Raw genomic sequence first — 61810 nt, forward strand, 5'->3', positions numbered from 1 at the left:
TGAAAGGCAGAATGTCGGGAAGAGGAGAAACAGAAATCCTCAGTTTGCTGGGATACTCCCCAGGGACTACAGTGGTTGGAGCTGGACCAGTCTCCCATGGGGGCCAACTTCTGCTGCTTACCCAAGCACATTAGCAAGGAACTGGATGAGAAGTGGAGCAGCTGGGATTCAAACTGGCACCCATATGGGATGCCAGCACCGTGGTAGGCCATGGCTTTATGTGTTGCACCCCACCCAGTGTCAGCCCCTAGAACTTTCTCTGGGTGTATGGAGGAAGACTTGTTACATGGGCATGGCTGGCCCCACCTTTCTTGGCATTCAAGTGGCGAGTGTTCACAGCCAGAGAGAAGCTGGGGAGGCTGCAGCTCAGCCCATTCTGGGAGGGACACAGGACGGCCTGCGAGTCTATAGCCAAGCTTCAGGGCTCCTGTGAGCCACGGCCCCACTGCCGCCACCACTACCACTTTTATTTTCCGATGTGTTCTCAGCCAGGAAGGGCCACGTGGAAACACCAGGCACCAAGGTCTGTAAATAAATAGTTCAAGCCCTTTCTTCAAACGGAGGGCATGGCCTCCACGGGGCAGGGTCACAGGTTCACGACCCAGCTTTGACCTCCAAAGCGTGGGACTTCTGAGGCACCTGCTAAGCCTGAAGCCCTGCATTTAAGAGCCATGAGGACAGGGGACACGGATGTTGCTCCTGTTGGGGACCTCACCTGGCCCGTGGCCTACAGAGCCAATGTGAAGCAGCAGTTGCTACCAAGAAATGAGCTCTACCCCTGCCCCCACCCCGCCGCCCCAATTCAGGGACTGAAACCTCTTCTGGCCGGGCTGGGTGAACTTGAGCCCCCGCCCCATGTCCGGGCTGCTTTCTACCTGTTGTCACAAGTTATCTGTGACCAGCTGTGTGTCTCGCAGTCTCCCTGAATGGGGCTGCCCACCCGCCTGCAGTAGTGATGCCAGGAGACACTTTTTGGGGCCTCCTGCCACCACGGCTCCAGCCCACCCCAGCCACGGAGGGCACAGGCTGAGCGCAGATGGAGCAGGTAAGTTTATTTGGACTTCCAACTTGTTCCGCGAGCACATGAGCCCCATCCCTCTCCAGGCCCCCTTCCCCATGTCCCCAGCCTGGGGAGCACTCAGGGCACAATGCCATTCGTCTCTGGAGTCTTGGGCCCCTTCCCCACTGGACACGACCTCTCCCTTCCCAGCACTGAGGAAGGAGGAGGTGAGGAAGGGCCTGGAAGAGCTGGATCGGAAGGGCACTAGCGTGGACAGCAGCGTCTGCGGCCACCCGCCCAGGGCTGCAAGCTGCTAGCGAGCGGCTGGTGGGGCGGGGTTGGGGGTGGGCTCACTTGGGGCGGCAGGCTCTCGCCCAGGAGGCTCCCACCCCAGCCGCCTGCTCCCCATCCTTCTGAGGTAGATTTCACGGAGGGAATGTGGGTTGGGGGGCATGGGAAGGGGGTTAGCTCTTTTGAAGTAGATCTCCCGGGCACCCTGGGCCCCTTCCTAAGTCCTGGCCTGGGAGACAGGGGCCGACGACGCCTGTCCATGCGTCACACGCGGGCTCTAGGGCACCTGTGGTATCAGCGGCTTGGGTGGGGGCAAGGCTGGGGGGCTTTGTGGCGGGGGGGGGGGGGGGGGGTCTGCCTTGACAACCTGTGTTATGTGCCAGGGCTCCAGGAGGCGGGCACAGGCTGGGGCCACAGGGGAGGCCCCTGCCCCTCCCTTCTCACCCTCCCTAAACCCTAAAGCAGCCAGAGTGTGGGAGAACCTGGCTGGCCTGCAGGGAGTGGCCATGGAGGAAGCTGCCTGCATGTCCCATGGTAGCTGGTGCCACCAGCCTGGGTGGGCTTCGGGTGGAGAAGCCAGCATTACTGTGCAGGGCAGGCTCTGAATCCCATGGGGACATGTGCCCCAGACGGAGCACAGACTGGGACAGACAGATGTCAGGGGAGGGGTTGGGGGAGGGCTCCTGGATTCCTCTGACATTCTCCCCCTCCCCCATCCCAAGCACTAGACACATTCTTAACTTCAACCCTGTTTAAGAACAGAAAGGCAGAGGGAGAGGCCTGGGAGAGGTCTACCCCTCCCCACCCCAGCCTGAAGCCCCCCCCCCTCCAGTGGAAGCCAGGAAGGTTGGCAGGGAGGGGGCGCTTAGTGGACCTCCTGGAAGAGCCAGAGTTGAGTGGTGCCTGGGCCGGGGAAGATGGCACACACATTGACTCAGGAGCTAGTGGAGGTATCTGGGGGGTCGCGAGGAGCAGGCGCCCCCCACCAGAGTCATGCAGCATTCAAAGTGAGTGAGAGAGTTTGGGCTGGGGGGCGAGGGCAGAGGGTAGAGAGACAGCCAGAGGGGGAGGTGCCCTAGATCTTGCTGTTCTCCAGGTGGGAATCAATGTGTTTGATGAGGGCGTCATCTGGGTACCCCACAGGGAAACCCAGCTGGCAGAGGGGGCAGCTGCGGATGTCGGAGCCCACCGTCTCCATCAGCAGCTGCGGGGAGAAAAGAAGTCACTCATGGGCCCCAGACCTCACCCAAGGGTCCCACACCCATCATCCCCCCACCAGTTCAAAATCCACTGCCCAGCCCCGGGGGTTTTCACCAGGAGGTCCTTGCTGAGCTGACCAAGGCAATAGCCAGCCCGCCCACTGCCCACCCCACATCTGTCCCTGGCCAGAAGCCACGGCACTGCACAGTATTCTCTCTGGGCCTGGAACTTTTTTTTCTTTTTGCTGTTCCTTGTTAGTGTCCAGGGGTGGCTCTGTGATGAGTGAAATGACAGAGCCCCAAACAGAGCTGGCCATCAGGACAGAGGACACATGCAGGCAAAGGCACAGGAGCCAGGCCCTGCATACGGGGCTCTGTGCTCACTGCCTTCCTCTCCAGAGGATCAGCAGCTTGCAGAAGTTCCTAGAGAGGACTAGGAAAACTTGAAGCACAAGCCAGCAGTGCAGGGTCCAGTGCCGTCAAAGAGCACAGAGGCGCAGGGGAGGGCCCCGAGCAACAGCCTGGGGACAGGGCACCTTGCCCTCCAAGCTCTCAAGCAAAGGGTTGGATTCTGGGATCTCCTCACTCATGCACACCTTGGCTCCTTGGACTTCCCTGCCCGCCCCCCCACCACCACATCCCACTCACGTTGATGGACGGCCAGGACTGCGCGTGCTCAGCGTGAGCATAGGTGGCTGCGGGCGACTCAGGGATGGGGAAGCCCGCGCAGAAGGAGGCGCAGCGGATGGTGCCGGCCTCGGGGCTGGGCGGGCTGGCGGGCACGGCCCACTCCTCCTCCTCCGACGGCTGCTTCTCGAAGCGTAGCCGGATGCCCTCGAAGGCGCGCCGTGGGCTGAGCGGCCGCGCCGCGGGGCTGTAGAGCTCGCCGCCGTAGGTGCGCGGCTTGGGCAGCGTGGCTGCCTCGGCCTGCAGCCAGGCCGGGGAGGCGCCCGCGTAGGCCGCGCCCTCCGCCAGCTCCGAGTAGCTGCGGCGGCCCTGGAAGCCGGCCTTCACGTGGTGGCTGGGCGGCTTGGCGTAGGCGCGCTCGGCCAGCGTCCTGTCCGCGGGCGGCGGCGGTGGTGGCGGCGGCCGGGGCTGCGGTGCCGGGCAGCTGGAGGGCGCCGGGGAGCGCCGCTGCGGGCTGGGGCACTGGCAGGGCGGCGGCACGGGCGAGCGGCGCTGCGGGACGGGCGACGGGCACGAGGGCGAGGCGGGCGAGCGGCGCTGCTGGGGTGAGGGGCACGGGGGCACGGGCGAGCGGCGCTGCGGGACGGGCGACTGGCATGGGGGCGCTGCTCGGGCAGGCGGGGACGGCGAGGGGCACTGGGGGGCCGGGGAGTGACGCTGCGATAGCGGTGAGTGTCTCTGGCCTGGAAGAAGGAGAGGATGGGGGAAGCGGGACAGGCCAGAGGGTAGGGGAAGAAGGAAAGTACACAAAGGTGTGGGGAGAAGACGTCAGAACTGGGGAGCCAGGGGCTGCCCAGGGCCACACCCAGCACCCCCATCCAGGTCAGCACAGCACCGGCTCACCGCAGCTGCGGGTCTGCTCCTGTAGCAGGGTTCTCAAGATCCGCCCCTGCAGGGAACTCAGCTCCCGAAGCCGGCCCAACTCCTCGGTCAGCTCTGTGTAGGCTAATGCCAAGTTCACCCTGAAGTCAGAGGTTGGCAGGGAGTCAGGAAGAGAGAAGGGGATGGAGTGAGTCTTACAACCCCTTGCACCTGCCAGCTCCCCTCCCCCAGCTCTAAGAATCCTGGCCTCTGCTCCCAGCACACCACGCACCAGCACACAATGCTAGGGCAGGCTGGAAGGGGCAGGGATGGTGTCCCCCTGCACACCAGGCCTTGTCCAAACCCAAGCCCCTACTGCTGTGTGTTTTTCTGCTCAGTGCAAAAGCTGTGCTGAGGAATGAAGAGCGATACTGACTTTATGCTTATTGTGAATTCTCTCAGAGTGCCAAGTGTGGGCATGGTCTGTGTGCTGGGGGAGGTGCCCCGGGGCCAGGGACCACTGCTGCCCAGCCTGTCCAGAGCCTGTAAGTGAAGACAGGGTCTCCTGGCTCAGGAAGGGATCAGCTGTTAACCTTGACTCCAGGACTGTCTGCCCGTAGGCCCGCTGCTCCGATTTCATCCTCACGACTGCCTGGGGGGCTCCTCTCAGTCCTGCCCCTGCCAGGACCTCCCAGGGCTGAGTCGCCCAAGCCCTCCCCCAACACCCACTTCAGGCTGTGCCCTGCACATATGCGGGGGGCAGCACCTGCCCTGAGTGCTCTCTCTGGAGCTTCCCTGGAGTTCCTGCAAGGGAGGCTGTGGGGACTGTGTCCTTGGGTTTCCATACCAACACCTCGCCTAGGATCCTGGGGCCCAGCCAGTGGTCACAGGGTGACCATGCAACTGAGCTGCCCTGCACATGTTTCTTTCATATTCCGTTTCTCCTTCCTGCTTCCTGCCTGGGCCTCCTGGGCATCTGCCTGCCCCAGCTGGGAACAGACTCAGTTTAGCCACGCTGGGTCTTGCCCACTTCCTGTTTCAGCCTTGCTCGCCCGGTCACTCTGAACATGAAGCCATCAGGGGCTATGGCTCCAGGCGTGCCCTCCACTTCCTCCCTCTGTGGTGTGCGTGCCCCCTCCATGACCTCAGCACAGGCTCTGCCATGGGCCCGGCCTCAGGTTGAGAAGGCAAGGATGAGGCTGTCTGGTGGGTGGAGGGTGCAGTGGCAGAGCACCTAGCCCCTGCTCACTGACTGGCTCGCTCCTGGTCCTCGGGTCGAGCTGGGGAGATGCCCCCCTTCATAACAAAATGACTCAGAACCCAGTTGTGCCAGAGCCAGATTCTTGGCCCACAGCCGGGATCTGGGGTCAACCTCTCTGAATAGGGAGGGTGAGTCCTCAGCCAGGTACTGGTGGGCAGGGTCTTCCAGGAGGCCTGGCTGAGCCCGCAGGGCCCTGGGTCCCTCCACATCACCACCCTGTTTTTGCTGAGTGTCTTCCATGCTCCCCTAACCTCTTCTCTCCCAGCACAGTGGAAGGTCCAGGTGTGAGTCACATCAACCCAGGAGCTCCTCCAGGGAAGGACCTTCTTCAGACACAGGGCAGGGGCTGGGTGTCCCCTACAGGACTACGAGCTCTGTGATGGCCTGGCAGCCGGGGACAGGAGGGACGCTGGGCAGGGCGCTGAGGGAGTGTTGTCCTCCATCCCCAGCGTCACTGCTGCATCTCAGATGACAGATACAGGTCGCTACCTTCACACTCTTGTTTCGCGGGTCTCACCTGCTACACTCAGCACCCGGGCCCCTGTCTCTCTGCAGCACATCTTCCTGTCTAAACAAGAGCGGTCCCAGTTTCCACAGCCCAGCTCCCAGCACCCTAGCCATATGGACCACAGGAAATGGAAAGCAGCAGCCAGAGCCCCTGAGTGCCCGGCGCCCTCCCAGCTCTGACACCAGGTGCCTAGAGCAGGCAGAGCCCTGGGTACCCCTCACAGCTCCTCTGAGATTCTGGCCAGGTGAGGGGACCTGGCCACCTCCTCGTGTCCCATGGCCCTTTGGGCCCTCCCCTTCACACGGCATCTCTCCTAGCCTTAAGATGCACAGGCCCAGGGCTGATGCAATGGCCCAACTGGCTAATCCTTTACCTTGCGGGGCTGACATCCTGTAAGAGCAGTCCCGGCTGCTCCACTTCCCATTCAGCTCCCTGCTTGTGGCCTGGGAAAGCAGTGCAGGATGATCTAAGGCCTTGGTACTCTGCAGCTGCATGGGAGACCCAGAAGAAGATCCTGGCTCCTGGCTACCGGGGATCATTGGCCGTTGTGGCCATTTAGGGAATGAATGGGCAGATGGAAAAGCTTTCTTTCTGTATCTTTCTCTCTGTAGATTTACAGATGCCTTTCCAAATTCCAATACAAGTAAAGAAATTGTTTTAAAAAATGGTGCACAGGCCTGTGGCTGGCATTGTGGCATGTTAGATAAAACTGCCACCTATGACACCAGCATCCCATGTCAGAACCAGGCCATGTCCTGCAAGCTCCAGTTCGTGTTCAGGCCCCTTCTAACAACCCAGTGGAAGATGGCCTAAGTGCCATCTGCAGAGGTGACAGAATTGCTTGGCTTCCTCCCGCGCCAGCCCTGAAGGTTGCAGCCATCTGAGCACTAAAACAACAAATGAAAGATCTCTTTCTCTCTCTTCCTCTAACTCTTTCAAATAAGTAAATAAATCTTTAAAATACAGAAAGTGCACAGCCCTGGGTTACTGAGTACGATACCGACCCAAATGACTCACTGACAACACTGCCAGTTCAGTGGAAAAAAATCTCAACTTCACAACACAACCCAGAGTCACACACGTGCACCTCCACACACACCCCGTTTCCTGACTTCCTGGCCCGCACTGCACCTCCTGACTGGAAGCAGAATGAGGGCTGCACTTGGCCACTGTCTGATGGCTAAAGCCACAGGGAGCAGCCCGGTGGAGGCTCTCCGAACCCAGGAGAGACGCAGGGGCGTGGGCCCTGTTGGTCATCTGCAGGAGCACTCACTGCGGGCCAGACGTTGTGCCGAGAGACCTTCGCAACCCTATGACCACATTGCCACTGTTAGCATCTCCATCTGAGAGGCGAAGAAACGGAGGCATCCAGAGATGAGCCTCCTCGGCCCAAGTCCTCCAGCCTAAGTTCGGGCTGTGGATGGCTGTGCGCTCCTGTCTCCCACAGAACCGGGCAAGCGGGAGAGGAGAAGCAGGCAGCCCCCGCCAGGCAAGCAGGTGCCTGGAACCTTGGAAGTGGCCCGGGAGCTCTGGGAACTGCCACATGACTCAGGGAGGACAGAGGAAGGAGGAGATGAGAAGGAGGAAGGGCCCGTTGAGGGTCACAGAGTGGCGGTGGCACAGCGCCGGGATGCAAAGTTCAGTGGACTGAGCTGGCAGGAAGGCAGATGCCCTGGGCCCAACTTGTTGCACCCTGCATAAGCTCATTGACCCTCTCTTCCTTGGTCTTCCCACAAGTAACCCATGGAGCTCATACTCATGCTGGGCAAGCAGCTGAGATCAGAGGACTCAGGCACAGAGCCACTGGCTCCACAGGCTTGTATGCCCTGAGCCGGCCAGCTGTTGTGACACGGGCATTCTGCATGCCGCCCTGAACCTCACTGCAGCTGGGGTCGGAGGTCAGGATGATAGCCGTGGCCAGGACCACATCAGGGATTTGGTTGGTGTGTTGGTGGGGGCCATGACTGAGCACAGAGTCGGAGTCAGGATTAGGGACATGGCTGGAGCAGATGCACTCAGTGTAAAAGGGCAGCTGGCCACATGCTCAAAGCATGATCTGATCAAACAGCGGGAGGAACTCAGAAACCCCACATTCCCAGCCCTTCTATCCTGGACCGAGGCTGCCCCCCAGCTGCACCCAGCACCTCAGCCCAGCCACGGGGGCGGGAGGGGGATGGGAATCTAAGGACCAAACTTTCCACCACCCACGGGCACACCCAGCATCAGCCCTCCTGCCCGACCCTCAGGGAGGGGACCACAGGCACCGGGCCGTGGCGCAGCCTTGAGGTTGCGGGCCGAGGGGAGGTGTGGGGGGGGGGATTGGGGGGAGGAGGAAGTTGCTTTGCAAGAACCCAGGGCTCTACCACTTCCTCTCAGGCGCCTTGAGCCCTTCTCTCCCCTCGACCAGTGCTGACTTGTGGTCCCCAGGGCCCAGTGCTTGGTGGTAGTCCCTGCCAGCTTGCAGTAGAAACAGTGGGCGGCTGCTGGGCCTCAAAAGCCTCCCCCATGCTGCTGAATCGGGGGGCGGGGGGGAATGTCCATTCCCCATCTGACCCCTGATTCCAGGCTGTCCTGGCTTAGACTAATTGTATTAATGGTGTCCCTTTCACTTTTAAAAGTGAGTATCCCTTCATCAAAAGGCACCCCCTTCTCCAATAAAGCAGAACCCGAACAGGAAAACGGCCAGGGACACCAGGCTACACCTGCTTGGGAAGGCTCAGGATCTGTGAGCACCTCCAGCTGCCAAATTTCCCATGCAGGCAAACAGCTTGCCCCAGGTGTGGCCTGGACAGGCTGGGGCGGTGCCAGGAGACAGGGGCCTGGGAGAGAGGAGTCCCGAGATGTGTCTGTAGGCAGCAAGCTAGTGTTCAGGCCTCTGAAGGCAAGGAGCAGGGTTGTGGAAGGGGGGTTCCCATGGTAGGACACAGTTGCCCCTGGCCCCGCAGATGGGCAGGCAAAATGCCACAGACTGGTAGTTCAAGCACACCCATCCCTCATACTGACTTCAGAGGTCTTCTCCTGCGCAGGGAGCCCCCCGGGCTGTAGAGGCTTGGGGTTCACTCCTGCGGGCATGGGTACCCTGGCTGAGGCCGACTTGAAAGAGAGGAAGTAGGGGAGGGTGAGAAGCGTGAAGGGGGAAGGCCCCGGACCTGCGGGTTCTGGCGCAGAAGGCTGAGCTCAGGGGACGCGGGGGTCTCCTCCGGCTTCCGTCCTGACCCACCTCACACTGCCCTTGACCTCCGTGCAGAGTTTCCATCCTCTCTCTCAGAGTTCACACTTCTCCCCCACCACTAACCGCAGCCCACGCAGAAGCTCGAGGGTGGAGGGGGGGTGGGCGGAAAACCACCCAGGCTGCAACTGTGAGCCCCCCACCTGGGAAAAGCTCCCCTCTCACACCCCTGGCCGAGCCCCCTCCCTCTCAGGGCCTTCACTACACCACCCCCTCCCCCAGCACTGCCCCCCCCCCCGGCCAGAAGCCCTGCTTAGGGACCCCAGGCCCAGAGTTCTGCATCTCCCACCCCACCCTAGACCTTCCTCAGGAGCCCAGTGGGCTCCACACCCACCAGCTGCCCTGTCACTGCTCTAGAAGCTGTCCTCTGGGGCAGCGTGTCCCCCTGCTCTGTGGTCACCAGGAGCTTGATCTCGCACTAAGGTCAGTCCTGGAGAGTGGTAGCATAGTGTGGGCTGGGCACCGGCTCCAGAGGGACCGCCGGGCACCGGCTCCAGAGGGACCGCCGACGGCCAGTGCTTGTGAACTGGAGGCCAGGAGCCGGGAGCTGAAAAACCTTGCAGCCAAGGCCTGCTCTGGGCAAGGATGGCAGGTGGGGAGGGCATTCCTAGCAGCATCAGCTTGGGAATCTGAGCAGAGTGCTGGGTGGGTGGGGGTCCAGACACAAGGACCCCCATACAGGTATAGGCTGTGCTCAGAAACTGGGACCTTGCTTTGGCAGTCTCATGGAGGTCCCTCACCTGGCTGATGCCCTCCCTGGGAGAATCCAGCCCTGGCACATCACTTATGAAAAGCCTAGATTCCCTTTGGCCTGAGGGGATAGATAGAAACAGAAGGAAGAAGGGGGCTGGGGATGGTGTGTATGCCGGGGGGAGTACCCAGAGCAAGTGGGAGGACAGGGGCGGGAACCCTCGGGAAGGGGCTGTTACCAAAAGGAGCTGAATTTATAAGAAAAGAAAACTACTGGGGGAGGGGGGGGAACTTCCTCTGAGAATTTACCCATGCCAAGCTGGGGCTGTCCGGAGATGCCCAGTCCGCCAGGCAGCGCGTAGCTGGGCAGACAAAGACGGGCCAGACACCAGGGAGGCCTGGGATGGCAGAACCATGGGGGGGGGGGGTAGAACCCAAGGGCGGCCAAATCTGGGAAAACTGGCTCCGAGCTCCCACGGGGGTGGGGGTGGGGGGCGCTCCCTCTTCAAGGACTGGGTGGCAAAGGCCTGGGTGTGGGGAGGCATGGACCGCGCCGGCCGATCGGATGGTAGGGAAGCTGCAACCTCCAAGGTTCCTCATAGACTGGCTTGTGCTCCCTCACCCTAGCACATGCAGTCTTGGTCCCTGGCATGACACCTGGGCCCTGCCCGGCCCAGCTCAGCTGCCTTTACCATCTCTAGCAACAGGAACTCCTGGAGTCCAGAGGGGCAAAGTCAAAGCTACTTGGCCTCGCAAAGGCCTGAGGATTTGCAGCCCCGAAGGCAGAGCCTCAGCTTTCCCCCGGGGTCCGGCTGGGTCGGGGAACCTTCAGTGCTGCTCCAGGAGACAGCTGCACTGACCTGGGAAGCCACAGCATGTGTGCACAGGCACAGGGGCTCCAGGTCTGGGCACACCGGCTAGACAGGCCCCGAACCCGGCCACATGCCAGTGTGGAGCCATGCTACAGAGGCTCCAGCAGCTTAACGGCAGGCTGCCACTCAGTGCCACAAACCGCCCCACCCTAGCTAATGCAGTTCCACCCAGGCCCTCGGCCAGGACGGGCAGGTAGAGATGGAAGAACCCCATTAGCCCACATATGGCAGGAGGATGAAGGGGAAGCCCACTGTGAAGGCTTCTGCGTGCCAGAGGATCAGTGTCTGGCCCTCTCTGGGCCTTAGTCTGTCCCTCCAACAAAAGCAGGGAGGCCATGCCCCTCACTGCCCCGTGCAGGAGAGGCCCTAGGCGGAAGGCGCAGGCTGTTTCTCAGAAACAGGGAGGCATGTGCTCACATGCAGATGCGAAAGGTGGCAGCTCCACCCTTGCTGCCCAGTGCTCTGTGCCAGCCGCCCCTCAACAAGGCTCCTCCCCCGCCCCTCTCTGCTGGGCGGCTAAGGTGGTGACCCAGTGCTTGGCGAGCCCAGGGAAGCCTGCTCGCTTTCCTCTCCCGAGACAAGCAGAGGAGCACAGCAAACCCTGCAAGGAGAGGGTACGGCTAGCCCCAGTGCCTAGGCCTCGTTCCTGAGATGGGAGGAGAGATCACCAACTCACCAGGGGACACGAGACGCAGCAGCATGCACTGCTAAGCCAACCTTTGGTAGTCCCTGACTGCGCAGAAACTTCCAGAACCCACCTGCCACATTACATGAGGACCTCAGAGACACAAGCCATCTAGATAGCACACCCCTGGCACTGGCCAAGAAAGCAACTCTACAATCCTTAGGAGACCAGAAGTCACCTCTGGGGGGACTGGGAGATGCCTCCCCAGATCAAGGAAGCCAGGGTGGCAACTGTAACTTACTGATCATCCCCGACTCTCTTCACCCATGCCATGTCCCGCTCCGATTGGTTAGAGGCCAGATCCTGGGGCGGGGAGTGGGAAAAGGGGGGAAGAGACAACAGGTCAGTGGTTGGAGCCTGACCTCACCCCTGCCACCTGTGGGCGGCTCCTAGGGCTCCACATACCTGGGCTCGGCTCTCCTGCAGCTGCCTCAGCTCCCCCTGCAGCCTCTCACACTCGGCCTGTAGCTGTTCCTCGCGCAGCTGGGCCCCCCGGGCCTCTCCCTGAGCCGCCTCCAGAGCCTCTTCCAGGCGCCGCCGCTCCAGCTCACTCACACTCGGCGGCGTAGGGCCTGGCCAGCCTGCTGGCAGGGAAGGGAACACTGTCAGCTTGGACCAACCACCCCACTCACCCTCGCCAACATTTACACAAAGCAAAGCAGGCCAGGGCAACAGCATAGGGAGCCCAAGAAGCCAGAAAGATGAAGACTCCACAGTGAGCCCCGGTGCCCCTGGCACGGGAAGGCAGGGGTTCAGCTGCTGTTTTCAAGCCTTCCTGGACCAGGTCAGGGACCCGGGGGGAGGGGGGGGAGGGAGGGACTTTTGCAGGCTACACTCTGAGCATCCTCAGGGGCCTCTCCCAATCCCAACTTAAGACCGCCAGGGCAACCCTGTGCAGGGGCGCCCTCTGCCGGCATGCACAAGAATGGCAATGGGGTAGCTGGGGCTACAAGTGGGGAAAAAGTTGGGGTAACAGTGGATGAGGCAAGGATACAGTTGGTAAAGAGGGATGAGATGATCATGGAACAAACTTAAGATGTTATAAGGGAAAAAATACTATAGGGAACAAGAAGGAAGAAAAGAGAATGAGGAAATAATGGCCTCACCCACGTTCCTGTAGCCCTTGACCCTTATCACCCTAATTAACTATGTAAAAATCATCAAAATAAATTAAAACTAAAAAAAAAAAAAAAGATACTATAAGGGGATATTAAGCGAGCCAGAGGTGCCCAGTGGTGTTGAAATGGGTTGCGCTTGTGGACTGGGGGTGGTGTGACTGGGATGGGCTTCAGAAGTTGGGGTTTATTACAGAACTCTCACCGTGATTCAAGGCAGATCCCCCTCTCAGCGCCAGGTAGTGCAGGTCCAGGTCAGCACATGGTGGGGCAGGAGCAGCCGGGGGACTCAGGCTGGGGAAGGCGGTGTCTCGAAGGCCCTGTTGCTGCCTCAGCTGCTGCTCCAAGTCACAGATCTGCCGCAGGTGCGTCTCCACCAGAGCCCGCTGTGGGGAAGGCAGGGCAGGGCGGTGTGCACCATGCCAGGGAGCTCCTGCAGGCTCCCTAAGCCCAAAACATCCCACATCTGGGCCACCACAGCTCCCCACACAGGAGCAGAGGGCCCCAGATCTCATGCCCCACGTCTGTCAGTCGCCATGGGTGCAAAGTTACTCTGTCACTGCAAACAGATATTGCTGGCTATTGCTGGGGCAAGGTCAGGGCTAACCACAGAGGGACGCCCAGGGGAACGCCCAGCCCGGAATCCAGGCATGACCACCCCGGCAGGAGTGCCATAACCTCTCCTTTTGCAAACGCAATTTAAGCACTTCTGGGCTTCTGTGACCCCCTGTATAAAATGGGACAGTAGCAGCATGCCTGCCTCTCAGGGTTGCTGGGAGAATTCAAGCGAATAAGCAAGCACCAAGCCACCAGAACCACGCCCCTCACACAGGAAATACCAGAGACATGCTTCCAACCATTCCAGCAAAGTGCAGGGATGTGTAAGACTGTTGTCCATCTTTCAGAGGAGGGAGGGGGGTCGAGTGACATGACAAGGCTCACAGCTAGGAGCCCGCTTGCCCACCTGTCACAGCCATGACTGCCCACTGCCTGGGCGTCCCATTCCAGCAGTCATAGCCTCTCCTGATGACACTCACTCTGCCCTCACCCACAGAGCACCCCCCCAGGCATGATGCTTGCAGGGTGGCAATGTGGCCAAGCGGGCACTCAGATGCAGACACACAGTAACACAAGCAGGTGCACATCATGACCAGCATGTATTGCCAGCATGCGGGCCGACTGCTCACACACACAGAGCCACCCCTGTGCACACACTGCCCACATGGGACACAGCACTCTACCCCACTCCCGACGGCGCACCCCCCCCCCCGAGCCTCACCATCTCCCCCAGCTCCGTTTCCAAGTCGCTCTTCTCCACGCAGAGTTTCTCATAAGCCTGGATCATCTCCCCGAGCTGCTCTTCCTGCTCCTTGTTCTTCTGCAACTGCATGGGGCCCCGAGGGGCGCTCAGGCCCAGCCTCAGCTGCCCACACCTCCCCTCCCCAACTCGTGAGGACCTGCAGCTGCGCACAGGAAGGTCCCTAAGGGACAGAGGCCAGAAAAACCAGGGTGGGGAGGGGACAGGGGGGTCAGACGGGGAAGATCAGGAACATAGGCTGGGGGTGGGGAGCTTGGCCCGGGAGGGGTGGGGCTCACCTCCTGCTGGAACTGGTTGAACCGCTGCTGCAGACTGACCTTCTCCACCTCCAGCAGGGAGCCATCCTTGATTTCATAGAGAGAGAAGCCATGCTCCTCGCCAAAGTCACTGATCAGCGGGTACTGCAGGCCAGGGCAGGGCGTCAGGCAGGCTGGTGTTGGCCTTATCTACATGTGCCCTCCCACCAGTCTTGCCCAATGCCCATGGACCCACAGTTGGGCATGTTTTTCAGACCTGGCTGCTCCTGCCTGGTGCTGGGCCCTTGAGATCGCCAGGACCGGTGCGCAACCCCTCTTTAGTTGGAGCCCACCCCCAGCATTCACATACCCGCACATACACTACCAGGCCCCTCCTCTCCCAGTTCTGACCTTGATCTCATAGACTTTGAGGCGGCGGCGCAGGGTGGCGTTTTCCCTCTCCAGGCCTCCTAGCCGCTCTTTGATGTCCCCATAGGCTGTGATGAGGGCAAAGTGGGAGGCGGAGCACATGTCCCCTCCCAGCGCGGGGTCTCCGGGCCCGTCCAGCCACACCTCGCTGGGCCCCAGGGCCTCCTGGCTCAGGATGCTGATGTCGTCCTCAAACATGGACTCCATGCTGAGGGCCTGGCCCAGGGCCCACACCCGGCCTCCTGGGGGGATCAGGAGCAACCGTGGAGAGGGGACAGCCCAGGGCTTGTCCTCCCTCCCCCTCCTGCCCGGCCCTGGGACCTAATGTGGGGGGCCACCTTCCAGCTTCCTTCCCAAAGTGCCCTCCCAGGGCACCAAGCCTCCTCCTTACTGCTGACAAGCAGGCAGGCAAAAGCTCCTTCCAGAACCCAACCCGACCTGTGGAAGACAGACCTGCCCTGCCCGCACCGGGCCTGCTCCAGAGCCTGCCAGAGCGCACTCCTCAGCCCCAGGTCTTCCCGACTGTCCCCCAATACCTTGCTGCCAAGCTCCTCATGCTGGGCCCTTGCACCTCCAGCTGCTGCCTAACGCAGGCCCCAGACCTGCTCAGGCCTACCAGCGAGCTGTGCCCCCACCCAACTTCCGCGCTTCCTCCTGCAGGCTCCCGGAGTTCAGGAAAAGGAAGCGCCTCCCCCAGCTGCACCGGGGCGGTGGCCACCGTCCAGGCACTCTGGGCCCCTGACCCCGGGCCTACAGGAAGTCCTTGGCTGAGAGTCAGAGGCACCAAGCTGAGGAAGGGGCCACGGGAGGTGGGTGTGCCGCGAGTGATTCCCCCCACCAAGGGCCCCAGCACCAGCGCGCCTGCACACGGGCAAAGGGGGAGCCCGGTGAGGGGGTAGAGATGACTCAGGGCTCCCGAAAGAAAGAGTAGGCAGCGAGGGGGTGCGTGTGTGTACTTCTCCCGGCCTGTTTATGAATGTGTGTCTGCGGCTGGCACGCAGGGGAGTGTGTCTGTGAATGAGCGTAGGTGTGTCACCGTCAATGGGCCCCGCGGCCCGGGGGTCGGGCCGGGCCGGGCAGCAGCGCCCGAGGCGGCGGCAGTGGACGCGCGTGTGTGTGCACGCGTGCGTGAGCGTGTGGGCAGGTGCGCACGTTCGGCCGGGGTCACGTGAGGCACTATGGGAATGTCCGAGGCGTGCGCGCGCGAGCGCGGGGGGCTCGCGGTGGAGAGGTGTGAGTGGAGATGGCGGGGCGCTGATCGCCCCAAGCTGGACGCAGGGGCGACGCAGGGTGCGCCCCGGGCTCAGACACCGGCCCCAGCACCGCCCGCACCCCGCTCCCCAGACCACCCCCTCCTCGCTGCCAGCTCCTCTTAAGTGCCAGGGCAGCGCGTTTGACTGAGTCTGAGTAAGGAGCGGGTGCGCGCGTGTGTAGGGCCGGCCCCACCTTTAACCCCCTGCTTCCCACGCCACCCCTGCCTCCTTCCCGCCCCCCACACACCCCAACTCGCTCGCCGGTGCTCACCACACCCCCCACACACCCCTGCCCGCGCCCTCGGGTCCACCTCCACGCCGGGCTCTGTGCACCCCACACCACCCCGGCCGCCCCGCCAAGGCCTCCTTTCCTCCGCATCCTTCCCTCGGCCCAGCGGCCCGGGCTGAGCGCGCCGCCACACGGGAGGCGGCGGGTGGGGAGGGGGGGTGCCGCCGCCGCCGGCCCCGGACCCCCTCGTGCGGCCCCTTTAAGAGCCGCCCTTTAAACCCCTGGAGCTCGGCCGACACAAACTGTCGCCCCTCCCCTCCCGGGGGCCGAGACCGCGCAGCCCCCTCCCCCGCCGCCGGCCCTGCCCGCGCGACCCCCGTGGCGCCCGCCCCGAGCCCGGGGAAAGGGCTTCCGGGGGTGGCGCGGCGGCGGACACCGAGCCTTCCCCCTCGCCGCCATCCGCCGCCAAGTGCCCGCCGGCCTCCCCGGCTCTCGGGTCCACCCGCGCGATCCCCCGGCCCGGCCGCCCGCCGCTCCCCTCCCCCGCCCTAGCCCCAGCCGGGGACTCACAGCCGCTGCCGGATCCTGCTTGCAATCGCAGCTTCCCCCCCCCCCCGCCCTTCCCTCCGCCTGCTCCCTCCCAGACGGGCACCGGTGCCCCCACCCCCCTGGCACCGCGCTCCGCTCCGCGCCCTGTCGCCGCCGCCGGGTCTCTCCCCACCCCCCACCCCTCCCCCCAACCCCCTCCCTCCCGCCCGCCCCGCTCCTCCTCCGCCGCCGCCGCCGTCTCCTCCGCCTCCTCCTCCCCGGCTGCTCCGGGTTCCCGCAGCTGGGAGGGCGCCCGGGACCCCACCGCTGCCCCCCTGCACGTGGCGAAGGGCGGCCGCCCCCGGCGTGCGGCCTCGGCTGGCGGCGCGCCGTGCGCCCCCCGGCTCCCCGCAGCGCGCCCGGCCCGCGCCGCGCCCCCTCCCCGACGCGTGCCGGCGCAGTGTGGCGTGGTGGCGTGTGGCGGGGGCGTTTGCGGCCAGCGCAGGGGCGGGGGGTCTGTGGAGTCGGATGTTTCTGGCCTCTGCTCCGGTGAGGAGGAGGTGCTGGACCTGGTTCCTCTGGAGGTGGGACAGGGGGCGGCGGGCAGAGGGTCCGAGCTCGGAGAAAGGTGCAGAGTAGAAGGTGCAGTCAGAGCGGAATCTGTAACTTGGCCCATGAAGGCAAACATTCATGCAAGCCTAGTGGGCAGCGCTCTTCCAAAACACACACACACACACACACACACACCCCGCATCCCCAGGCCGGAGGAATGAAACGATACAGCTCCCCTTCTCCACCAACACTATTTATTTGAGCGCTTGCCAGACTGCTGGGCAGAAGATGTAAGTGGGTGTTTGTTTTCTGCCGCTCTTCCCACCGTGTGACCTTGGGCAAGTTGCTGAACCTCTCGAAGTCACCTGGGAGATGGTTCCCTACCATGCATTGGGGAGACCTGGGGCGGGGGGGAGGTCATCAGAGCTAAAGGTTCCCTGTGACACCTACCTAGGGAGGCATGGACAGCCAGCTACAGGTGAGGACTGGGAGGTGACCCTTTGGGCGCAGGCTGCCAGGAGAAGGTTGCTGGAAAGCTGAGTGTTTCTGGCTCCCAGGACAGGCCAGGGGGTGACCCGGATACCCTGGATGGAGCAGGCTCCAGCCTTGCCCACTGCGCCCAGTGCTGGACTGCTCTCTTGGTGGAAGACTGTCTCCCAAGAAAGGGGTTCTCGGCTTCCTTCCGCCTCCAGTCGTGCTCCCTTCTAAGGTCCAGAATTGGAAAGCAGGATGCTTGGGCTTTCTTTGAGCTGTGTGGGCCCAAGCCCTACCCACTTAATAGGAGGGCAACCGGTTCCAGCCCTCCGCCCACTAGTGCTAAGTGCTAAGCTGGTGTCCCTTGGTGGAAGTTGATTGGTGTTCCCAATGGAAGCAGGCGCCAGAGCTGAAGATTGGACTGAACTCCTCAGTCATCATGGACATGGCTAAAACTGGACCTTGACAGTGACCTAACCCGAGCACTCTCACAGGAAGGTCCTGGGTCTGCTGCTTTCTGAACACACGCTCCACAGACTGAGCCATCGTTCCGGATGCTTGCATGCTTGGGGTCCAGGCTGGAGCAAGCCACCTTGCATTCCCTCCTGGTTTCTGGGGGCTTGGTGGTAAAAAAAAGCCCAAACAAAACCGGGCCTCGCTCAGGCACCATAAAATGCCCCCTGTCTGCCAAATTTGGACATGACCTCATTGCATTCTGCCTGCTTTTTTAATGTTTGTTTTCATTTATTTGAAAGGCAGAGCAACAGACAGGGAGAGATCTCCCATAGGCCTGTTCACCCCACAGATGTCTGCAGTAATCAGGGGCACAAACATTGGCGTGATCTGGCCTCCCAGGATGCATTGAGATGAAGCTGGATTGGAATGGAGGTGTCAGGACTTGAACCAGCCAGCACTCCAAAGCAGCCGCTCAACCCCCTGCTGTGCAATGCCCACTCCTCATTCTTCTAGCTTCTAGTTCTGTTCCTCACCAGACAGTTGTCTAGACTTGTCTTGGTTTCAAAAGCAGGGTCTATATCCATAGTTTTTCTTAAGAAAAAAAGATTGATTGATTTGAAAGAGTTACAGAGAGGGAACAACAGAGGCCTTCATTCCACGGGTTCACTCCTCAGATGGTCAGAACAGCCAGAGCACGGCTGGTCTGAAGCCAGGAGCCTCATCTGGGTCTCCCTGGTGGGTGCAGGAGTCTAAACACTTGGGCTTCCCCAGGCACATTAGCAGGGACCGATCAGAACTGAGGAAGCCAGAACTCCAACCGGCAACCATATTGGATATTGGAATCTTACCAGCTACAGCACAGGCCCCCAACCATAATTTTTAAATTTTAATTTATTTTGGAGTCAGAACTCCTGTACCCTAGATGCCTTCAAAGGCTGGAGCTGGGCTGGCCTTTGGCTGGGAGTCAGGAGTTCAATGCAGGTGTTATCAGAGTGTGCGCTGTAAAGCTGGAGTGAGGAGGAGTTGGGGCTTAAACACAGGCACTCCACTATGGGATGTGGTGTCCTGACCAGGGTCTGATCTGTCTGCCCCTACCATTAATTTTGCATTCCCTGATGTGCTCGTCATACTTGCACACACTATACATTTACTCAGCAAATATATATATATATATTTAAAACAGATATGAGTAACATCCTTTTAAAAAATATTTACTTTTATTGCAGAATCAGATATTCAGAGGAGAGACAAGAAGATCTTCTATCCGATGATTCACTCTCCAAGCTGCCGCAGTGGCCAGGAGCTGAGCCGATCTGAAGTCAGGAGCCAGGAGCTTCTTCCGGGTCTCTCATGTGAGTGCAGGGTCCCAAGGCTTTGGGCCATTCTTGACCACCTTCCCAGGCCACAAGCAGGGAGCTGAATGGGAAGCAGGGCTGCCGAAATTAGAACCGGCACCCATATAAGATCCCAGGGCTTCCAAGGCGAAGATTTTAGCCACCATACCAGGCCCTCAGCAAATATTTCTTGAGTAACTCCTATGTGCTACATGCTAAGAATTTAGTGATTAACACTGTCTGCCTTGCTAGCATCCCATATGGGCACTAGTTCATGTCCCAGCTGCTTAACTTCCCATCCTACTCTCTCTGGCTTAGGAAGGCAGTGGAGGATGGCTTAAGTCCTTGGGCACCTGGACCCATTTGGGAGACCTGGAAGAAGTCCCTGGGTTCAGACTGGCTCAGATCTGGCCATTGCGGCCACTTAAGGTATGAATCAGCAGATGAAAGATCTCACACTTTCTTTCTCTGCTCTCTGTAAGTCAGCCTTTCAAATAAGAATAAATGATCTTTTAAAAAAAAAAGATCTTTATTGTGTTTGTTTGAGATATCTTCCATCCTTCTGGTTCACTCCTCCAGAAAGAAAGCCTTCAATGGCCGGAGCTGAGCTGATCAGGAACCTCCTCCAGGCCCCCATGTGAGTGCAGCACCCCAAGAACTTGGGCAACCCCCTACTGCTTTCCCAGATGCATTAGCAGGGAGCTGAGGCCCCTGTGAGGTCATTGCAGATGGCAGCTTAATGTGCCACACACAAGGCCAGCACTGATCTGTGTGTGTTTACCTTCATGGAGCTTTGCTTCTAGTAAGGGATTCAGAAACATAAATAGATGAGTAAGAAAACAGTTATGTATTCTGATGGAAGGTAAGAAGACATGGAGCAGCAACAGGGAAGAATAGGAAGGTGGGACCTGCCTCAGCGGTCAGAGCTGGTCTCTGATTTAGAGGGCATGTAAGCTAAATCCCAAAGGGAAAGCAGATGTGTTTGTTGTTGGCCAAGGAAACAAATGCAGCAGTGTGACTGGAGTTGGGCCTGTTTGCTCATCTGGGAAAGCTGCAGTGGTTGCAGTTCCTCCTAGGAACCTCTGATATATGCAGGGCTCACCAATGTGGAGCCAGAAACCTAGTAACCAGGAGCCTGGAGCAAGAGAAGGGAGCAGGCAGGTGCTGCACAGTGTGGCCAGAGAGGACCCGCACCCTTCCTCCCACAGTCATTGCTAAGAGGCGAGGAGAAGGCAGCCCCCTGGCCACCGAGTGTTTCCTCCTTGGGACCTCTCAGGGGAGACTCCCACACTCTGACTCTCTCCCACGGGAGATATTGTCTTGCCTGAAAAGAGCTGGAGGAGGTGGGGTTATAGCAGCCAGTCAAGAGACTGAATCAAAACCTCACGTGACTTAGAACACAGCGGGCAGGAAAACTGCTCAGACCATGGAACAAGGCAGGATCCAGGATCTCTACCCCCCAGTTCCAGATCTTGGGGCTCCCTGTGGACGCCATTCTGGGCCTGTGAGCACAGCTGTAGATCGGTCAGCCATTAGGCTGGCCATTAGGGCAGTGGTGGGAGGCAGAGCCTTTAGCTCTGATATGGGAGGGAATGGAAAGTGTTTCATTTTTTTTTTCTTTTCTAAGATTTATTTTTATCCTAAAGTCAGATATACAGAGAGGAGAAGAGACAGAGAGGAAGATCTGTCCACTGATTCACACTCCAAGGGCTGGAACAGCCAGAGCTGAGCCAATCCCAAGCCAGGAGCCAGGAGCTTCTTCCAGGTTTCCCATGTGGATGCAGGGTCCCAAGGCCTTGGGCTGTCCTCAACTGCTTTCCCAGGCCATAAGCATGAAGCTGGATGGGAGCTGCTGGTATTAGAACTTGCGCCCATATGGCATCCTGGTGCATGCGAGGTGAGGACTTGAGCTGCTAGGCTACCATGCCAGGCCCAGAAAAGCTTTTTCTTAAATTTGTTTTTAGAATTTATTTTTATTTGAAAGGCAGAGTTATAGAGAAGGAGACACAGGGAGGTCTTCCTTCTGCTGGTTCACTTTCCAAATGGCTGTAATGGTCAGAGCTGAGCTGATGTGAACCTGGGAGCCAGGAGCATCTTCCGGGTCTCCCACATGGGTTCTCCCTCCCCAGGGCTGTGGGAGTCCTTCCAGGCAGCAGGAAAAAGGAGATATAAGGGCTCAGTTCAAACTGCAGTCCAGAGGAAAGTTAGTTGAGAGGTAAACTTCTCTCACACACATGATGAAGAACTTGGCAGTTGCCAAAGGTTCACAATGGGTCCTTGTTACAGAATCAAGGCACATTGGTTTTGCTGTTGAATGCCGAAAGAGCCCTCCATCCACGCTTCTCTAGAATTGGGGACCAACTGTAAGCTCATATACAACGCTGGATCACAACACAGCCTGATGGTCCCAGAACAGCCTGTGTGTGGGTCAGTATGGCTCCCCGCTGGCGTGCCTTTGGGCACAGCACTCAGCGGAAGTGAGCCTCCACCTCTGTACCTGTAAGATGAGGCCAAAGTGATGACTTCAGTATAAGGTTAATGAAAATTAAGCTTATTACTTTTGTGAGGCAGCTTCTCTCAGGTCTGGCTTCCGGAGCTTGAGCACCAAGGACCCGAATGACTGTTGCCAATTCTGTTCCCATCCAACCAGTTAACCCGAGGTTAACAGGCTGGCCTGGAGTCACCCTGCAGCTGAGGAAGAACCAGGCGCCCTGCCTGGGGAGGTGCTGCTGCTCTGGGTGCTGTTTTTGGATGCGGTCCCTTTTGAGGCAAAAGGAGGTGTGCTGCTGTAGCCCCAGTTCAGCAGGTATTTCTTGAACGTCTGTCTATCCCATGTCCTGCACTGCCCTAAGCAAACAGTCAAGGTCAGGGGAAATGGGAGCAAGCAAGCAAGCTGCAAACTGAGACACTGGTGTGCAGGGGACAGACAGCAGGTTCTGCACGTGTAGCACGTGGGCCTTCAACCTGGTCAGGGCCCGCGCAGGTCCCGGGACAATCCCCCAATCCTGGCCTGAGCTTGGCTCCCTGATCTTGGTCTAATCAGTTTTTCTGCCCCTTCCTCATGAGAACAAGCACAGTGACTGTTAAGGCTTTTGCTGATCTTTAAAATCTTAGTGTTTACTGTTTGTCCCTGCAGGTGGGCACAGCTGACTCCTGGAGGAGCCAGGTGGAGCTGCTGTAACCCTGAACTTGATTCTTGTTGGTAGCCACCCATGTATGGGGGGCAGGCGAGGTATCTGAAGCCCTAGGGAAGCATTTCCTCCAAGGAGCAGTCCCTCCTTGCTTGCCTGGACTGATGGCTGTATTCCCACTAAGTACACCTTCGAGGGACTGGTGTTCCTGAGGGTATATGTAATGCAGCTACCCAAGCACTTCTCTCTAGACCCCAGGACTCTCCAGAGTATAGAATCAGAATTTCCACTTTACCTCACACAGCCAATTTCTAGTTCCTCTTTTTATGTCTTAACAATCACACCATACACCAGAACAGAAGCATAAAGCAGTCTTGTTATTTATGAGCTCCAGGGGGGTGTGACTGGGCAAGCAGGTGAAAAGGCCATGTGGAGACTTAAGTGGGGAAACTTGGGTTAGTCCCAGTATAAATTAAGAGTATTTCATGAACTAGCCTGCAGAGCCAGTGCCTGCTCAGTCATGGGGTGAAGGAGAGGATCCAGTTTCTTAAAGCCAAACCTAGTGTTCTTGCCAAGAAAGTAGAAGTCGGAATCAAACACACGATGGAAACCTACCTAGCAGAAGGGCAGCCTTTGAGACTTAGCACAACAGGCCAAGCAGTGGCTTAGGACACCTGCTTTCTCTATCACAGTGCCCGAATCCTCCACCACCATCCCAGCTTCCTGCTAATGAACATCTATGGGAAAGGCAAGACAGCCAGAGTAACAGGTTCCTGCCGCCTGCCCACATGGGAGACACCCCCCCCCCCCGAATTCCTGGTTTCTAGGTTTAGCCTGGCCTAGCCCTAGCCATTACACACAACTCACACCCCCCTCCCACTTGGTCACTGCCTCCAAAGTCCAAGCTTTGGATAAACCGTTAAAACACCAGCTCATCAGCTTCAGAAACTACACCCAAGACCAGTCCTTTACCACTCTGGGTTCCAAATCCGATGAACAGAAAGGTCCCTGCACACGGCATCTGCCCCTCCCTAACGCCCAGGGCTCACACTGCATTGCATGCAGTCCATTACACACATGCATGTCCCCTACACAACACACGTTCACTCCTCAATCACCACACTCGGCCTCCTTCCAAGTCACTCAGTTTACCTCCATAGAGGTGACACCATCAAGAACAAAAAGAACGGGCAAAATGTTGAAAATAAAAATAAAGCGGACTTTATTTAGAAGATAGAGGTGGTGGTACCAGCTGTGGTTAATAAAGTGAGGCTCAAGTGTTGTAACAGGTCTTCACTACCATCACAGACCAGCATGCTGGGGGCATTCTGAATGCCAAATACAGACTGCAGTCATTTTGAAAACCAAGAGGCTATCAAACGCTGATGGTGTTTGGGTTTCTCTTCAGGTCAGACTAACACACTTCTTAAATGGTTAGAGTGAAAAGACTGCTCAGTTCTGCAAGTTGGAACACTGTAGTGAGCAACCCCCCCCTCCTTCACAAGTCCCTAAGGCAGCATTACAGTAGCCTGACAGCTAAAATCCCAACATGTCAACACAAGGGGCAGGGAACTGAGGGGAAACTAGGAAAAATGATAAGCAAAATTAATGTAATTGGTATAGGCAGCTGCCACTGTGGCAAATCAAAAGTCTAGTCCGATGTCCGTTTTCTTCACATTTGCACTGACATCTTCCCAAACAGACGGTAACAACATTCTGAAAGCAATGTGCCCAGCCTAGGGTGGGGAGGGCCCAGACCGGAGGGGACCGAATGCATTCATTCTGCATCCAGTCATCTCCGGTGGTACAATTAAGGACAAACACCCAGACGACGGGAAACCCACTAGAGCAAAGATAACTAGGAAAGAGGAGTAAATGCATGACCAGTGCTGAGTTATATGCAAGGCACCAAGACCAACCAGCCCACTTCCTTCCTCTCCAGCACTGAGTGGCTCTGGGACAAAGTGTTAATGCTAACAGCGCTCGCCAACGGCTTCCCTGGAACAAAACAGGACAAAACACACGCATGGTTTTGTTTGCATTATGGTTCTTGGTGTACTTTATTCTCCTGCTGTCTAGCTAAGAAGCCCACACAAGACAGAACTGGGTAGCACTGAGGAATGATCAGATTTTTTTCTCCCAAACTTAGTCCTGCCCCCTTCTTAAGCCCTGACCCGCCCTCTCGGGTACCAGGAATGGTTAACATAGCATCCTTTTCCTCAAATACCGCTTCTTCCTAGGGCTTAGGAGCTGGTTTGAGTTCTTTATTCACAACGGAGTGTCTCTCCTTCAAACACCTGGGCTTTTTTTTTTTTGTACACTGGTTCATAGATCGGCACTTGACTTTGAACCTGGCACCAAAAGGCACAATATCTGATACCCTGTACAAGAGCTATTAGAGATGCTGCCGTACAGATGGGCCAAAACCGAGCCAATCCCACTGACAAATGGAAGGCTGGGACAGAAAGATAGAATAAGCAAGCCCATATTTTTTCTTTGCTAGAATGGAAATGACAGTGGGAGTGAAGGCTTTGTTTTTCAACCATGCAAATACCAGGAAGCAATTAAAAAGCTCCCCTTTTTTGGAAAGCAGCATATTCAAAATGTAAGAACTGCTAATAATTAAAACCAAGAAGACAAAAGCTCTTCAACATCCCTCCTTATTGCTGAAAGATCCTAAGATTCAGGGTGCCCTGCTCCCTTGTAGAAGGGAGGTAGTAAAGTCTGATTTATGTTAAGCACAGCGCATCACTTTTTAAAAATATGAAAGCGCGTGACCAGGGGAATGTTTGACACCATTTTATTAATTTTCAACTTCAGTGGAAAAATAAAACCTTTTTCAAGTGCCCTTTTATCACAAGACTTCTAGTTTGTGTGTGTGTTTATACACGCACACACATGCGCACTTCTTTTTTTGCAGCAAGAGATCAACACAACATTGTAGTCAATCAAATAAAACAGAAGGCCAAGCAGTTTCCAAATGGTCATTTTATCAGATTGTTTGAACATAAATTTATCCTTGTTTGCAATCCAAAATCATCACCTAAAGTTTCCTGTTGTGTGTGTTTACTCTTACTGTATGTTGTTTTTTAAACTCTTTGGCACAATTTCCTGGGGGCGTTCAGACTGCCATGGTAGGGGTCAGGAGAGCTTTACTTTTGTGCTACCAATTCTGAGCATTTAAATTTTGGTTTGGGTTGTGGGTTTTTTGAAGTTTGTATTCCTTATTGGTAACAATTGTACTTTTATTTTTTCTATATCCTCTAACTCCAGAGTTTTCCTTCTCCCCACCCTCCCCCCGCTTCTACATTCACAGTTGAACCATATTAGGAAAGGCGCCTTGATGAAAAGACCAGGATAAGAGCTCTGACCATTCGTCAGTGTTTGCCCTAAAATAATCAAAACAAAACAAAACAAAACCTAAAGAGCGTCTTTCCTTTTTTTTTTAAAAACATCTCTTGTGCTGCATCAGTAGACAGAATTTCAGTTAGTTTTATGCAATGCAACATCTAACCCCTTGTTTTCTGGGAAAAAGAACTGCAATGACTTGAAAGTTGAGAATGTGGATACCGCCTCACTCACACACACTCATTCTCAGACTGCACAAACCCCGCCCTCACTCTTCTCCTCCTAGCTGGCACGCACACTGGGCCACGTGGCAAAGGGACAGCGGAGGTGGGCCCGAGGGCCAGGCTCCGTCTTTCTCCTCAGTAGCAAAGGCGAGGCTGCCTTTTATAACCAGCACCACAGCTGAACCCAGTCCCCGCCTCCTCTCCCAAACCAGTCACCCGCTTGGTACTGGCTGCAGACAGAAAAGCTACTTCTAGCCTCTCCCGGGAAGAGACAGCTTGTTTTCTGTTGTTGCACGCACGTCAATCCGTTTCTTTTCCAAGATGGCCGATGTTATGGTTTTCTACGACGTCAGTGCTTACTTAGCTCACTAACAGCTGCGGCTGCTGCTGTGGCAGGATTTTCAATGTGGTGTGTTTTTCAAGCCTCACTCACTCATCCTCTCATTCCCAAACATTCAGCATCCGTGCACACTCCTCACTTCCGGGTTTTTCAAAAGATTGGAGATTTCCAGTGGGGGTCTCAGGTTATCATCCCAATGGTAACAGATCTAAAGAGAGAAAGAAAAAAAGTCAACCTGGAGAACACACCCACCCAGAAAACAAAATGCCTCTGACACCGATAGTTACACGTTTCTAGGCTAGAACTCAATCTGTCACTTCTGCAAGGACTGACTGCTTCTTTTCTTGCAATGTGCCAACTACCTGCCTTTCATTAGCCCCTACATCAAAGGCACAGGCAAAACTCAAAGCAACCAATTTTTACTGAGATCTGTGGAATATGGTAACTGAATATAGTTGAGAGAAAATAAACATATTTCAAAGCAGGGGTCAGAAAACTGACTCGATGCCATTTGTATGAGCATGGCTATGTCTAAAACACTGCAGGAGGAGGAGGGCATGAGGAAGGGACTGAAGAGAACTGTGGGGCAATGCCATCACTGACAGCTTCATTAGGATAGAAAGTTCTGTTTTCTACCTTCATGAGGAATCAAACACTGGACTCAGCAAAGCTGCCTTGCTCTTTCGCTAGTGCACAGTTGGGGGTGTCAAGCTTGGTAGAACATCTACATGGCAAGGAGCGCAAATAGAATACTCCCAGCAGCCCTTGCCAGGCACAACCTGGAGAAACCACTCCTTCCCAAGAAAAAAGATACAGCAGCAAAGACAGGTTCTTTCTTACCAAGCTTGGTTCTTCAGTTTCCTCAGTTCTTTTGTTGCCCAGGTAGCAAGGGTTTTTGCTTTGTTAGTCTTCGATCTCCGTCCTTCAGTTAATAGTTCATGGATCATTGGCCTAGCTTCTACTAATTTCAGTACATCCTTCCCAAACGCTGTACATAAGTCCCTGTGCAAAACACACACACACCTGAGCTTGAGCTCACTGGCCCTTACTGACCATATTTTGGGTTTTCCCCTACAGTGCTAAGTGGTTACTGAGTAGTTTTACTTTGAAAGACATACAAGATAGAGTCTATCACTGGTTCACTCCTGAAACACCCATAATGTCTGGAACCACAGGTACGAGTTGGTTCAGTGCAGGTTCCCTACAGGTGGCAGGAACCCAAAGACACGAGCCATGTCTCTTGTCTCCCAAGGTCTGTGCTGGCAGGCAGATATCCCAAACACTGAGCTAAAGCTCTGTTTCCTGGGAATCGTAGAGCTGAGAAGCCCAACATTTGCCCTTGAATGCAAGCATTTGAACTTGAAACCCATGTCCTTTCTTCTAATGATATCTCATAAGCTCAGGAGAGAAGCCTACACAGAGTCGACCAGTTGACCAGAGTCAGAGATAAGTGAGGAGAAATGGCAAAGATGTGGAGGGCCCGCTGGCAGCAGGGTGCCACTTACCCTATCAGTCCAGCAGCACAGGCTACTACTCCATCCGTATGATCCTCATCTCCAGCAATGTGGTCAATGAAAGACAGAATAAACTCTACCCTGGGCTGGACCAGCATTACATCAGCTATAAAACAAAAGATCATGAAGTTGCCACACAGTTGGCAGGACCACCCTGCTTTCCAGAATGTCTGCCTCTTCTACCCCTGGCCTCAAGGATCTGGCTGGAAAACCAGCTGGCTGCATGTAGTGATACTATACCACTCTGCCTTGGATAAAGACAAACTCAACAGAAGTCCACCTCTTTTCCTCCTATAAGCAAATACAGCTGGTTGTGAGAACAAGCAGCTCCTATGCTCCATCTTTTGCCAACTCTCTTGCTGGATCACCTTCCCTGTAATTCTCAATGCAAGACAAAGCAGCCCAGCAAAAAGAAGAATGCACCCCAGAGCCTCTCAGGAAGGCTGTCTTCACCAACACTGCCCTCCTCCCACCTCCTTACTACAGGAGCCCATGTGGGGACTAAGGAGCTAGGTCAGATACTCAACGGTGTACGTTCTCCTGATCTCCCTTCAATCCTTGGACGATTCCGGTATAGGCCTCCAAGCAGCTCTCCCTTAGTTCATTTAGATAATCCACCATGTCATAATCTGACTGTAAGACACAAAGAACACCCCCCCCCCATCAAACGGATTAGCTGTGGCTGTTGGCCAACAGATGGAGTTAGATTTAAAGATGGACAGGATTGCTTCATGCTCACTTACCTTGTCCACCTGGGCTTGGGAGGCCTGCTGAAGCGTGTTCAGTACAACCTCTAAGTACTTTTTAAACTCCCCACCAAGAGCAAGGGCAATGTCACCAAACACTGACAGAATCTGCGGCTTCACCGATCTGTGGACATTCTCATTCTGACCAGGGGAAAAGGAAGAAAAGTAATGAGGTCAAATTCCACCCCCCAGAGGGGAGGGAATCCTTAAGATTCACAAAACATCTATTTATAATGAATAACTACTAATTTTTATTTGGATGCCCGTCAAAAATTAGCTGCACTAATCTCAGATAGTGAGATTATGAATCTACTTCTCTTGTTTTTTTTTTACAGCAAAGCATGCATTCCTATAACTGATGTTATAACACTTCTTTGGAATCATCTGTGAAAATGATTAACTCCCTTCCTTAAGTCTTTAGCCGAAGTTCTGTGATTTGAAAGGCTGGCTGCTCAGCGCATGTGTGGCCACTCACCCCCAAGTTCTCCAGCAGGAGCTGCATCACCTCGTCGCAGAAGGGCAAGATGTTGGACTGCAGAGCGCGGCACAAGTCTCCCACTAAGCCCACAGCTGCCAAACAGACCTGCAATCAACCAGAGAAAGCTGCCTGCATGGGAAAGACATCGGTTTTACCTATCCACTGATCTTTTATTACTGTTAATTAACAATTCTCCCTTTGCTGAGATTAATTTTAAAGGCAGCATGGCAGAAGACTAGGGATCTTCTAGATACTGCCAAGTCAGAAACTATTCACCAGGGACGGTGCTGGCAGAACCACCTGGCTTTTTTCTTCACAGTTGAGCTGATTGGGTAATTCTGGTGTCGCACTTATGCTAGTACCCTCTGGGCAAACACTCATTCTTGTGCTCCTTACATGGTGTAGCCAACACTGCTTTCAACCACTCCTGGTTCAGGCACACCAGCAACAAATAAAGAAGTTTGACTTTTGGACCAGTGCCAGGGAAATCACGGTGGTTACAGACAGCTGCTGCACTCGATCCCACAGTGACACCAAGGTCAGTGCCAAAAGCACATCCTACCTGGTATTCAGCATAATTTTTCAATCCAATGCCCAGGAACGGTTTAAAGGCCTCCATGTACTTGAGAAATTCACCACCCAACACTGTAATGAAACAAACGGTTAGCAGAGGAGAGCATCACAGGAAAGCAAAGGTAGGTAAAAATGATCCTCCTAGCTCTCTCACAGTGTGCTCACTGCCCATATCAGTAAACCAAGCAGGAGACAATCACCAAGTCCACCATGAAGACAGTGGTTTTGCACAGGCCAAGGTTACAGGTGCTGGAAAGGCTGAACTCTCAGACCCTGGAGACAATGCCAATGCTCCACAGAATGGGACTTCACCTCTGGCCAAGATAAGAAAGTGGAAGGCCCCTCAAACAATGTTAACTGTGGGTTGGCTGAGTCAGAAAATACTGCCTCTTGTCCAGCCCCTTTGTAGCCCAGGCTCCCAGGCAGTTGCCTCAAGGACTCTACAAGCCACAGCCCAGAACAGTGACACTCAGCTTCAGACCCAAGCCGGCCACTACAGGAGCCAAATTCACCTCCTTGCCCGTGCAGGGCAGTCCCATTCTGCCAGTTCCGTGAGACTCGGGCTCTGCAGGCTTTGAGAAGGTGTGAGCCTCAGGATGATAGTCCTCAGTAATGGACTTGGGTACACACTTGCTGGTAACCCCTGAGGAACTGTTCTAGGTTTCTAGAGTGTCGTTTTTAATGACCCTTTCATGAGTCTTCAAATATATTTTCCCCAAGGCAATTTTGCATAGGCAAACACCTATTGGAAAAAGCAAAGAATTTCAATAGCACACGTCAAAGCAAGCCGACTTCATGGGCAGAAGGAATCTGATGAACTTCAGAGTGTTAATTCACATTTTACCCAGTAAATATTAGTTGCAAACTGACTCTATGTTTACTTTTGAGAATGGCAAAGCAATGCTCCAAATGTACAGTTATCTTTAATCGAATCATGAGCCCAGAGATCTATACTTTCTGCAGTCAGAAATTCTCAAAGGCCATTAAAATGCCGACATTCTTCACAGTCCTGCCCAGTCACCGCCCACTGACCTTCTACCAGTGTGCTAACTGCCATCAGGGCATCTTCTTGTACGCCCCCTGACCCAGCTGTGCTTTGGAACATCCTCAACAAGGAGGCCATGACCACGTCAGAGATCTGCAGAGCATCTTGATGCTGTACTTTTCGGAGAACATTCTGTGAAATGAGTAAGAATTATGATCTGTTAATTCCAAACCCTCCAACCAAAACATTTTACCTTTTCCTTTTATAACCTATTTTTAGAAGGTCAAATACATACTTTGACTTAAGAAGTTGGACAGTGCAAATCACAGACAATACACTCATCTGGCATCTCAGAGTCAGGCTTTTTTTTTTTTTTTAATGCAGAGTTATTATAAAGATCTTCTACCTACTCATTCACTCCCCAGGCAGCCACCTTCCATTACTGTCTCAGGTGCATTAGCAAGGAGTTGGAACAGCCGGTCTCTAACTATGGCTCATTCCAATAACACTGAAATCACTTCAGTTCTAAAGAATATCATAATTAGTTGTTCTTATATCCCAAACCTTATTAAACACTTGTCAACAAACAGCATTGATAAAATGAAGCCAGACTGACTTTTCCCAAGCACACAAGTCACTGTCCTCCCCGGTGCTCTCTTGTGAGCCTCAGAACCAATCTATTCTACATCTTCTCTGATGAAAAAACCCAGTTACTAACCACACCTCAAAAAATAAATAAATAAATAAATAAATAAATAAATAAAGAGGGGGTCCTCGCCTTGTACATGCCTGGATCCCCTACGGGTGACAGTTGAGGTCCTGGCAGCCCTGCTTTTTATCCAGTTCCCTAATTGTGGCCTGGGAAAGCAGTAGAGGTTGGCCCAAGGCCTTGGAATCCTGTACCCATGTGAGACCTGGAAGAAGCTCCTACTTTCCAATTGGCTTAGCATCAGCCATTGCAGCCATTTAGAGAGTAAACCAGCAGTTAGAAAAGCTTTCTCTCTGTAAATCTTACTTCCAAAAAAAAAAAGACCTTAAAAACAAATTATTTATCTGAACATGTTTAAAAACAAAACACACAACAACCCTCAAGAACTTAATTTTTAACCAAGCTACCACAACAAATCTAACTGGACCAGGTTTGTACAACCTAACAATGAAGACTACAAGTTGCCAATACACACTAACTATAGAGCCAGAAGAAACCAACACACACTAAGTAATCCTATTATGCAAACAAGCTGGATCTTGCTGGACAGACAGGAAATTACTCCTGAGAACAGCTTCTTCTGATCAGCAATGCCTGCAAATGCAGAGCTTTCTGTGTGCGACATCAGGAGCCTCTTCCCTGGTGCTGCTGAGGAGCGCTGAAGCATCGGCATACCTGCAGTGTGGCGCAGAGCAGAGACTGAAGGTCGTTGAACTGGATTCTGTCTGATGTGCTCTGGATGTGTGACTATTGGAAAAAAGAAAACATGGTCTAAACAGAAACTTTTGTTAGTGTTCCTGACCCTGTTTAGGTCAGCTTCACTAATATAGGAAAGTAAAGCAAAGCAACACACACACAGTATACTGCAGGAGTGAGTAAACCAGTTCTGTACGACTGTAACAGGTTTTGTACAAGCATGACATCCAAGAAAACAAGCACCATTCTTGACCACAGAACTGTGTGTCCAAGGCACTGCCCCTTGCACCAACACCCACAAGTGCTGACTCACCTCCATCTGAAGCACCTGCTGTAGCCGTTCCATGATGACCAAAGTGGTCTTCTGAACTGCAGGGTAGCAATCCTTGGCACTGTTCTTCACGATTTCCATGAGGGATTCATAGGCAGAACTCCTCAGGTTGTTCTGGTGGCCATCAGGTCTACAAGAAATGCAGTGTAAAATCTTTAAGCCACAACCAACCAAGAAAGGACAGAGGCAAAAAGGTAATACACACACTGGCCAAAGCCAAGAATTCAAAACCTGACAGGATCAGACTTGGTTTGGATGTGGTGACAACATCTAAGAACCCAACTTCCCAAAGGGTTTTCATCAATGGTTGTTTTATCAGTCCAAGTTGTTCTCACAATATCATTAAAGACAGTTAATAATTCGGTGTGATGATCAAACTCAGTGAGTGTTACTACTTCTAATGCTAATCAAATGCTCCTGACAACAACTGTTAGTACTGCAAAGTGAAAGAATCTAGCTAGATCAATTACTCCATAAAGGAAACTGGAAAAAAAATCTCCAGGTTGTAATTGTAAAAAGAACAATTCCAAGGTAGGAATAGCCTGTTTTTGCTTCATACTCAAATGTAAATCAGGATTAGGCAAGACGAGGTCAAGAGTCTAATGGGTTTTTAATTTTTTTTTTAATAAAATTTTCTTTTTAGTATTGTTTAGATAATTGAGAGGGATACACACCCATGAAGGACCCTGATTAGGGTGGGAGAGGTCAGGTATGGAGGAAAGTGGTTGGGACAATGTTTCAATTTTTTTTCTTTCTGTGTCCAAATGTAGTGGGATTATGAAAGTGTCAAAGATTTAGAGACAACCTTTAATCTTTGTGTTTTGTGAACTAAACTATTAGGAAGGGACTAAGCATGAACTCTTCCAAGCTTAACTAAGTTCTTCCCCATCTCCTTGCTGAAGGTTGTTCATGACCTCTCTCGGTGAATGCAAAGTGGGAGATGTCCTCATAACTACTCAGATAATAACTTGATGTTACGGAGATGGGAACTCAATCTGGGTCTTCCATGTAGATGCAAGGACTCAACTACTTCTACAACCAGGGCCGACATTAGCACGAAGCTGTAGCCAGGAGCCTTGCATCAAACCCAGGCACTCTGACAAAGAGCACAGCATCTTCACTGTAGGCTAAAATGCATATCCCCAATCTCTATTTAAGCCAACTGCCAAGGGCACTGGACATTTGTACCATCATTTTTGAGCCTTACAAAATTACCAACTTACAAACAAACTTACTATAGATTTGTTTAACTTTAGGCCTAGCTGGGGTTGCTTTGGCAGGACCAGACCAAATCACTTCATGGAATTTAGATGGCCACATGTTGGCTACTCCCCACTGTTGTAAGCAAATCATCTAATGGAGGACACACCGATTCCTCCAGAGCACATGGTGTCCTCACCTGTCTCCTTAGGTTTTCATGATTAAGCTACTTATCCCCATCAACAGTAGGTTGGTACCATGGAACTACAACTTTCTGTATGGGGGAGGTTACCTGTCTGTGGTCTCCAGGAGTTTTTGAACAATGAGTTCAAATGAAGACGATAAACAATAGGTGGCTGGTTCCTCTTGGTCATCAGCTACATCTGCGGCCTCATAGGCAGCTTCAGCCAAACTGGAGAAGGCCTGTAACACAAAAGTCTCATATTACTTGTGAAGCAAACCCTCAGTCTAGGGACTAGCATTGTGGCGCAGCGGGTGAAGCCACCACTAGGAACACAGGCACCTCAAACAGTCAAGAGCTTACAGGAGTTACAGCTTCGTGCTAGTATGCAGAGAAAAGCTGTGGAGGATAACCTACAGGGGAGATCAGATGACGCTATGGCTTCGACCTGCTCAAGCCCTGGACACTTGGGCTAGCCAGAGTGACAAAGCAGATGCATGTGTCTTTCCTACTGTTACCTCTTTCAAATAAATAATTAATACATCTTAAAACAAAACCCATCCCAATATTACGTATTTTTCCCTTAAAGCATCTTGGGTAGTGTTTCTAGCTGACTTTAAAATGAATAAATCCTAGTGAACTTTCAATCTTTTCTGTCATGACCTCAAGATAACACTTAATGTTACCTTTAAAATGAAATATTCAGGGGCGATCAATGTGACAAAGTGAGTTGGCTGTTTACAATGTCGTCATCTCACATGAATGCTACACTCTAATCTAGCTCCATGCTAATATGCCTAAAAAAGCAGAAGTGCTTGAGCCCTTCATAACCGAGTCACAGGCTCCTGTCTTTGGCTTGGCCCAGCCACTGTGGCAGTCGGAGGGTGGATCTTCTATTTGCTGGTTCACTCCCCAAGTGACTGCAACAGCCAGAGCTGAGCTAATCCAAAGCCAGGAGCTTCCTCTGGGTCTACAGTGCAGGTGGAGGGTCCCAAGGCTCTGGGCCATCCTCTACTGCCTTCCCAGCCTATAAATGGAGAGCTGGATGGGGAGTGAAGCAACTGGGTCACGAATCAGCACCCATATGGGATCCCAGTGCTTGAAGGTGGGAAGACTAGCCAATGGAACCATTATGTAGGTCCTGAAATTATAAGTCTTGAACCACATTAGGTATTTGTGGTCTTTGTGGGTCATCTCTAAGCAGGAGCCCTTCACTGGCTGTCTTTTCACCTGTGCACCTTGCATCTGCACAAATGCTTCCTGCCCCACTCCTCTTATCAGCACTTCCTCTGCCATTCCCCCAAAATCCCAACACAGTACACACAGCCTACACTGACTCAGTATTTAGGCCACCTACCCTCCTTCCCTCCTGCTCCCTTTTCAGTAATAGTGTTTCTTGTAACAAGCAACTCTCCACCTTAATCAAAATTTGTCCCCAAGCAACTCAAGACAGAAAATCAACTCTCCCTAGCTTCTCTGCTGTGTTACATGACTGTTGCAAGTCACTGGGGAGCCAGTCGCCATGAGTCAACAACTCCCATTGGCTCCTGCAGTTGGCATCTCCCCCGCACTTTGAGGGAATCAGAAAGGAGGTACTATGGGAAAAAAAAAAAAGGCCCTCCAGTGAGGTGTTTTCATTTCTCCCCCACACCTCCTACTTTCCTGCATTGGCTCAGGCAACCTCCTTTTCTCTTACAAGGAAAAGAAAAAAAAGAGACCACTTACCCAGCACACATTTGAAGCCACTCTGGGTTCAGCACTGAGGCCCTCTATCAGACACTGCAGCAGAGGAGCCAGGTAAACATCATTGATGGCAGCTTCAGGGAGCAGCTCACAGATTCTGCCCACAGTCCATGCAGTCGTATCTCGAACCACTACACTGGGGTCTTTCATTAATTCTATTAAGGTGGGCATAGCCTACACAAATACAAAACAAAGATTAAAATTCATCCTGTTCTTCAAAAAGGTAAGACAGGGCCACTGTCATGGCGTAGCTAGTTAAGCTGCCACAGCATACACTGGCAGTATTCCTTATAGGCACCCAGCTGATCCATCTCCCTACTAATGTGGCTGCAAAGTCAGTGTAAAATGGCCCAAATCCTTGGGCAACTATACCCACGGTGTCAGCATTCTAGACTGCTCACTTTGGCTTGCCCCTTGGGGAGTGAACCAGCAGAAAGAAGCTATTTCCTTTTCTCTCCCACTGTATAGCTCTGTTTTTCAAATTAATAACTCTTAAAAAAAAAAAAACAAACCTCACCAGTTTTAAATAAAAGGGCAAAATTTAGCCCTAGTAACTGAAACCCAGATTCCAAACTGGGTTGCCAGATTTTGCTCCCAATTCCAGTTTCCTGCTATTACAAATTGTGGGTCCTGGGCCGGCGCGGTGGCGCAAGTGGCTAAGTCCTCGCCTAGCACGCCCGGGATCCCATATGGGCGCCGGTTCTAATCCCGGCAGCCCCGCTTCCCTTCCAGCTCCCTGCCTGTGGCCTGGGAAAGCAGTCGAGGACGGCCCAAAGCTTTGGGACCCTGCACCCGCGCGGGAGACCCGGAAGAGGCTCCTGGCTTCGGATCGGCATAGTATCGGCCCGTTGTGCTCACTTGGGGAGTGAATCATCGGACGGAAGATCTTCCTCTCTGTCTCTCCTCTCTGTATATCCGCCTTTCCAATGAAAAAATAATAAAAATAAATCTTTAAAAAAAAAATAAAAAAAACAAATTGTGGGTCCTGCCACTGACATGCTGTACCTATACTGGGTTCTCACTGCCTAGCTCCCTCCTGGCCCAGGCCTGGCTGTTGCAAACATTTTGGGGATTGAACCAGTGGATGGGAGCTCAGTGCCCCTCTGTCCCACAAATAAAAAAGAAAGAAACCGTGGGAACTGCTACCTCAAAAGAAATACTGATGAATGTTTTTAATTAAAAGTATCAGTGAGAGTCTTTGGTAAATGAAAAACACCTGCTGGAAGTATCCATCAAACTAATAAAGGTAAATTATGAAAAAGAAACTCCATTGCCTTCACCAATTCCCAGTTCTGCTGTGGGGCAGACATTGCCAGCAGGCTGCAGGCAGATCACAGTGTGCATCAGGACACATGTCACATTCCAAAGAACCATGCTGTATATGCACCACCCTCAAATTTCCAATAAGTATACCCTTATTACACAAATGTCCAGAGAATGCAAAAATAATCTAATCGTCAGTTTTTGAAGCAATATTTAGGATACAGCACTAGTTACAAAATAATCTTCACAGTTAAGATCTCCATCCTAACAACAAAACAAAACAAAAAACCCTAAAACCACCACCCTGTGGTGCACACAGAACAAAGTTGCAAAGAAAGACCAAGAGGACCCTGGATAAGTAAGGGGAATGCTTTTAGTCTTTTCTATATTTTTCCAAGTTCCTGGGTCATAGGACTTGTCATTAAAAATAAAAATCCTACTTCAACTTTTACTCCAACCTTCTCCCAGACTTACCTGTATAACCAGTGGTTTGAGCTGATTAGGCTCTGGTCCTTCTAAAATACAACCAAAAGCCATCACTGCTGCGTCCCGGTATCGCCAGTCTGGGTTCTTGATGTGTTCTTTGATGAAGGGGAGAACATGTGGGACAATGTCATCTTCACAGCACGTCGCGAGGAGCATGAGGCACACCCCTGCTGCTTTGCAGGGGTTCCAGTCATCGTCATCATCATTTTCATCCTAGTGAAAGGACACAGCAGTAAGAATCATTTTAATGCTAAAAAGTCTGACTACTCCCACTTAAGCTTAGTGTGTAAGGGTTGGTGCTGTGGTGCACCACATTAGGCAGCTACGGCAGCATCCCATGTCTCAGCTGCATCATTTCTGATCCAGTTCCCTGTTAACCACATCTTGGAAAGTAGTGGGAGACAGCCAAACTAATCCAGGTTTGAAGTCCAGGCTCCTCCTTTGGCTTGGCAGAACCCTTGGCCATTGCAGCTATTTGGTGGAGCAAACCAGTAGATGAATATTTCCACCTAGCACCACACAGAACAAGAAACTAACTGCCTACATCCAGCAAAGCCCAACTTCATACATGCACATGAGTAGCTTTGTGGTGCAAGTCAAGCTGCCACTGGAAAATTCATACTCTTCAAGCCCAAGCACTCCATGTTCATTAAACTTCCTGTAAAGGTACCCAGAAATGCAGCAGATGGTGACCCAAGTGACTTCCTATTTTCAGCCTGGCCCAGTTGACTTTTTAGGCTATTTAGGGAGTGAACCAACAAAGGAAAGACCCCTCCTTCCCATTGTCACTCTTTTAAAATAAAACTGAAAGAAAGGAAGTCAATGACTAGAAAGATGATTTTTAGAGCTTTGGGATGTGCTATTAAACCTGCTTTATTTTGGGGTCAGAATGGTGGCTCAACAAGCTAATCTGCCACCTGCAAGCACCAACATCCCATGAATGCCACTTTTGATCAACTCCCAGGAATTAGCCTGGAAAGGCAGCGAGAATGGCCCAAGGACTTGGGACTGCTGCACGCATGTGGGAGACCCAGAAGTTCCTGGTGCCAGCCCAGCTTTGGCCATTGTGCTCATTTGGGGAATGATCCAGCAAATGAAGCACTTTTCTGTTTCACCCATCCTGCCATATAACTCAAGTAAAACACACTAATGTTAAAAACATAACACAAGAATTAAGATTCAGCTTTTGGTTATAGGCTTTAGCCATCTCCAGCCATCTTGGGAATGAACCAGCAGCAATGGAAAATTTCTATCTCCCCTCTTCCAAATAAACAAACTAAAAAATAATGAAACTGTTGGAAATGTGCAGACAATGGGATGCTGGGCTGTCCCACATTTTCTGTACCAGTAATGTCAGGCACATTTAAATATCAGACTGATGGAATCATGACTCCTTATGAAGGACTACTGTAGCAACATGGAGAAAATCAGTTCTGGGGGGGTGGCTTTTGGCGGGGGAGGGGGTACTGAAATCCTAGTCTCTATGAACTTGTACCATAAAATTCAAAATAAAAACTTAACAAGGAGAACAAAGTAGCAACTACAAAACAGAGGGCTTATGGTGACGTAGGTAAAGCAACCGCCTGCATATATGGGTACTGGTTCACATCCTGGCTGCTCCATTTTCAACCCAGCTGCTAAAATGAGATACCAAGATGAAGCCCCTGGCTTTAGCATGGCCTAGCCCTGGCCGTTGCAATTCTGTCTTTTTCTCTTTCTTTAAAACAAACCAACAGTGAAACTGAAGACTTATCCAGAAAAGGAAGAAAATATCCAGGCCATCTAAAACCAAATATTTGTATTCTACTTTCTGTACTGCTATATGAAGTTGGGTAGACCCTCCCCAAAACAATCATCATATTCCTTGGTAGTGAAGACCCTCCACAATGCTCCAAGTTTCCAGTGCTGGAGAGCACTGCCACAACTGTGGCATATAACACACATATAACACACATATAACACACACGAGGAGACAGAAGCTTCTTAAAGCAGGTGCCAGGTGATCTCATGATACACCCAGTCAAGCAAAACATAGCACAATGACGGACAGCTTAGGTAATTGCCCTTTCCTCACTACATCCAATTTTCAGGAAATCATCCTGCGGGATCAGAAGACTTTTGTTGGTCAGAGTCCCATATGAACAGCTTATATACAATCTTGGCATTTAAGAAATATGTGTATTTTGTTGTAACCGAAAGGATCCCAGATACTGGAATAGTTTTTTGGGGTCTGTTTTGGTGCTCAAGTGCTAAAGTTATTTAACAGGTAAAAGGACAAAGGATGTAGGAAGGAAGGAAGGAAGCAGGCAGACAGTGCTTTTGTACCTTGTCTCATCCTCATCTAGACAGAGAAGGAACAGATATTTGAGAAGCCTCAAACATCTTTTCTGACAGTCTACATGGTAAGACACCTAGTTAGTGTGTGGTCTGTGCCTGCTGAAAGCCATTCAGGTAGTTCAGACCCAGATCACACACTCAGCTCAGGGTCCCAAGAACACAGCTCCAGCTGATGGGTTGCGCTGGCTTGCCAGGACAACTTCACCTAATCAACCCAACCTCAGTGAAGTTTCACAGTATACCTACTTAAGGGTTGGCAAAGAACTCACCTGCTTAGTCAGTGTCTGCGTGAGGATTGGGACCAGGTACTGCAGTGCTCCCTTGGCATAAAATTTGCTGGTATGCTCAGGGGGGCGTCCTTGCTCTGCAGCCTAAGGAGGAACAGAGTACAAACAAGCTAGAAGGTACCAGCAGAGGCGGCTCAGGATCTCGGACAGCAAAGTGCAGGGCTACATGGTGATCCCACGCATCACTGTGACCTCTGAAGGGGCTCCTTCACGGAGGTGCTTTGAGGTGGTTTATGTATCTACTTTAAAGGACTCAGGCAACATCTTCACAAGCTCAATTCACATTAGCAACCTGACATCTAAGTGCTCTCGGCATCAAGCGATGCAGAGAAGTTACATGTGATTCTCTCACCAGTTCCATGCTGGAACCATGCATCAGGACCTTGGAAAGGGAGTGAGCGTCAGGCATCACCTAGGTCAACTGAGACAGCCTGCTGCCCTCTTGCATCCAGGGTACTCCTTTCAGTGCTTTTAGTTAAATCACATCACACTCATGACCCAAAACAGGAGATGCCCAATTCATGGATCTCCCTTCTGAGAGGATAAGGGGGAAATGCCCTCTAAGCCTGCTCAGAATGAAGCTCTGCCAGGAGAATGGAGACTAGTGGGTGATACCCAACCAAAAAACAGCTCCCAGCTCACCTCTGAAGCCTCGATGGCCAAATCCATTTCCTCATCACAAACATTGGACCAGAATTCTATTCCTTGAAGAGCCACCTCATCAATGTCACTTTTCATTGCTTCAATTGTGATCTGAAGAGGAAAAACAAAGACCCCAGATCCCAAGTAAGCACCGATTCAGGTTAGAACCCTTCTTTAAACACATTTTACTTATGTGGGCCTACTGATAAGCACCAACAACTCTCAGACTCAACAACTTCCTCAGTCCACGTAATAGCTACATTACAGAGGTAACCAAACTTGGGATCCAGCTACAAGTTCAATCACACAAAATCAAGACACTTACTGCAAAAAGAGCAGGACCCATATATGTCTCCATGTACTGATAATACAATGACATTATCTTAACCAGATTCTGTAAAGCAGCCACGCGTACCTGTAGAGAGCAGATTATTACACAATTTATTGAAATAACACTATATGCAAACATACTCAATTCAAGTGAGTTAACACCCTGAAGGGCTCACTGGGACACACATAGTAACATTCTCATTTCTCCCAGAACTCATTTCTGCCCTCAAGCTTCTTTTTACTCCTCCAATTTTACATTCCTTCCCTTTCCTAAAGACACCAGTGCAAGGGCCTGTACTGTGGTGTAATGGGTAAAGATATAGCCTAGGGGGCCCAGCGGTGTGGCCTAGCAGCTAAGGTCCTCACCTTGAATGCCCGGGATCCCATATAGGCACCGGTTCTAATCCTAGCAGCTCCACTTCTCATCCACCTCCCTGCTTGCGGCCTGCAAAAGCAGTCGAGGACAGCCTAAAGCTTTGGGATCCTCCACCCATGTGGGAGACCCGGAAGAAGTTCCTGGATCCTTGCTTTGGACTGGGCATAGCATCGGCCATTGCGCTCACTTGGGGAGTGAAACACTGGACGGAAGATGAAGATCTTCCTCTCTGTCTCTCCTCCTCTCTGTATATCTGACTTTCCAATAAGTAAATCAATCTTAAAAAAAAAAAAAAAAAGAGAGAGATATAGCCTAGGTATGGGTAGCCACATAGGTGCCAGTTTGGGCCCCAGGTACTCTACTCTCAGTGTAGTGCTGTTCTAATGTGCCTGGGAAGGCAGCAGAGGATGCACTGTACACACATCCATTTGAAAGAGCAGTTATGCTTCCGGTTTTGGACTGACCCAGCTCTGCAACACGTGGCCATTTGGGGAGTGGTGCCTTTCAAATAAGGGTACCCAAAGTGTGGTGGGCAGGGTTGGGCTAGGCCTCAGCATCCATTGGTTTATACCGAGATGGGGTTGGGGACAGAACTGATCAGGCAACAGAAACCACCAGTGTGTGTGTAGGCTGATGTGGATGATGGGTACGGATGCAGTTAGGATGCCAGGAGCTGCCCTCTCCCTACTTTCCCCAGACATAGAAAAAAAGATTGGAGGCAGTGATCTCATTCACTTTTCCCCATTCCTTGACCCCTCACCCTACTCGGTGGTCTACAAGGGCATACATTATTCCTAACTATGCAAATATCATAAAAAATAAAATAAAATACAAGTATCATATCTATTCAGGGGAGGGGGAAGCACAACGCCATGGCTCAATGGCTAAATCCTCATCTTGCAAGTGCCAGGATTCCATATGGGCACTGGTTCATATCCCAGCTACTCCACTTCACATCCAGCTCCCTTCTTGTAGCCTAGGAAAGCAAAAGAGGAAGGCCCAAAGCCTTGGGACCCTGTTCCAGTGTGACAGATCCAGAAGCTCCAGATCAGCTCAGCTCTGGCCACTGTGGTCATTTTGGAGGTGGACCAGCACATAGAAGATCTTTCTCTCAGTTGCTACTCTTTGTAAATCTGATCTGCCTTTCCAATAAAAATAAATTTCAAAAAAGGGGGGGGGAAGACTTGTGCAGAGCAAAATTCTCTAGTGCTAATTCAGCTTGAAGCTGTAACTTTCACATGCTCAAATTAGGGCAACAGAAACCAACCTCACTGACTACAGCTAGAAGACCAGCCCTGGGATAACCTGTAGCAATAAAGCAGCAAATCCAATCCTCTTATTCCTCCAACCTTCTCTCTCTCAAATTGTGTATCCAAACTGTTTTTTCAGAGGGAAAGGCATGAGATTTTTCCATAGGATTTCACTTACCCTCGTATCTGGACACTGTGTAGCCTCACAGACCACCTGCATTATAAAGTGCCTTTCGGACTGCAGGAAGAATAAAGATAATTAGGAAATCAGAAATAGGAAGACATTCAGGTTCTCTCTAAGTACAACCTCTCACTCCCCAGGGTCTTATACGTTCCTATCGTCGCCAGCAACTCCTGCCCAGACAGTCACAGCCTGGCGAAGGCTAGGAAGTTTACCCGCAGTGTTTGTCACTGTAATTCTGAGGGGATCCCTAACCTCTCAATTCACACGCTTACCACGTAGATAGGAAGATGTAAATCACGTCAAAATCGAAGATATGAAACATCTGCCTTATTTTAGAGATCAAAAGTATTTTCTGGGGCCCGGCATGTTGGCCTAGCGGCTAAAGTCCTCGCCTTGAATGCACCGGGATCCCATATGGGCGCCGGTTCTAATCCCGGTGGCCCCACTTCCCATCCAGTTCCCTGCTTATGGCCTGGGAAAGCAGTCAAGGACGGCCCAAAGCCTTGGGACACTGCACCTGCGTGGGAGACCTGGAAGAGCTCCTGGCTCCCAGCTTCAGATCGGCGCACTACCAGCCGTTGCAGCCACATGGGGAGTGAATCATTGAACAGAAGGAAGATCTTCCTCTCTGTCTCTCCTCCTCTCTGTGTATCTGACTTTGCAATGAAAATAATAAATAAATCTTTATATAAAAAGTATCTTCTGCAAGGTGGCCAAGAGCCATCAAATGACAGATAAGAGCAGTGAGGAACCTCTTCAGCTACCTGAGATCTAAAAGGAAAAACTGTCTTGTGATCAATTAAAACTGAAAATTGTTCTTGTCTTAGAAAATGCCACAATGGTGCCCTTGGAGCATGCCCCACATTGGGACCCTGGGATGGTTGGGAGGTTGGGTGGGGCTTCTCCCTTTATCTCTCCCCTTCCCTCAGTTACAGAAAAAAAAAAAAGAGCGAGAATATGCAAACAATGCTCTTACCCACTTTCCTGTAGTCTTTGACCCTTTATGCCCTAATTAACTAATTAACTACGTAAAGGTCAACAAAATAAATAGTAATAATAAAAGAAACCCCACCACAAGGCCAACAAACAGCAAAAACCCAGCTAAAATGTCAACAAGAATACCCACAAAAACACAGCAGTCCATGGGAGCAAGCAAGGCCACTCACAGGGACACAGTCAAGGGAACTGAGATCTCAGAGATGTGTGTAACACACGAAAAGGCACATCATTCACAAAAGCCAAAATGAGAAAGCAACCCACATGATATCTTTACGATAAGCATGATTCAGCCTTCAAAGCTACAACATACATGAACCCTGAGGATCACTGTATGTGAAACAAACTGGCTACAGAAAGACAAACACTGTATGATCCCACTTTTATGAGGTATTAAAGAACAATCAACCAACAAGCAATCAAACAAAGAAAAAAGGGATGAGATGGTGGCTCAACAGACTAACCCTTCCCTTGCAAGCACTGGATCCCCATACAGATCCTTGCTTGTGTCCCAGCTGCTCTACTTTCCATCCAGCTTCCTGCTTAAGGCCTAAGAAAACAGCAGAGGCTGGCCCAGGTCCTGGACGCTGCAACCACGAGGGAGATATGGAAGGGGCTAATGATTCCTGGCTGCAGATCAGCTCGGCTCCAGGCACTATAGCCATTGGGAAGTGAATCATCAGATGGAAGATCTGTTTATCCTTCTCTCTATAAATATGCCTTTCCAATAAAAATAAATAAATCTTAAGAAACAAAGGTTGTGGCCTCCTGCAACAGGAGATGGATGACCTTTTTCTCGCGTAAAAAAAACAAAAACAAAAACACAAAAACTTCCAATTTTACAGTTCTAAAAGCACCCTCCAGAAGGACACATCAAACAGCTTAGCTTGTTAGTTTTTCTTTCAATCCCAAACTAGTCTCACACGTTCACCTGAGCTTACAAAGACTTAGACCTCAGATTCATAAACCTTTATCTAGAATGGAAACATAGGCTTGTTTCTAGCTCCTAACAAGACAACACTTTCTAAATCATCACTTTTGGGGGGAAACACCCTCTAAATCTGCATCTCTTTTCAAAGGAACCTTACCTCTTTGTCAAAGTTTGCTTTGGTGAACTCCAGTGAGTTCAGGAGTGCATTGGTAGCAGCGAGCTTCACATTATTACTGGGCTCTTCTTTCCTCATCCCCTGGATTATGGCCGTCAGAATCTCGTTGGATTTATCCTGCAGCTGCTCTGGGTCCTGAAACGAGCAGAGCAGTGCAATGACTACAATAAAGTGATCATGGCTAATCAGCAGTCCTTTTAACTGTAAAATCCATTTGAGCATCCTGACTTTGTGATCTTTTCCCTCTCATTCCCATATAAGGGCAGCACTGCAAACCACCTGCCAATACAGCCACCCTGTACTGGTGGTCCAAACAGAACTGAGCCAGTGGAACTCCTTAGCTTCGCCTCTGCGATTTGGGCAACACTGGCTTTCCCCAGTCTTCTGTGCAAAAGCAGAAGATGGCAACCTGGTGGGTTTTCCTGGCCATCGAAGTAAAGCTCAGGAGAGCTGAGAGCCAAGATGAACACCTGAGCACACCATCAGAAACTCCAGGTGAACAGACACCAAGGCTTCCAGTCTTAGCAGCGATGTTCTGAAAGGATTGCATCTAAAATATCATGTTGGGGCCCAAATGTGGCAGAGGGTTAAGCATCTACCCGTGATGCCTGCATCTCATATCAGAGTACCAGTTCAGGCCCTAGCTGCTTTGCTTCAGATCCAGCTGCCTGCTGATGCACCTAGAAAGGCAGTGGAAGATGGTGCTTATTCTTGGGCTCCTACCACCCCAGGTGGAAGACCCAAATGGAGTTCCTGTCTTCCAGTGTGGCGCAATACTGGCTATTGCAGACATCTGGGTACTGTCTCTGTGAAACAGGAATTGTGACGAGACGAGTTGCGCCGCCACTTAGAATGCCTATACCCCATGCAGGAGTCTCATGCAGAGTTTCAACTTGGCTTCCAATCCAGCTTGCTGCTAATGAAGCTGGGAAGCTGCAGATGAAGTCTGAACTTCTGGGTTCCTGCCACCCATGTGGGAAACCTGGATGAAATTCCTGGCTCCTGGCTCTGCTCAGGCCCAGCCACAGCTTTTGCAGGCATCCGGGAAATGAATCAGTGGATAGAACATCTTTTCTTTCCCCCTGTCATTCTGCCTGTCAAATAAATATTCTTTAAAATAAATAAAATAATATTGTGTTATGGCTTCCACAGCTAAATCAACTATTCAGGGGTTGGCAAACTTTTCTGTAAGGCAGTAAATGACTGCACCAGAGGACTGGGGAGAGGATCAGGTCAGGAATTCTCTCAATGAGAATACCATCACTTTACAAGTACAGGATCTGGGCCCAGCGTGATGGCTCAGTGCTAAAACCTTGCCTTGTATGTGTTCAGATCCTATATGGCTGCCAGTTCACATCCTGGCTGCTCTACTTCCCATCCAGCTCCCTGCTTGTAGCCTGTGAAAGCAGCAGAGGACAGCCAAAGCCTTGGGACCCTGCACTCACAAGGGAGACCTGAAAGACACTCCTGGCTTCAGATCAGCTCAGCTGCAGCCATTATGGCCGCTTGGGGAGTGAACCAGCAGATGGAAAATCTTTCTGTTTCTCCTCTTCCCTGTAAATTTGCCTTTCCAGTAAACATAAATAAATTTTATGTAAGTCTAGAATGTAAGCTCTAAATTGAAAAAGCAATCTCACTTACAAAGCTTCACAGCAAGTTGATCTTCAACATGATTTAATTAAGAATAATGGGCCCAGCGCGGTGGCACAAGTGGTTAAGGTCCTCGCTTTGCACGCCCAGGATCCCATATGGGCGCCGGTTCTAATCCCGGCAGCCCCGCTTCCCTTTCAGCTCCCTGCCTGTGGCCTGGGAAAGCAGGCGAGGACAGCCCAAAGCTTTGGGACCCTGCACCCCCACGGGAGACCCGGAAGAGGCTCCTGGCTTCGGATCGGCATGGCATCGAACATTGCGCTCACTTGGGGAGTGAATCATCAGACAGAAGACCTTCCTCTCTGTCTCTCCTCCTCTCTGTATATCTGCCTTTCCAATAAAAAATAAAATAAATCTTAAAAAAAAAAAAAAAAAAAGAATAACCCTAACACTGTGCACAGCCCCGCTAGAGAGTCAAGACACATCCATTAGCATGAGGCAAGCACTTACTATATCCTGGCAAATGTAACCAATAGCTTCCAATGTGGATTCTTTCATGTGCTCCGTGCTGTTGGGGTTTGTGACATTGGCAACAAGCTGAGGAATAAGTTCTGGCCACTGGTTGACCGGGATCTCTGCACAAGCAATACCAGCCACACACTGGGAGGCAGAGCTAGGCCGATAAGTTTCTGTGCCCAAAGTCTGCAAAACCTGCAAAACAAATAAACATGTAAGACACATATATAAGAATCTTTATTACTATCTGAGCATATTTTACTTTTTTACACCAATGTCTTGGTATTTTTTCCTGACACAAAAGGAAGGGTGAAACACTGAGCCAGCCCCGGCCCGACCACCATGGCTCGGAGCTGTGGAGTCAAAGTCCATCCCTCCCACCCAGCTTCCACATGGAAACTTCCTCCAAGCGGCACACTTCAACAGTCAACACAAGGCTGGAAACCAGCAATCAGGAGAGGTAGTAGGGATGCAGACAAAACTCATCTTCAGGTTCAGTGCAGTAGCCTAGTGGCTAAAGTCCTCACCTTGCAACTACTGGGATGCTATATGGGCACCAATTTGTGTCCAAGCCACTCAACCTTCCATTCAGTTCCCTGCCTGTGGCCTGGAAAAGTAGTCAAGGACATGTGAAGGTTTGGGACATGTGAAGATTTGGGACCCTGCACCTGTGTGGGAAACCGGGGAGATGCTCCTGGCTTTGGTTCGGCTCAGATCCAGCTGTTAAGGCCACTTCAGGAGTGTCTCTTTCCTCTCTTGGTATATCTGCCTTTCCAATAATAATAAATCTTTAAAATTCAAGTCTCAAGCTCCTTGGGGGTCTTATGATCAGAACTGGGGACTTCATAAAGAGGCAAACTCAGGCACCCAGGTGAGTGTGATGTATCCAACCGTCTAGCCTGACTGAGGGCAGGTTGTCTCACTTGGGAAATGTCAAGTATATTTGCTTCCTCTGGCGCCCCAGCACCTAAAACATCTCTATAAACAAAGACACAAAGTCACATATGCTACCAAGCCCTTAAGAACTGATCCCTGCACTTTCCACTTGAAGGGACTCTTCCCATTTGTCCAATAATCAGTACCAGATGACCAGAACTAGTTAGATTTACCGACTAAAACAGGTCCACTGGTCCTGCAATCTGTGTTGCTTCAAAGGGTCGTCAGCCTTTCTGTCGAGTGTGAGGCGTAAGTCTGGCTCAAGCCAGGGTTAATCATTGCCACTATCAGCTAGTCCACTCAAAAAGGTCAACAGGAATCACCAGCTCCCTCCAAGGCAGAACAGTTAACTGGGTATGGCATGAGCACAGGTGCTGCCAGAGCTGCAGGCCAGCTCTGCTGGCTGGGTCAGGTCAGTTCCCTGCTCTGTAGACAGCAGCTAATAATGAACTACTCATCTCCCCTCTTTTCTGGTGCATCATCACCTTTGCCAACCTAACCCCACCAGCTCTGCCCAGCAACAGTTGATTGATTATCTAGGTCTATCAGAGCAAGTCGGAACCTTAAACAAAAATTATTACACCGAACATCAAGTAGTAGGGCGGAAATGACATATGTCAGAGGCTGATTGGTTAGCAGCCAAGTCTGACGTGAGTGGCAACTCAAGAGGCAGCACAGATAAAGGTTGGACAACAGAGACCAAGGTACTTGAGAGGAGGAATGTGCAGGACTAGACAGTACAACGCAGGGACCACAGTTCACAGTGACCCAGAAAAACACAGGAGTAGTGGCAAGAGCTGGAAGATGGGGTGGGAGTTCCATCAGTACACACTCCATACACTCCAGACCCTGGACAGTCACCTGGTGTTCCAGACATGTGCCATTATCATGTTGCTAACTGAAAATCTTAGAAAACAAAATAGGTGAAGAAATAAACTCCAGTTCTGGGTGCCCTTATACTATCCTAGGTTGTCTCCAAGTACACATCTGCAAAGCACATCTACAGTTCCTCTTCCAACTGCCTTTATAAGACCACTAACGTTACTCAAGATCTTTCTGAGGTACAGATATCCAATTCCTACATACTGCTGGGCTTTTACCAAAACTAGGGACAATCTCGCAACAATATTCAATCACCACAGAATTAAGAGGAACTAAGAAATGACACTAACTGTGCTTCTACCACCAGATGCCAAAAAGACATACCCACCAGCACTGCAATACTGGTCAAGGTAACAGACAAGGGCTCAACCTGCCAGTGTGAGCTCTTCTGCAGATTTAAGAAACAATTCCGGTGTAAAGTGTGGAAGCCAAGCACGGATTCAAAGGACCTTATCCACTACAGTACTGTGTAATATGCAAGTCCCAGTTTAAGAACCAGCTGTTCTACTTCCCACCACCTCTCTGCTAATGCGCCTGGGAAAGCAGCACAGGATGACTCAAGTGCTTGGGCTCCTGCACCCATGTGGGAGACCTGAAGAAGTTCCTGGCTCCTGGCTTCAACCTGGTCTAGCTTCAGCCACTATGGCAACTGGGGAGTAAATCAGTAGATTAAAGATCTCTTAACATCAACCCAACATGGCCAGACATGGTTCCATGGGAAGCTGGCTCTCACAGCTTCTGGTCATGGGCTGCAACATGCGAGATGGAAAAGAGGCTCACAATTTACAAAACAGTTGCACAAATTTAACTAGAAGCTTCTATCTAGAGCAAGGAAACGGCAGCAGGCATAACGTATATAACCAGAACCCCCCAACTGCACACGTAGGAATTCCCCAGTGTTATCTCAAGCACCTGGAAGCGGTTTCATCTACTTCCCTTTGTGCCTTTATTCATCGAAGATGGGCCACTAAATAATTTCATTTAAAAATGTGATCTGCTCATATATTCTAGATCCTTTGCTTCAGCTGGAAGTATGGACTTCAAATTCCATGAAGTCCTAAGCCCTTCATGACGTGAAGCAATAACGGACATTTGGTTTTCCTTAGAATTTATCGTCTCATTCATTACAAGCCTTGAACAAAAATCCAGTGTTTCTATAGTTTTTTCACAATTTTCTATGTAGGTAAAAGCACCATTTAGTCACTTGCCCAATTCACCCACTACAGGGTTCAAAGGCTGCAGGTCATTAACTCTGACTTCACCCATGTTAGGACCCCAGTTTCATCAAATCAGGCTCTGGAGAGCTTGTATATACATACTAACAAACTCCCAAAGTGCTCTGATCCACAGCACCAATCTGCTCACTCTTGAGATTCATTAGAGATCTCTGCTCCACCCCCTTCTCCATCCCAAATTCCGTTATCTGAAGAGAATTCCAGCCCACCTAGACAAGCTGAACAGAACAAGATTATTAGAATCAAATACAGTTTAAGTAAAACTTAGGGGTCAGAAGCCTATCACAACGTCAACTATCCCACGCTCAAGTAATGAAACTAACATACAGCTCTCGGGCCACAGGCAACGTGACCAAAAGCCGGCGAATTACTCACATAGTTCTTGACTTCCCGTCGGGCATTGGCATCAATCGCAAGCCACCTCTGCTGATACTGTGCCTTGATGTCTGGGTCTTTGGATGTCAAGGAGTTCTTGATTTGTAGCCCAGCTGCGACTCTGGCCACCTGACTGTTTCCTGGGTTGGCTAGCACTCTGGACAGTTCCACAAGGAAAGTGGGCTGTTAGAGAGAACAGGCATTCACCAATGAAAACCTGGGGGAATTTCACCAACTCAAGTTTACCAAGTACCCAAAAACTATGGGGAGTAAGGTAGCAAAAAACCTATTTCTAAGTACATACCAGGAACTGCAAAACACCTACTTCAACATCTCCATAAGGTTATTTGATAGACAAGAAATCCATTCACTTCCCATGCAGCCCAGTCCCTGCTGAGGAATTATGTATTTTCCTTTGCAGGTCACCCTTCCATCCCATCTCCAGAATTTAGGCAATTTGACAAGTGGACTGTTCATGAGCACAGGTGTCCCAAGCATCCAAAACAATGTCACAGTCCATCTCTGCAATGCACCAATGTTATGATAAGTAAAAATTAAAATTGTCTCTTTAAATTTCAAAAAGCTCAGACCAAAAAGAATGATGGTTTTGAGCCATGGAAGCAGTTACTCTCTCATAAGAAAGAATATTTAAGCCTAAAAGAGACTTAGGTGCCTAACACTCTATTGTAATTGAGGGTGTTCAGCAAAGTAAATTAAAAAAAAAAAAAAATTACAAATGATGGGCATTTAAGAATAGGGAAAAAAACCAAACAAGTAAAAATGTTCAGGTAAACTGTTTATGCAAAATGACTGAATGTCAACAATCAATACAGCACGGGTTCCTTAAACTCGAGCTGTGTAGCAGAGTGGATCCATACAAGCACACACAAACCTTTTCGAATGGGTTCCATGCAACTTGTTTCACACACAATCCTCTCCTCCATTAAAAAAAAAAACAACTTCAAAAAGCATTGTTCAAACAACAGGAAAGCCCAGGCAGCACTTTCCTCCTCCTAGCAACTTCTGCCACCCAGAAGAGAATCCTTCAAAAGTTAGTCAACTAAGGGGTCTAGGAAGATAAAAGCTTGGTGCAAATCAGCAAAAGTTCAAGCAAGAATCTACCTTGAATGCATTATCCTTCTACACTAGTGGCAACATCATTGGTAGGGCAAGTTAAGGGTCAACACAGTAGTTTAAAAAAAGAAAAAAACACATGGAGAGCGATTTGTATGATATAAGCCTCATCCCTAGGTTGTGGCTTAACTATTTTGCCAACCACAGATAGGGACGCATCTGGCTACAGTGTCAGGGACTTACCACCTTTCACAGGCGCCAAGGAGCCTCCCCTGCCTCCCCTCCCCATCCCCCAGTGCCCTACTGATCCTGCATTTTTACAGAAGGGCCTAGTCTCTAGAGGATTCTCTTCCCCTGTCCAGCATCCCTTAAATCTGCAAACACGAAAACCGAGAACGAAGCATCCATGGTCTCCTTAGCCAACAGGCCCGACTCAAGGGGCCGCCTTCGTACGCCATGCTGGCTGCGGGTCCCAACTGACCAGGTCTTTCTAATCATCGGGGTCGAACGATGGGGTTAGACTCCCGTGAGTCCACCCCTCTCGCCACCCCCCGAAAAAAAAAGAACCGGGAGAGGAAGCTCCAAGCAGGAAAAGAGGGGGAGGGAGTGGGAGAATCAGTGGGAAAGGCTTCACGGTGCCAGGACCGGCTAGGGACACAAGAGCAGGGCCGCCTGGGAAGTGAGTGGCGCGCGGGGGCGCGCGGGGCGGACGGCGGGGCCCTGAGCTCGCACATGGCCCCCAGGCCCGGTCCCCCACCCCCACCCGCGCCGCACACGCAGCGCCGCGCAACCCAACTTCCCTTCCCTCCCGCGGCACCGCCGCCCTCAGGCCGCGCGGCCATTGGGCGCCGCGCAGCCCGGCGCGCCGAGCCATTGGCTGTCCGCGAGGCCCGGGGCGGGACACACCCACCGGCTTCCCGATGGCGGGGTTAGGTTGGCGCGGGAGGGGGAGGCGGAGGGGGAGGGGGCGGGCGGGGTGCGTCCCCGCGGCCTGGGCCTCCGGGAGGGCGGGAAGGGCCCCGCACGCCGCCGCCACCGCCGCGCAGGGCCCGGGGCGCGGCACGCACCAGGTTCTCCACGGCCGCACGCTCCAGGAACTTCTGCGCCGCTTCCAGTTCCAGCCGATCTAGGGGGAGGGGGAGGGCGCGGGGTCAGAGGGGGCCGGGGCGCCCCCTCCCCCACCCCAACTCCCCCTCCGCCCGGCGCCCGCGTCCTACCGGGAGACACGGTCTTCTCGAGGATGGTGATCAGCTCCATGGCGGCGGGCGATGGTGCTGACGGCGGCGGCTCCTTCTAACACGACGCTCCGGCCTCTCGGGCGGCGGCTCCCCCAGCTGGGCTTGGGGTGCTGGGGGGGGTCGGGTGGGAAGGGAGGGGTGGGTGGGGGGCGGGGGTCACCACACGCCCATTCACCGGCTCGCCCCCCGAGGCCTCGTCCCTGCGGCTGCCCGTGCTCCCGTCCTCCCGCCCGCGATGCGGCTGGCGGCGGCTGCTCTGGCGCCGGGGGAGGGGGGACCCCGCGGGCGGCTCCGAGCGCGGCTGCTGCTCGGCCGGCGGAGGGAGAAAGAAGGCAGGCCAGCGGCGAGGGGACGGCGGCGCGCAGGCAGGGCGGAGGGCGGAGGGATATCCGGGCCGGACCTCTCCGCGGCGGCACCGCGCTCGCCGGCGATTGGCTGCCGCCCTAGCCACGCGGAACCCGCCATTGGCCAGGAGGCCAGCGTTGAAGGGCCGCCCTGCTCCCATTCGCTCATGGGTTTGAAGGCTCTGCGGTTGGCTGGGCGGGCGGGCGAAGGCGGCGTGCGGATTGGTCTAGGGGGCGGGACAGCGGGGTGGGGCAGGCGGGAGCAGGCCTCTGATTGGGTTGTGCTGCTGAAGGCCTGGAGCGCAGACCCGCTGAGCGGCGGCGAGGAGGGTGGGTTCCCGGCGAGACCCGTGGCTCGCGGGATTGGCGGAAGGCGGGGGTACTGGACGTTGATAGGCCGAGGGTGGCGCCCGGGAAGGCCGGGCCCAGGAGTTCGGGGTTCGGGACTCGCCGAGGCGGGAGACGCACGATGCCCTGGCCGACCGCGATGTGAGGCTCGACGGGACGGCCCCTGGCCGGGGCGGAGCTGGGCCGGGGCGGGAGGACCGTTACAGGGTCGCGCCCGGCGCCCACGGAAGCTCGGCAGGCGGCGGCCTCGGAGACCATGTGGTCGGTCCTGCCATGTGCACACGTGGACTCCAGCCGGAGAGGCTCTGGGGCTGCTCCCAGGGCAGAGCCGGCTCCTGGGCTGCGCCGCACCATCCCCGCATGTTGCCCTCCAGCCCCAGCAGCCGGCGCTGGAGAGGATTCCACATCTGATCGGAGGCCTAGTTCAGGGAGGGCTCCTAGCCACAGGTCACACTGTAAAAATACCCTTGGAAAGGCACAGCCTTCAGAAGGACTCGGTGCGTGAGGCAAAACCACCGTGAAAAGTTAAGGGCTCTGGAAGAAACTTGGAAAGCCTCCGCCTCCCCCCCCCCCCACACCTTTTTAGAGAAATTCACATGAAATACGCGTCCTGTTTCTTGGCTTTCCCTGACATTGGCAGGTGATTTCCAGGTTAATTTCCTCAGCGGTTACTTTGTCAGCATATTGATCCTGAATTAATTGGCTGTAACTGGCTTGTGGAGCCTGAACTCTGGAAAAGCTTGTCCTACACCTGCCGCACCTTAGGGAGCCCCTGGGGGAAACCCATCCCCAGACCCCCGTCCCAAGGTGGCAAGGGCTTTCTTGAGGCCGGACAGTCCCTGGCCCCAGACTGCCCCCTCGTCTCACTGACCCAGAGATGGGACTGCGTTGGTGAGTGTGAAGCAAGGTGACACCCGTGGCGATGGGGAAAATTGTCCTTAGAGACGCGAACTGCATGCTTGGTTTCTCTGCTGCCAGCTTCCACCACTCTACAGCAAGTGCATGAGCCACGCCCTTGGTCTGCATCCCAAACGGTGAGGGCAGAGGAGTTTGAAAGTCCCTGGAATAAAATGCTGGGGAAAACAGAATTTTATGGAAAAATTCTCCGTAAGAGACCCTTACCCATACAAATTGAGGTTTCAGTTAACCAGAGCTTACTGATAGTACTGTTGAAACACCCTGGGGGCCCACGCCATGGCATAGTACCTTCAGCTAGTGGCTACGTGCTGACATCTCATATGGGTGCTGGTTCATGTCCTGGCTGCTCCACTTCCCAGGCGACTCCCTGCTTGTAGCCTGGGAAAATAGTGGAAGACAGCCCAAGTCCTTGGGACCCTGCACCCACGTGGCAGATCTGGAAGAATCCCCTGGCTTCTGGCTTCAGCTGGAGCCTAGCTCCAACCCTTGTGGCCATTTGGAGAGTGAACCAATGGATAAAAAATCTGTGTCTCTTCTGCCTTTCCAATAAAGATAAATATTAAAACTAAATTTTAAAAAGCACCCTCTGACTCATTGGGTAGTTCCAGGAGGCACCATAGCTTGAGTGTTGAGTGCACAGGATCTGGAAAGAGCACATCTCAGACTTCCTTTCTTCATATGTAAAAGGGGCTAATAGTCCCCTGGCTTCTTAGGGTTGCAGTGAAGAGTGCAGAATGCTGCCAGCGCGCCTTTCATGCACATAGGCTGTTAATCCAAAGTATAGTTCATGTGTTGTGCTGGCTGGAGGTCCGTGGTCTATGAGAGAAGATCAACTTCAGTCATTTAAGCCCCATCTATCCCCCAGATTATGTCAAGTTGTAAAGTGACACTGGCTGAGGATCACCCCATGAAGGGGCTTGGGAAAAGCCCACCTGAGGAAGGGGAGAGAGGTGACGGAGGCTGTGCACCTGCCAAAGTCTTGGGGTTACAGAGCAGTACAGCCGTGTCTCCAAAACACAGGGAATGGGCTGGAGTGTTAGGGATGGGTTGAGAGCAGGTGAAACCTGGCCCGGCCAGGCAGGTGGTTCCATGCATAGCCAGAGAGTGAGTGCAGGGGAGCTTTTTAGGCTTCTGAGCCAGACAGTGGTCAGCAGGAGAAGGCTGGATGGAAGAAAGGGGGCAGGGTGGAGGTGAGGAGACCATTGCCAGGATCCCAAGAAAATACTTGTAAAGAAGTATGGAAGCAGCAAAGAGAAAGATGGATGGTACATGGTGATTGGCTGAAGGAAGATGGGGTGTGGCTGGGGACACATGGAGTGACCTTTGTGCTGAGCAGTGCGTGGGATGCCATTTGCAGTATCTACCACGATGGGGTGGCAAGGGGGCTTCTGCCTGGAGCTGTGACATGGCTTGAGTGAGAATGTTGTTGGTGGTGGTTCCTTTTTGGCCTCTCCTCTGTCTGTGAACTATGCCTTTTAAATAAAAAATATTTAAACAAATAGATATAGAATTATAAATGATTATTTAAAAAATTATTTACTTGCAAGGCAGAGTTGCAGAGAAAGAGATCTTCCATCAGCAGGTTCACTCCACAAATGGCTGTAGTGGCTAGAGCTGGGCTGAGCTGAAATGAAGAGCTAGAAACTTTTTTTTTTTTTTTGACAATCTTTACACAGTTGATTAAGGCACAAAGGGTCAAGGGCTACAGGAAAGTGGGTAAGACTATTGTTTGCACATTATTATTATTATTTTTCTCTATCTGGGGTAAAGGAGGAGATAAAGGGAGAAGCCTCACCCAGTCTCCCACCCATCCCAGGTCCCTGATGTGGGGAATGCTCTGAGGGTCCTGCTCAAGTGGTTTTGATAATTCAACAGTTATGAATTGCTGCCAATCTCGCCATTCCAAGTACAATGAAATCGCTGATGAATTTCACTGGTTGACATAGTCCACCTTAGACTCTCCGTGTCCCCAGATTTTTACTGCCAATACATGGCTGGGGTAGTTGATTGATTTGTTCTGTCCTCCATCCTCTGTTGTGGTACCAGGTGTCCTCTGCAGGTACCTATGGACTGCCATATCCTCCATGTGCGCCTGGATATGCTGTCCACTACTCCATCTGAGCCTCTTAAGAGGCCCAGCTTTGACATTTGCACTCCATGGCAGACCATGGAATCTGCATTTAAGAGCTAGAAACTTTTTACAGAACTCCCACAGGAATGCAGGAACCCAAGTCCTTGGGCCATCCTTTGCTGCTTTCCCAGGCAATGTTAGCAGGAAGCTGGGTCAAAAGTAGAGCAACCAGGGCTTGAGGAAGCACCCACATGGGATGCCAGTTCCACAGGTGGCGTCTTTATTCACTATGCCACATTGCCAGCTCCTTAATTATGTAATTCTAGTTAGGTATTAAAATTGATGCTAACATCTCCTAATCATGTGGAAAATGTTATAATACATTGTAACGTGCAACAAAGCAGATTATTACATTGTAGGGGCATGTATGAAAAATGTGGTCAAATTGTACACTGAAGATTCTTACATTTTATGCACTTGGCTGTAGAAGTGTAATTACAAAGAGTTCTGTAGGAGACAGGTGCTTGGTCTCACAGTTAGATGGCCACTTGGAATGCCCGCATCTCATCTCAGTGCCTTGATCAAGTCCTGACTAACTCCTATTTCCTGTCCAGCTTGATACTAAGGCATACCCTGAAAGGCACAAGGTTATGAATCAGGTGGTTGGCTCCTTGCCACTCATGTGGAGATCTGCATTGATTTCCAGGCTCCTGTTCTTATCTGGCTCTGTCCTAGACGCTGCAGGCATTTGGGGAGTGTTTCTGACCCTGCCTCTCAAACTGGGGGTGGGAGTGAGAATGATAAATTAAAGAGCAGAAATCAACTGTAATCCCAAATTGTATCCACATTAATATTATCATATTTTCCCCCAAGTAAGGTTACTTAATTGTATTCATTTGAAGACTTACTTATTTGAAAGGTAGAGTGATAGAAACAGAAAAATCTTGGCAGTCACTGATTTACTCCTGTGTTACTACGACAGCCAGGACTGGGCAAAGCCGGGAACTCTATCTGGGTCTGCCCTAAGGGTGGTAAGCACTCAAGTACTGGAACCATCTGCTGCTGCTTTCCCAGGAGTAGCAAGTGGATATGAACCTGCACTCTGATATGGGATGCCAACATGGCAGGTGGTGCCATAACCTGCTGGGGGCGTAACGACTGTCCCCACCAAGCACTCAGTTCTAAATAAATTCTCAAGTATTCCTAGCTACCATTTTTTGTTACTCTAAAAAAACCATATTTCTAAAAAGAAAAAAAAATTAGAAAACCATATTTCTAAGAATTTTTAGTCAGCCCTACCCTCTCAGTTTGCATTAAAACAATGTCATCCATCAAACATGGTTGAGGTGGTTCCAGACCTGCTCACATGGTTGGTGCAATGCAGAAGCGAGTGCATTGTGACTTAGCTTAAAAAAAATGCCACAGAGGAAGCTAGAAACTGAAACCCACTGAGGCATGTCAATTTCGTCACCAGTCGCAGGGCCAACGGAGGCTGTTCTTCCTGGCCAGCTATCACAGAGAAGCCTGCATTCTGGGCCAGGGCTCTGCTGATTGCCTTCTTTTCTTTTCTTTTTCTTTCTTTTTTATTTATTTGAGGATGTGGTCAGCTTGGCTGATCTGCTCCGAATAATTCACACACACACACACACACTGTGTGTTCTTGGCTGGACTGTAACTCAGCGTCTCAGTCTCCATGGGATTGATCATTTGGGATCAAATCAGCCTTTGCTGAGGTCATGGTGGGGGTGGGAACTGTCGCTGCATCGCAGGATGGGTAGCAGCAGCATCCTCCATCCCCCATCTCCACCCAGCTCTCCTCCCAAGTCAATCAAAACCGCCGCCAGAGGACCTGAAGGGGGTTGTGGGTGGAGGTAGAGTATGCAGCCACTGCCACCCATCCTGCAATGCAGGGACAGGATTGGGTCTTGACCCAAGGACTGGGAGGTGGGCGTCCTTAGTGGCAGCTCAATTGCTGCACCCTATGGTTGGCCTGCCATTGCATCTGTTACAGTCCCACTGTCCACGTACTTGTATGAGAATTAATGAAAGCCACGCTTAGTACTGTCTTGTAACCATTCTCATAGCTTTGTGATGCTATCTTGTTGTGTTTACTTTTTTTCAAGACTGACTTATTTAGTTATTTATTTGAAAGACACGGTTATATAGAGAGACAGAAGTTGTCCATCCACAGATTGACTCTTCATTTGGCCACCACTGGGGCTAGACCCAGCCAAAGCCAGAGGCTGAGAATTCCATCCTGGTCTTGTGAGGCACAGTCCCAAGTACTTGGCTATCTTCTGCTGCTTCTCTAGGTACACTAGCAGGGAGCTGAATTGAAAATGGAAAATCCAGAACTCAAATGAGTACTCACATAGGACAGGTGGTGACTTAACTACTGTGCTATAACACTGGCCTCTCATTGTGTTTATTCTTAAATCCCTTTTATTGTGGTATAATCTATAAAATGTACTGTTTGATTGTGGCTGAACAGTTCATGTTCCAGTCTGCATGGAAGTTCTTGGACTGCTTTGCAATGAGTCCACTTTTGGGCTCTTGCCAGGATGGGCTCCATCATTTTTATGTTAACCCTATTTCTGACTTTTGTTTAGTGTAGCCACAGGACATGTGCTATTTTTTGCATCTGTCACCTTTGCCCACATCTTCCCCCCCCATTTTTAAAAAATATTTCCACTGATTTATTTGAAACAATGACAGAAAGATCTTCCACTCACTGATTCACTCCCCCAAATGGCCACAGCAGCCAGAGCTGAGCCGATCAGGAGCCAGGAGCCTCTTCCCAGTCTCTCATCTGGGTTCTTGGTCCCAAGGCTTTGAACCAGCCTCCATTGCTTTCCCAGGCCATAAGCACGAATCTGGATGGAAAGTGGAGTAGCCAGGACATGAAGCAGCACCCATATAGGATCCCAGCACTGCAGGCATAAAAGTAGCAATTAAGCCATTGTGATAGTCTGCAAATGAACCATTTTTTTAAGGACTTATTTATTTTTATTGGAAATTCAGATATACAGAGAGGAGAAGAAACAGAGAGGAAGATCTTCTGTCTGTTGATTCACTTCCCAAATGGCTACAACAGCTGGAGCTGAGCTTAATCTGAAGCCAGGAGCCAGGATGGATCTCCCATGTGGGTGCAGGGTCCCAAGACATTGGGATGCCCTCTACTACTTTCCTAGGCCACAATCAGGGAGCTAAATGGGAAGTGGGGCAATTGGGGAAAGAATTGGTGGATGGAAGATCTTTCTATGTCTTATTCTCTCTGTATTCTGCTTTTCCAGGAAAAAAAAAAATGTATACATGTATAAATGCTCACTCCCAAGTGACTGCAATGGCCAAAGCTGAGCCAATCTGAATCTAATAATTTCTTCCGGGTCCCCCATTTGAGTGCAGGGTCCCAAGGCTTTGGGTCATTTTAAGCTGCTTTCTTAAGCCACAAACTGGGAATTGGATGGGAAGTGGGGCAGCCAGGACATGAACCGGCATCCATTTGGGATCCCATTGCATGCAATATGAGGATTTTAGCTTTTAGGCTGCCATGTAGGACCCTGTGGGTAGTCTTACCTGGACAATTTTTTGTTTATTCGCTTAAGGTTTATTTATTTATTTGAAAGGCAGAATAACAGAGGGAGTTACTATCCACTGATTCACTTCCTGCATGGCTGCCACAGCTGGGTCTGTATAGACCCAATCAGGAGCCAGGAAGTCCATTTGGGTGCAGGGACCCTCTGACTTGGGCCATCTTCCACTTTTTTCCTAGGCACCGTAGCAAGGAGCTGGATCAGAAGTGGAATATTGGGACTCGAACTAGCAATCTGAAATGGCATGCTGGCATTGCAAGTGGTAGCTTGAGCTCCTGCAGCAAAATGCAGGCCCCTCCGACAGCTACTGTCACCACAGTCTGCTATCAGGATCCCATAGTCATGGCACTAATGCGTGGAAATTCTCCCTGTAAATTCTGCCCTCAGGGTCAATGTTGTGGGGTTTTCCTGACAACTCTTCAATACTGAACTAAGCAAGGTCCTTTGATCAGAGACTGAAATGCAGCCCTAGCCACCTGGAGTCCCTGCAGGCTTTATTTATTTTTTTTTGTTTAAATTACTAATCTTTAAGGCCAGCTTCCTCTCTTTCAACTAACATCTTTGTGAAGTTCATCACCATGGAACTTCCCAGATCCAGTTCATGGTGATATTAGCCATAACTTATAGGCAGACACCCAAGCAACAGTTGAGGACTGCAAGGTTTGCTTCCAAAGATAGCACAGCTCACATCTCCAATGAGAGGAGGAGTGAATGCATTTACATGCGCCAGAAGCTTAAAGCTACATTTCTCAAATGCCTGCACAAACCAGTGAACCGGAACTGGGAGGCGGCACTTCACGGATGCATTTAGCAGCAATGACCTTGTTCACCATTGTCCTTGGCCCATAGTTTTATGAGATCAGAGTATGACATTAGACTGGCAGGCGCAAGTCTGGCATGTGTGGAGCCTTTCCTTCCAATGGTGAAGATTCAACATGTGTGATACGCATTACAGAGCAGGCTGGCAAAGGGGACGAGGGCTAGCTCCAATACAAAACATGGTCCCAAGGCCTGTGTTGTGGCGCAGTGGGTTAACTCGCTGTGGCATCATGATGAGTCCAGGCTGCTCTGCTTCCTATCCACCTCCCTGCTGATGCATCTGGGAGAGCAACAGAAGTCGACTTAGTGCTTGTGTGGTTGCCACCCATGAGGCAAACCCTTGATGGAGTTGCTGGATCCTAGCTTAGTAAATTAAACCTCTACCTGTGGTGCCAGCATTCCATATGGGTATCTGTTCAAGTCCCAACTATTTTGCTTTAAATCCAGCTCCCTATTAATGCACATGAGAAGGCAACAAAGGATGGCCCAACGCTTTGGACCTCTGCACCAATGTGGGAGACCCCAGAGGAGGCTTCAAGCTCCTAGCTTTGGGTTGGCTCAGCTCTGGCCATTGCTGCCTTTCTATAGAGACAAACCTGCTTTCAGAATAAACATACTGAGCCCGGCATGATAGTGTAGCGGCTAAAGTCCTTGCCTTGAATGCTCCAGGATCCCAAAAGGTGCGCCAATTCTAATCCCGGCAGCCCCGCTTTCTATCCAGCTCTCTGCCTATGACCTGGGAAAACAGTTGAGGATGGCCTAAAGCTCTTGGCTTTGGATTGGCTTAGCTCTGGCCATTTGGGGAATGAGCCAGCGGAGAGAAGATGTTTCAAGAATCCATTCAAAACTGTAGATATCCTCTTAATACTCTCTAAATTGCAAACAATAGATGTTTTTTTCTTTTATACAGAACTTTGAGTTTACTCTTCTAATACCCATCCTTGGGAAATCTAAATTTCACTCTTCACTGTCCATTGTTCCAGAAAGCTTTACTGGTCCCCACCTCCTGGCTAAACTGTATTATCTTCTGGCTCTGATCATACTTGCTGTATAACTAAATCATTTACCTGACTTTATAGTCTGTCTTCTCACTGGGAAAGCAGGAATGGCAGTTATGATAGGTGTTCTTTGGGAAGCAAACAATAATGAGAATGTGAAACCGAAAAGGTTGGACTAACATTTTTTTCTCAGATTTATTTTTTTATTGGAAAGTCAGATATATACAGAGAGACATGAAATATCTTCCTTCTGCTGATTCACTCCCCAAG

The 61810-nt window shown here is 51.7% G+C and overlaps 2 protein-coding genes across 3 annotated transcripts; both read right to left on the bottom strand.

The window, feature by feature from the left end:
• Window positions 1–1033: 1033 nt before the first annotated feature.
• TBKBP1 (TBK1 binding protein 1) lies at window positions 1034–15253 on the bottom strand. Of its 2 annotated transcripts, none has more exons than XM_041001212.1 (10): window positions 14858–15253; window positions 14304–14563; window positions 13935–14057; window positions 13618–13722; window positions 12544–12724; window positions 11629–11804; window positions 11465–11526; window positions 4021–4139; window positions 3139–3860; window positions 1034–2495 (listed from the first exon to the last, which is right to left on the bottom strand). In XM_041001212.1, the coding sequence occupies exons 2-10, from the start codon at window positions 14526–14528 to the stop codon at window positions 2367–2369; spliced, it is 1842 nt and encodes a 613-aa protein (XP_040857146.1). In that variant the 5' UTR covers window positions 14529–14563; window positions 14858–15253; the 3' UTR covers window positions 1034–2366. The 2 variants fall into 2 exon arrangements, with proteins under 2 accessions (XP_040857146.1, XP_040857145.1); XM_041001211.1 differs by having other exon boundaries at window positions 11629–11807.
• An 8223-nt stretch (window positions 15254–23476) lies between these two features.
• KPNB1 (karyopherin subunit beta 1) lies at window positions 23477–52676 on the bottom strand. Its single transcript, XM_041001708.1, has 22 exons — window positions 52429–52676; window positions 52279–52337; window positions 50138–50320; window positions 46704–46904; window positions 44586–44738; window positions 42496–42555; window positions 40687–40776; window positions 40362–40472; window positions 39702–39803; window positions 37084–37308; window positions 35329–35520; window positions 33715–33845; window positions 32205–32352; window positions 31871–31942; window positions 30534–30678; window positions 29491–29573; window positions 28926–29033; window positions 28448–28591; window positions 28232–28337; window positions 27696–27810; window positions 27031–27192; window positions 23477–26398 (listed from the first exon to the last, which is right to left on the bottom strand). Coding segments are annotated over exons 1-22 (2631 nt in total). The 5' UTR covers window positions 52469–52676; the 3' UTR covers window positions 23477–26397.
• Window positions 52677–61810: the final 9134 nt, after the last annotated feature.

Source organism: Ochotona curzoniae, unplaced genomic scaffold (assembly GCF_017591425.1).
Source record: "Ochotona curzoniae isolate NIBS_2020 unplaced genomic scaffold, NIBS_Ocur_1.0 scaffold_2453, whole genome shotgun sequence".
NCBI classification, from domain to species: domain Eukaryota; kingdom Metazoa; phylum Chordata; class Mammalia; order Lagomorpha; family Ochotonidae; genus Ochotona; species Ochotona curzoniae.

What these genes read in the sequence shown, in the direction of transcription:
- KPNB1 (XM_041001708.1), bottom strand. Translation starts at nt 52,468, where the DNA reads ATGGAGCTGATCACCATCCTCGAGAAGACCGTGTCTCCCG. An exon ending in TGGCCATCGAGGCTTCAGAG is followed by an intron (nt 39,804 to 40,361) that starts GTGAGCTGGGAG and finishes GTTCCTCCTTAG; the next exon opens with GCTGCAGAGCAAGGACGCCC. An exon ending in AGATCAGGAGAACGTACACC is followed by an intron (nt 27,811 to 28,231) that starts GTTGAGTATCTG and finishes TTTGTTTTATAG; the next exon opens with CTGATGTAATGCTGGTCCAG.
- TBKBP1 (XM_041001211.1), bottom strand. Translation starts at nt 14,528, where the DNA reads ATGGAGTCCATGTTTGAGGACGACATCAGCATCCTGAGCCAGGAGGCC. An exon ending in AAACGGAGCTGGGGGAGATG is followed by an intron (nt 12,725 to 13,617) that starts GTGAGGCTCGGG and finishes CCTTCCCCACAG; the next exon opens with CGGGCTCTGGTGGAGACGCA. An exon ending in GGAGCAGACCCGCAGCTGCG is followed by an intron (nt 3,861 to 4,020) that starts GTGAGCCGGTGC and finishes TCCTTCTTCCAG; the next exon opens with GCCAGAGACACTCACCGCTA.